This window comes from Ptychodera flava, chromosome 11, assembly GCF_041260155.1.
Source record: "Ptychodera flava strain L36383 chromosome 11, AS_Pfla_20210202, whole genome shotgun sequence".
Classification (NCBI taxonomy): Eukaryota; Metazoa; Hemichordata; class Enteropneusta; family Ptychoderidae; genus Ptychodera; species Ptychodera flava.
Window position 1 is genome coordinate 8,582,028 of NC_091938.1, and position 72,089 is coordinate 8,654,116.

At 36.9% G+C, this 72,089-nt stretch overlaps 2 protein-coding genes across 2 annotated transcripts; one reads left to right on the plus strand and one right to left on the minus strand.

Moving 5' to 3' along the window:
• Window positions 1-7,457: 7,457 nt before the first annotated feature.
• On the plus strand, window positions 7,458-39,115 carry LOC139143444 (shiftless antiviral inhibitor of ribosomal frameshifting protein homolog). Its single transcript, XM_070713774.1, has 7 exons — window positions 7,458-7,549; window positions 7,943-8,155; window positions 9,725-9,790; window positions 31,262-31,411; window positions 32,074-32,237; window positions 32,970-33,117; window positions 33,623-39,115. Exons 2-7 carry the CDS (start codon window positions 8,138-8,140, stop codon window positions 33,947-33,949), a joined length of 873 nt encoding a protein of 290 aa, XP_070569875.1. The 5' UTR covers window positions 7,458-7,549; window positions 7,943-8,137; the 3' UTR covers window positions 33,950-39,115.
• A 6,788-nt stretch (window positions 39,116-45,903) lies between these two features.
• LOC139143445 (cell division cycle protein 27 homolog) lies at window positions 45,904-68,702 on the minus strand. The gene is made up of 19 exons (XM_070713775.1): window positions 68,555-68,702; window positions 66,022-66,097; window positions 64,789-64,936; window positions 63,342-63,467; window positions 62,523-62,620; window positions 61,709-61,854; window positions 60,193-60,552; window positions 59,481-59,605; window positions 58,799-58,877; window positions 57,937-58,147; window positions 57,561-57,733; window positions 56,849-57,001; window positions 55,585-55,665; window positions 54,952-55,079; window positions 54,483-54,600; window positions 50,738-50,866; window positions 50,021-50,095; window positions 49,199-49,376; window positions 45,904-48,389 (listed from the first exon to the last, which is right to left on the minus strand). The coding sequence occupies exons 1-19, from the start codon at window positions 68,576-68,578 to the stop codon at window positions 48,271-48,273; spliced, it is 2,547 nt and encodes an 848-aa protein (XP_070569876.1). The 5' UTR covers window positions 68,579-68,702; the 3' UTR covers window positions 45,904-48,270.
• Window positions 68,703-72,089: the final 3,387 nt, after the last annotated feature.

Consider the following 72,089-nt stretch of genomic DNA (forward strand, 5'->3'; position numbering starts at 1 on the left):
ATGTTGCTGATGCGTTTTAGCTTTGTTCTGCGTATGTTTTGTTGTATTGTATCTTGTTATTTTTGGTATAATATGTATTTTTCTCTTCTTTTTGACGGCTAAATAAATAAATAAATAATAAATAATAATAATAACTTGTACACAGTGCTTTGTGCCTTTGCAGATCATACGTCAAATGAATACAGATAATAATTTGCTGCTTGCTGTAGATTTTCAACTCTTCTCTTAAACAAACAAATGATTATGATGTGAACAATCAGACAACGGTTTACATGTATCCTACCACCGGCTAGATACAAGGCTCCTCACAACGCTCCATTTCTTGAGTTGAATTAGCAAAAAGTGAATTCTACAAAATGATAAAGCCAATTACAATACAACAAACTCTTGATTTTTCTGAGGTCATGAAAGTCTTGAAATCAAATAAAAACATGCCATACTGTGTACCTTACATCAATAATTATAACTTTAGCCTTGAGAGACTACATCAAAATATTATCAACATTTGAGTTTAAAACTTTTCACTCTGTTCAGCACTTCTTTGTCATTATGTATACACTTTTAACAAATTAAAACTTCCTTTTTTAAGTCCATATCACAGGTCTGATGTCAACAATACAGGACCAGAGTTAGTGTAAGGAAGAAAAACACAAAAAAAAAATTTGATCACAACTGAATTTTAAGAGAGACAATTGTCTGAACAATAGTCCACTGAATGCTAATAATACAACATGCAAATATACCCTAACTAAAATTAGGGAAGATTATTTGTATCAAACTCTTTAAGTTTTAGTGCGATTTCCCTTTTCAGAATATGTCCATGAAACGAATCTTTCATATCCATCTATACTGTACTCTTTCAGTGATACCCATGATTCCAAGCAATGCCCATCATCAGTACAACAGAGACATTTCCATGGCAACTGGACTCACCTCTCACCAATTACAGCAATGGCACAATCAGCATATCTTTTTAAAGACTGAAACTTAAAATAAGAAACGCAACCAACACAAACATACAAATGGCAACGTTGACAAGCCCTGCATGCAGCCAATGTTGACATGCAAATCATAGCTTGTACTGGACTGTATATGAAAATCCCAAACAAGGACAATGAAATAAGCTGTTATATAAGAAATATCAAAAGGTGACAACTTACATGTAATAGTAGGTAGTGATTTCATTATGGGTGTAATATTTTATTTATATGTAAATTATAATTCCACATTGTACCTTAGATACATGATATAAATAATTCTTCACTCCGTCACTAAAATACAACGTACAGTTCTATACACACAGCTAAACTTTTATTTTCCATGCTTTAAATCTGTATACATGTTTGAACAAAACGTTGACTTTTCAAGTGTTGGATTGATATAGGTTCTACAACAAAAGAAATTTCTATTACATCGTGTGAGGGCAGTATACATTGACTTCCTACAACTCATCAGGAAGATATTAGCAATGACTTCATTGTTTTGAAGTTATATTAATTTTTTACTTTCAAAATGGTTTTCCATCAGTACAGATGGTTTTTGCATATTTGGGAATACGCTCATTGTTCGTATTACAAGCACTTTTTCTTGTGTGTAATCAAACACCTTTGTATCTTTGCCTAGTAACTAGTGATAGGAATTTTAACGCATAAATAGCCAACACATATCACTTTTTTCAATTATAAGACTAGGGAATCTTCAAAAAATATAATTTTAACTATACAGTAGACAATGCAAGGAAAATGCAAGACAGACACTTCCAGTATGCTCAGTACTACTTAGCATACTGGAAATGTCAGTCGATCAGTACGTCCATGATGACGTGTTCAAAAATGATTTTATATTTATCTGGTCTTACCATGGAAATCTAGTTTCACTGGAAACCAGAAATACTAGAAATTGATGTACGAATTTACAATTTATAAATGACGTTGACACTCTTATCAATGGACTCTCTCCACAATATCTCAGGAACTTAATCATGGACTCTTTGCTCATCAGATATATGTTTAAATACCTTCCAGTTGGAATCTGATTTCCTACGGCAGCCGCTCATTAGAGTCCTCAGCAGATCCTGTCCTTTGGAACTCTCTACCCTTGGGCACAAAGACCTCTCCCGATAAAACTTTCAAAAGGTGCATCTTTCTGTGAGCATCTTACATGTAAATCATAAATGCCCTCACCAGCTTGAACTCGGATCCCTAGCGTTGCAGTACACTGTGATATTATACGTACGAGGGAGTGGGTGGGCTAGCTGCCGATTTGGGGGAAAACATTACTATAAAACTCACTTTTTCTCTCCGTTATTCTGCCGGTGACATATAGAAAGGCTGTGCTCAGTCAGTACGTCCATGATAAAGAGCGAAGGATATCAAGTGAAAGCGTATTATCGTCGTCCGTTAGAAAGACAAGGACGTGTGTAGTGTGTACACGTGTGACAAGTAGGCAACTTGAGATTGCCGCGCCGTGGAAATCAAACGCAATACGATGCTGAAGTTATTTTTGTATTCGTATTCGTATTCATATTCGAATTGGTATTGGAGTCACTGATCAATTTGTTATCATTAGAAGAGAGATTTTAAAAATAAACGGCTAGTTGTCTTTGGAGGAGAGATTTTTTAAACATCATTTTCGTATTTGCATTCGCCTTCGAATATATTACCTTGATCAAAACAACAAACTTCAACATTCTGTTTACATCGTTAGTACTGTCAATGGAAATTTAGCTGACTTGCCCAATTTGGCAAGTTTTCAAGGTAATTTAAGGTAATAAACTGATATCTCTGTAAAAGTGATTGTCATAACGACAGTGAATGTTATACATGAAATTATCGGTCCGTCTGTTTCTTTGTTATTTTATATTACTCACATCATTACTCTGAAAGATAAACTACCTCTTGTGAAATGTATTTCTGATACTTTCTCCCCCAGTAGCAGCACGAACAACTTTGTCATGACTTGGAGTTTTGTAATTTTTGCCTTACCGCACTTCTTGAGTGTGTTGTTGAGCAATAAAGTTTTGTAAAGTATTGTATTGTATTGTATTGTACATGGAACATTTTCACCTACAAGTATGAAGTCCTATTATAGTGGCAGCATTTAGCATTTGTCATTTTCAAACAAAAGATAGCTGATATCTGATAGAGATGCGAGTATAATAAATGTTGTTGAGCACTAACTGGGAAAACTCATGAAAGTCTATATAGGCAGGATTGCCAAATACGGCTATCCCCATGCAAATATGCCAAGTGTGTGACATAAAGCATATAAAAGATGGGAGATAGTGAAAAAATATTTGACTTCCATAGACTACAGTGACTTGCAGCTGATTTGGCTCTACACAACAATCTGAAGAAACTTTCCTGCATAAAACAATTTATTGATTGTGCCACTCAGTTTGACAGTTTTCGAACAGGGTAGTGAATTTCGCTCGAAGCCGTTTCATAAATGACGAGCAGTACGAAATCTTATTACCCTACCCTTTGAAACTTTATTGTGCATATCCTCAAACTGTAACAGGACGGAAGTGGTATTTAGGGGTCAAAGTTGCCAAATTTTTGACCCCATGTTGAGTGAATAGTAATCGGATGTCGTATTTGGAATGTGATTATAGGGGCTAAATATTGATATTTTGAAACTTCAAACCCCGATTTTCAATTTCGATGTGTTTAGAAAACTGTACAAATTTTGTGATAAATTAGTTACGTTCAATCTATGGACGACGCAACTATATTTCGACGCGTATGGTGCTTACATATCGGACATGGGCTGTCTCTGTGTGTTGCTTTCGAGACCTTGTATCGTACGGTGTGTTAACTTCGCCAAGTTTGTAGTGCCCAAAATAGCTTCTACCGAAAAAAATTACTATTCAAAACGGGACAGCAGCGTCACCTGACTTGTAAAACACTATCAATGTGGAGCGAAGTGAGTACAACAAACAGGATGTCATTAAATGTCCGAAAACTGAGGTCGTCCGAAAACTGTCACACAGAGTGTACTGCAGTTTTTGACACTTTGGTAACAGAAATCTGAGAGATTCAATAAATTATAATTAAATCTTACACAATTTTACAAGTCATTACCCTTGTGATATTAAATTTAGCTGAGCATAAACGTTTGTCAGGACTTGATTTTTATTGAAAAGGAATATGCAACTGCAACTTGCAGCATTTATTTATTGGACAATTGGGTGAACAAACACATATGATTATTATTTGGAATTCCTAAAAGCAGAATCACATTAAATTCGATGGTCCCTTGTTACGTGCTCCAGTAGCTCTGTCATACTTTACTAAAATAACCATAGTGCTGCATAATGTTCACAGGTCGGTCAATATTATTGCAAAATTGTAAATTCAAGATAAGTTCAATCTGAATTTCTCACTCCTTTTGTATTTAAGTGGATGCTTATACCATCCCAGACACCCTAGATCAGCAAAATAATAAGCACAATGCAAACATCAAATTTTGGAACTTCCATGGGCATACGAGGCTTTCCTCTGTTTGGATAATACAGGTTTTGCCCTAATTCTACATAAAACCTCACCATATTTTGTGAGATATATGTATTTAAAAGTTAAACTATATTTAATTTTTCTGAGATATTCTGATATTTATAAAGTCAGCTGAAAATAGAGGCAATAAACCGATGAATGCATTTTATCGAAATTGATAGCCTACCACTCACAAGTGTTCTTGTTGTTGTAAAAATCCTACTATAAGTGTCAGTAAAGTGTTGTCTCTCGACACAGGTGCCTGGGGTTGCCGGTGCATGTACTATGTTGCATGTACACCGGCAACCCCAGGCACCTGTATTCACCACTGGAACCTCCAACCGTGACGGGGTACCGACGACTGAGGGAATATTTAAACTTTCATCTCTCTCGCGAGACTGAAACGGAGTTTAAAGAATCGCATTTTTAGTCAAATTTCGGAATTTTTATCACATAATTTGTATACCATCATATTTCTGAAATCATAGAGAACCTGGAGCCCAAAAATGACGTCCTTCTTCGACCTATAGCGTGAGAACGGGGCAAAATGAGAAACGAGATCAAAATCGTGGTATGCATAGAAAATTGTGAAACCAAAGGCAAATAAGCGACTCGGGAAAGATGCACCTTTCTCAGATCATCTTTCAGATCGTTTTCTCAGATCGCCTTTCTCGGGAAAGACGCACTTTTCTCGTGGTATCACAGTCACTTGTGATCTATTCAGCTCTGGGACTATGCGCCCCATAGACGTGTGTACATATGCCTGAGAAGTACTTCTCAGGCATATGTACACACGTCTATGGTTGGGGCATAGGGGATCCAATCTCCGATGATGACGATGATGATGATTAAATATTTAAAAATGAAGATAAATAAACATATATTTGGACTCAGTAAATTTGTTGTTATTGTTGTTGTTATTTTGTTGTTGTCGTTGTTGATACTATTTGCAGAAAAGAACAAAGTATGCGCTGCAAATTTCAACACAGCCTAACTATACATGTGCGTCGCAAATTCAATACAGCCTAACTATACATGTGCGTTGCTGCCTAACTATACATGTGCGTTGCAAATTCAATACAGCCTAACATTACCCAAGGGGTGTCACTTCATTGCCACACACTTTTTTTCGATCGCCAAAAATGCACCTAGCATGCATCGAAATCGGTAAAATTCGACGTAGGGTCAAAGCACATTAGTCCTTCTCAATAATACTCCAACATTTTTACCTCTTACCGATGAAAAGTCGAGAAATCAGCAAGTTTTTCAGCGTATCTGGACGTCTCTTACATTTCAGATTTAAAGGCGAGGCAGTGTATTGAGTCACGTGGGCGCTTTTCAATCGAACCAATAGCAGAGCTTGCCAAAATGCACCCGGCAAGCATCGAGAGTGGTAAAATTCGATGTAGGGTCAGAGCCCGTACTGAACGAATGGGCCCAGCGTGAAACCCGGCAGTAACGTAAGTTTCTCACGTCTTTGGAAGACTATGGGTGACACTGTCTGCGTGCGTCTGCATACGAAATTCTGGTAACTTTAACAGTGAGAAACTTACGTTGCCTCCGGTTTTCACGCTGGTCCATTCAGCTCTGCTATTGGTTCGATTTGAAAAGCGCTCACGTGACTCAATACACTGCCTCGCCTTTTAAATCTGAAATGTAAGAGACGTCCAGATACGCTGAAAAACTTGCTGATTTCTCGACTTTTCATCGGTAAGAGGTAAAAATGTTGGAGTATTATTGAGAAGGACTAATGTGCTTTGACCCTACGTCGAATTTTACCGATTTCGATGCATGCTAGGTGCATTTTTGGCGATCGAAAAAAAGTGTGTGGCAATGAAGTGACACCCCTTGGGTAATGTTAGGCTGTATTGAATTTGCAACGCACATGTATAGTTAGGCAGCAACGCACATGTATAGTTAGGCTGTATTGAATTTGCAACGCACATGTATAGTTAGGCAGCAACGCACATGTATAGTTAGGCTGTATTGAATTTGCAACGCACATGTATAGTTAGGCTGTATTGAATTTGCGACGCACATGTATAGTTAGGCTGTGTTGAAATTTGCAGCGCATACTTTGTTCTTTTCTGCAAATAGTATCAACAACGACAACAACAATAACAACAACAATAACAACAAATTTACTGAGTCCAAATATGTGTTTATTTATCTTCATTTTTAAATATTTAATCATCATCATCGTCATCATCGGAGATTGGACCCCCTATGGTTGGGGGGCATAGTTTCAGAGCTGAATAGGTCACAATAAGTGACTGTGGCGGTATGCGTACCACGGCGGTCGCTGTGTATCGACACCTACGTAACTGCGGTCGCAACTTGAAATGTAATTTTTGTCTTACCACACTCCCTGAGCAAGAAAGTTTTGTAAAATACAAGTAAAATACTGGAAATATAAATTGTAAATGGATATGATTATCCTAAAGTGAGTCCAAAAGGATGACCGGATATATAGATATAGTAGAATTTTCAATTTTTTTTTAATTTGGATGGGTGTCGTGGACGACAACATTCATCATGGCTTTCCACTGTCACCCGTTTAACATTGCCTCACATCCCTCTGCCCTCCCCACAAAATAATGGTACAGTCCGCGGGGGGGGGGGGGGGGGGGGGAGATCACTACCTCGTTTTTGCACAGTACCTGCCTTACCAGAACCAGTTTTAAGTATTTTTTTAAAAATAAAATGAGGTAAACAAAAATTCTGTTTAATCTACACGTGTAAATTGAACAAAATTTAATAAAATTTGGAAGATGACATCACGAACTATATCATCCCAATATTTAAACTTCTGTAAATATCGTATATTGCACATTTCATGGCTGAAACCTGGGCTAAAAATACTAATGCCAGTCAGTGACTCCAATACGAAATCGAATACGAATACGAATACGAATTCGAAAACGAATAATTTTATAAAAATGACTTCAGATCGTCACAATTTAGAGGGTGGATGGACACGGTGAGTTTAGATGTGGAGTCATCTGGTATCTCCGTATGTAATGATTCGGTGGAATTTATAAAATTTAGAGTGACAGGTAAATTTTACTTCTCATCAGAACGTAACTTGGCATACATGTATGATTACGAGATAGGGAAAGTGTTACAATTAAACCTAACCGATCTGTAGAAAAATAATCAAGTCCACATAAAAAGGCCAATAGGTGCAACAGTAAAAAAGCGAACAGTACTGATTTTTCTCATGTTTTTATTTTGCATCCTAGTGTATTTTATCATTTATTCATTCGTTGCTTTCTTTGGATGACGGTCATTGCAAATTTTGCGTCACCTGTCGTCAAAGCGATAGGTCATGTGACATCCATCACATAGCGGCTTGCCTAAATTATTCCAAGAAATTCCCAAGAGACCATCTTTCTGAGAAAGGTGCGTCTTTCCCGAGTCGCTAATAAATTTGCCTTTGGTTCCACAAGATTACAGGCTGGAGAAATAGGATTTTCTCCGTCACGTATACATTACCAGGAAGGAAACCCACACTCTGTAACGGCGGATAGTAAACACTTCCTGTTTCAACGTTCGCTTGATTTTCGCAACGTGGACGACTGCTGTCTGTGCTGGGGCGTCTGCCGTCTGGTCGATCGCTGGGAATTAGACCGTTGCTCGTTATTATGGCGAGCATTCAAAAGGTAGGAATATGACTCTATCCTTTTTAAGAACTTAGCACGGCCAAGGGGACTGTCCAGTGTTCGACAGGAGTGTAATTCGGACGATTTTTCTCAAAACGTCAACAGCTGTTGAGAACAGTTGAAAACGCGTACACAGTTCGTAAGGTAAACGCGCATACAGAAGCGAAGGTGCGACCACGAAAGATAGAGGCGGTGACGAATTTTCACTCGCATGTTTTGTGAAAAGGAGAGGTTCCACATTTTAGAACATTAGCACCTTCAGCTCAGTATGTCATTAAATATAGTCTGTGGACAAGCCAATTCCGACATACTTCGACAAGGGGTGACAATGCCTAATGACCGACATTTCGTGAGGTCAAGGGTTCAAACCGCCACCACACATACTGTGCATGTAACATATTGCACAACCACTTTATATGTGAACCATGGAGGTAGTAGAGAAGGAGTCACAACTAGGCGGAGATCAAAGGGACCATGTGTTTTGCCGCTGTTTGCCTTACTAACTACTCCATTAGCACCAACGGGACTTGCGAACGCGTTTTCTCGGATTTAGGAAACAAGATTAAGTTCGTTCGGGGTCGTTCGGGTGTTTCGGCCGTCCCTCGGCAGTTGACAGATCTTCAAACATGGCGTCACGTGTCCAAGCGTCGCGTCGGGAAGTTCGAGTCGTTCCACTGATTTTGATGTACACGATGTTAAAGAGGTCGAGGAACAGATAATTGAGGAAGGGAGCTTTTGTATCTGCAAAGGCGCGGAGACTGAGTTGATGATAGCTTGCGATTACAAAAAAATGCCATACATCGTAGAGCAGCATTGTTAACACGCCAACTTTTTCCCAAATCCAGTTCTTGGTTCTTGCCGTGTTTTATCATGTTGTACTGGCATTAATGATAAGGTTAAATAAGAAAGCATAGCTTTTAACTGCTACGTCCATGACTTTAATGAATGGTCGCGATATAAAAACAACACGTACGATGCATTGAAACAAAGCGTCGCAGCGTCGCCTATGGCGTCGCGTCATAAACACCCGGGAAACGCTACAAGTTTAACCCACGCTCACGGCAGTGCTGCAGTCCGCTGCACCATACTCAGTACATGATTGAAAAGTTCGTGATCAGTACTTTCATTCTAACAAGGAAAGGTTCCTGCGATCGAATGTAAAGTATATAAAAAACGACGTTAAAATTACCCAGATTTTGAGAATGAAAAACTTAAATTCCTTGCAACTTCACTTTTCGTGGACGGAAACGTGTCGTTTCTTACACTATGATGACGCACTTGACCCAAGCTACGCAAATACAGTCTTTGCGCAGGCGTTATGACACTGTGGAGAAACTGAGTCGCATTAGCAAACCCAGGTTAATTTCACTCGGTTCGGTTGCGAAGGTACCGTCGGCAACGCACATGGCGGGAAAGGGGTGTTAAACAATGGACATAAAGGGATTAAACCAATGGTGCACAATAGTAATAAACGTAATTATCTCAGTTGTGACTCCTTCTCTACTACCTCCATATGTGAACGAAGTGAAATTAAACAAAAAAGTAAGATTTTTGTGGTTCTCTTCACAGCCTTTCTACATCGCCAAAGAGGAGTTCAAGTTCCAGAATGACACGGAAGAGAAAAGCAAGGGCAAGGTATGGACGCCTTCACATTTTACCACCTACATGTATCTTTTTTCATATATTCAGAATTTTCAATGGACCATATGTTGTGTTCACAATACAGTGTATGACACAAGCAAATCCTCCCTTCATGCGACATATGGGTTTTTTTCACTGCATAATAGTTAAGTATGGTCATGTAGACTACATAGGTAGTAAATAATACCATAAACAGGTAGCTCTCTTCAAAAAATGCACATGTATTTGTATGTACAGGTGTTTTAATAAATCTCAACAATGGCTATTGTTGTTTTTTTTTTCTCATAAAAGTTTAATGAGTTGTTCTCAATTAAAACAATAGCATCACTTAAAATGGGGAAAGCAAGATTTCGGTATGGTCAGGCTTGAATGTTGTTTACATAACACATTGAAAAGGGAATGTGTCGCTGATTAGGAATTTAACCAATGAAATGTTTCTTAACCCATTATGTAATATGGCTGATCACAAATGACATCATTTTTTTCTCTCATTAATATGCATAAATATCTATCCGCGTTTTTCGCATAAATGACAAAAATAAAACTTGCTAGTGTCACAAAAGTCACTCATACTCGTATGACTTTATGGCTCAGACTTCAAGCCGCAACAACAGCCACACGTGCAACAACAAACTTTGTCCGAATTTTAGGCAGCTTTGTCCGATGTCGCACGCATGTAGCTATATTTAGTAACAAACCCGAAATCGCGATCAATGCGATTGATATGCCTATGTTCATAATAGGATGGTCAATAAAGACTAATCTGGTACATAAGACATGCTTTGCATAAAACACAGCTGAATCATATACAGTAGCATTGATCGCGATTTCAGGTTTGTTAGTAAATATAGCTGCACGTGCACAACTTTCGGACAGCGCTGCCCAAAATTCGGATAAACTTTAAATGTCGTTGCATGCACAGCTGTTGTTGCAGCTTGTAGTCTGAGCCATAAAACACCACGAACTAGTGTGACTTTTAGTAACCATTGCAATGCTAGCAGGTTTTATTTTCATCGTTTATGTGGAAAATGCAGACAAATATTTATTTATGCATATTAATGAGAGAAAAACATGATGTCATTTGCGATCAGTGCTATTGATCCTGAACAATAGACACAATAGACACAAGGGTGTATTGAAATTGTATCCCCATCAGGGTTTCGAACATGATTCAAATAAAATTAAGTTAAATTAAGCTACCAAACCACCAATGAAAAATATACTGTGATATACAGTGTAGATTTAAGTAGTAAATATCTGAATATAAAAAGCTATACACAAATATTTAAGGCACTTGTTTGTTTTATTGAAATCCATACACAAATACACTATGTAAATCAATTGCTTACTTTCCCAATATACATTCATCTAATATTGATTCATTTGCTGTTGAACAAAGAGTTGCCAGGTGTTATATGGTTATTCTCTGTGCAGGCATGTTGACTTGTGTACTGTAAAATACTTTCAATCAACTGCATGCACTTTTAGCAATTTTGGATTTTGATTGCAGTTGGCTTGTTTTTAATTTATCTGAAAAGATATCTAGACCATAGTAAATGTGGGGAAAAGTTTAAATTAGCTGCATTTTAAATTAGCAAATTTAAACGCTCAGCTAAATTATTAAAAAAGGATGCTAGCTATTAAAAAAGACTTGTTTTACAGTACATGTATTTAATGTTTTTAAAACATCATTTGTGATATCTATGTAGGTCTTGCTGTAAAAAAAGACATGTACTAATTCAACAAAATGCCATGTTAATCTGAAAAAAATACCCATGCTAGTGGACAATATGACATTTGTCATAAATAACCAATTCAGTCCCACCATGGTATAGACAGTCAACATAAAGTTTTACTAACGTCTAGTAGGGAAGAAACCTCTTTCTGATTTGGTCCAACAAAGATTTTGTAATGTTAGTCCATTCTAAGTTACTTATAGAGAAGATTGTTTTTATACATGCAGGTCACATGACCCATCATATTCACTGAGCAGCCCATTTTTTTTATCTTCTGCCAACTTTGCAGCCTGTCTATACAGTGATAACATGTAGATATTAAAAAAACACCGATATATTCAAAAGTGCATCATTCAAAAGTTTGCAAACACACCTTAAGTGTTTGATCATCACTTTTCGTAAATTATGTTGTTTTATTATATAATATGTCAAAAATAATTTTGTTGGGCCTTTTTGCTTTTTATTCTTTGATAGCCGTCCTTTAGCTGCAGCAAATGGAGTTTCTTGTGGGAGCCACAGACTTATGACGTTCTTTCAGGCGGTATAAATGTCTGGATAGATTTTTAACCTGTTCACCCCTAATTCCCAGAAAACGACGTGTTGACAGTCATCATTGATAACAATTGGTTTGGGCCAAACCAATGTGCTGACAGTGTTAAGAGATAGATTTTTAACCTGTTCATCCCTAATTCCCTGAAAATGTGTTGACAATCATCATTGATAACAATGGGTTTGGGCCAAACCAATGTGGTGACAGGGTTAATTCAAAATGCCATCTACTAGTCTACAACTTGTCATGGACTCACTTTGAAGTCTGTGAAGAAAGTGAACACTCTAGTACCAGCTGTAAAATAACTACTTTCGTGTAGTGTCCAATGTTATTAATGACTACTGAATAGTAATATGGACTGGAATTCATTTGTCAACAGTTCACGTTACACATGGCACTCAATGCACAGTGTTGACAGGCTGTTTTCGAGAACACAAATTATGAAAATCTTATCAGAACTTACAGCTGTGTGCTCTGTAAATGTTCACAGACTTGCTTAGGAAAAATTATGAATCTGAAATTTTTAGGTAGAATTTACACCGATGACTGCAGTAGTTCTTACCAAGTTCCCAATCATTGGTAACTTGGTAGTTGGCTTCTGAAAAATTGTCATCATAGAAAATTTGTAAGAATATTTTACAGTTTCCTTTCGTAGAGTTTGAATGAATGTAAGAGACACTGTAATGCATGAGATGAATATTAACCTGAATATCTAAAAACTTTTTATTTACTCATGTTGAATTTCAGTGGTAACTTTTTTCCTGTCAAATAGTATATTTTTTGTCATATGTTCAGCTTCTACTTTGAGCTGAAATTTAGACAAATGAAGAAAGATGCAATGCATTATACAGAGGCTAAAATTTTCAACATATGCTGCCAAAAATGGTTTCCCACAGTCGAACTCAAATAATGTATTATCGCTACATGTTTGTTTTGCCACCATTGGATGTCCTGGTTATCTCGGTATGTGGGTAAAGAAAACAAGAAATTGTATCACACAAACATATTTTGCCAAGCCTACGTTGTACATCCGTATTACATGTAGTATAGACATATAGTATTATATGTAGTACAGAGCATTATATAATGGCGATTGCAGCAGTTTTGTACTTCATTGGCTGTTATTGGCATGTTTAAAGGCCTGCTGTGTGCCATTTTGCCTATATTCACCCATTTCACTTTACTCTAAGAGGCTTAATGCAATTGGAAGTTGTTGGAATTTCATTCCCCATTTCCCTGTATACAGGTCTAGCCTCAACATTTAAAACAATGGAATAGTTTGTAACTGCTAGGTCAAATCTAGTCTAATAGCACAGATCACAAATGACTTCATGCTTTTCTCTCATTAATATGCATAAATAAATATTCGTCCGCATTTCCCGCATAAACAACAACAATAAAACCTGCTAGTGTTACAATGGCAACAAAGTAACACTTATTTCGTATGAATTGATGGCTCAGACTACAAGATGCAAACAACAGCCGCGCATGCAATGACAAAATTTGTCCCAATTTCAGGCATATTTGTCCGAAAGTTGCGCGCGTGCAGCTATATTTAGTAACAAACCTGAAATCACGATCAACGCTATTACGTCGATAAACTCTCAGTTCATACTGTCTCATCAAGTTACAAGTTCTTTCTGTTTCATTCAAAATTGCATCAGTTCAAAGTTCATCTGAGTATTCCATGTGTAGGGATGGTTACCTTTTCAAATATACTTACATTGTTTGACGCTATTTTGAACATGGAGTTATGATAGTTTTGGAAATGTCATTAGCAGAAACCAGATGTTGAACAAATTCAACCTTGTTGTGACAATAACGTCAATTTTGAAGTGTGAAAAGAAATATTAATTTTCACAGAGGTCGGTTTCTAAAATAGAAGTCACGACAGTGAAGGTAAATTATTCGCACTTGTTCAGTTTATAATCTGTTATTTTTTTCCTTCCGAGTGCTCAAACTACGGAGATTTTTAACCTTTGGAACACATATACGTTTATACATGTATAGTGATAAAAGTGACCCGAGCAGTTGGTTTTAGAATGAGTGCCATGGATAAAAGCAGATAGCACAAATAATGCAAGACACCTGTTCAACCAGATTACAAAGAACAAACTCGTAAATTCTAGAATGACTGCCATGGGTAAAAACAGATAGTACAAATAATGCAAGACACCTGTTCAGTTCCATAATATCAAGGATTTCAATTAAACCCGTACTGTAGGCTTCGTAACTTGCTAGATTGAAATGTTTCATGGGAATGAAAGACGTAGAGATAACCTACTGCAGCTTTTAACAAACTGATTGTGTGTTTCTCATAATTGGACTAGATCATTCATCAGACTCGTGTCATAGCAACTGTTGCCAGGCAACTGTCTCTCTGGAGCTCCCAGTTGAATAGACAAGTCAAGCATCTTTTTATCGCTGATCAGGATTATCCTGGTACAAAAGAAGTGCCGGTGATGAGCCGGTTGGAATCGGTGGAAAGGAATCTTATAAAACAGGATTTAGGCACTTTTAATAAGTTGACCTATTTCATACTTGTACATCAGTCTATATAGTCTGTTTATCACTTTGACAGTGCTTTGGGGCAATAAAGTAAATGTTCATGAGTCATGACGTCAGACATGTTGTACATACAGCATTGAGTTTTCCCATCCTGATCCTGCTGATCTATGTCTGTTGTCCCATTCACACACATACTAATCTGACTCAGACCTGGCTATAATGAGAGAGATTTGGTCCTTTTCAGTTGAACTTGTCTATTCTACACAGTTTGAAGTCGGCACATGGCCGGGAAGTAATCCCAATATTTTCATACAAGGATGTGCCACCAAGGTTGAAAACATCGACACCATGTACTGTATATTGAAAAAAATAACCCATTGTGAGATTGTCAGCGATTTTCTTGACAAATTGGGGAATATTTACTACTATTCCATTGCATGTGAAGATAGATTTTCCTATTAAGCATAGGGACATTTATGTGTTATTTACCTATGTCCTTTTAGCTTTTTTGGTGAAAAGTTAACCATTTTGAGAGTTTTTTCCATGAAAAGGTGACTCCCTTTCGGGTGGCAAATACGCGCACACCTTGTATTGAAGCACCCTCCACCCAACACCCTCCAGGCTTGGAGCCTACACAATGACACCGTTTCCTTCGGTTACAGTTCTGTCACCCCTGACTGCCCTGATTGGGTATATGTTGTGATAAAAATTAGTCCTTGCCCTAGCCAGAACCATGTCAAGCATTACTTGTCCAAATACAGTATTATAGCCAGACCTTCAATTTATCAGACCTATTAACCCTTAGAGGGCTGCAATTTTTCCCACCAAAATTATAGTGTCCAACATTTTACCAATTTTGTGAATTTTTCTGTAATTTTTTTGACAATTTTGGACCAAATGAACATCACATTTTATTGGCTTCAGATTTTATCAAAAATTTTAGCAAATTTAGAAAAAAGTTGACCGGTGTATATTTTGATATAGGCGACAAAAATTGACTTTGGCACTCAAAAGGTTAAACCCTCCAAAATCCTTGACATCACTACTAAACTAGCAGTGGTCCTACTCTGATCTGACGTAGTGTCAGCCTATTCACAATAATCATCGTGAGCAGACTTAAAATCTACACCTACTGATGTCCTTGAAAAATTGCACAGTGTAAACAATTATACCTTCCATATGTCACTTGTTCCTGCTACCATTCTTTGAGCTGTCAGTGGTCAGTGACACAGGCATTTGACTCAATACAAGCAAACCAGCACTGATGCAACTGGTTGTATCAGTGACGGTTTTCTTGCATTGAGTCAAATGCCTGTGGTCAGTGGGGTCTTCTTTTTCTGTTGCAGTCACTTTTCATTTAACTCCCAACTCCTATACTATACCATCTGTGCCTCTTTCACCACTGTTGCATACCTCTGCTTCATATTGTCAGCGACGCATTTTTTTCTCAACTCTCTAAGAGTTCAAAGTGTGAATGTATGCATATATGCTTTACCTCGTATTACCTTTATCTATCTTTCTTGGCTAAAGCCATTATATTTTCCAGAGTTCCATATCTTTTCCTCTCATTCATTAAATTTCCCTAACCATGCCTTTCCCTGATGCTCATTCACTCCTTGTCTTTTTCTCACATACATTTCCTTAGCCATATCCTTCCTTACATTCACTTCCTCACTAATCTCCTCCCTCCAAACTAGATTTACATAGGCATAGATCTAAAGTTAGTTTCCTTTCCCTAATAAATCTCTCCCTGTACTTCTCTCTATCTCACTGCTCCTGTATGCTATCCAAAACTTACTGGTCTTGACTTCCGTCCTTTCACTGATCAATATCTATTAAAGGTATTGAGTCACCTGTAATCTAAATATGGCCATATACATGTATGGTCAAAAGGGCATTCCTTGGTATTCAAAATGCCCATGTGAGGGCGCTGTTTTTAAAAGGCGGCCACCCGCTTACAATCTGTGATTGGTTAGATTTTCTCTTTCCATGGTAACTGTAGCAAAATTGGAACAGGTGAAACATTCTCATCCAGTTCCTTTGAAAAAATTCCTGATATGTAAACACTTGATAAAGGTATGGGTGATATTTGCCTAAAAACTGACCATGCATGAGACAAGAAACCAGACTAGAGAGAGAAAACGCATTAAAGGAAGTCATACCAGAAAATGAATGGAGAAACCATCCTTTGCCCTGAAGCCCCAAGACTTAATCATTCGTCCCTCAGTTCCATGTCTTGGTTTTGTCTGTGTAGATATACTGGATCCAAGGCAATCAGGTTTATCAAAATTTTTATTACGAAAATTTTACAAATCAATTCGAATACTTTTTTGGTACACCATGGATGACAGGAATCTTCTTTCAAATTGTCATCTCAGATGGCCAAGCTGTATTTATTTAGGGCTTGGACCTCCTTCAAAACACTTTGCCATGCCATTGCTTTCTACAGCATTGTCATAACAAGAGAGAGACACCAAAGGAAATTAGTATAATTTCTTATATTTTGGTCAATTAAGGTTTAAGTGCAATTTGTTAAATTGTTCGCCAACTTCACCTCAGCGGTTTGAAATTACAGAAAGTAATTTTCAAGCATAATGATAGCATGGAGACAATTGTGGATGTGTCTTTGTAAAGAGCCTTCATACCAGCTTATAATAAACAGCAGGATGTAACCATGGCAGCCAAGGCAAAGCTGTAACACCTGTGGGCTGATTATAAAACCACTGGCAATGAGAGGTTTGTAGAAAGAAAGAAGCATGGGTCTGTGGGAGTAATTGAAATGTCTTGCTTATTCCTGATACAGACCAGGGTGACTCCTTTGAGAAACATTGAAAGCTTGACAGCAGTCTACTGGGAAATGCACCTTTTAAAAAGCAATATGATAAAATTGTGATAATATATGAAGTGCTTTAACCCTTTCACCCCCAGTTCCCTGTATACAGGTCCAACTTTACCATAGAAAACAATGGATTTGGGACAAACCATGGTGGTGAAAGGGTTAAGGTAGTACAGGCCTCAAATTGAAAGACTTAAAACTTTTGCTTAAACCTTCCATCCACTTTTGAAATCAAGAATAAAAAGAGGTCACCATGAAATATTTGGTGCCAGATAAACAAATTAGTCAATATAATTGAATTCAAAATGGTCACCATCCCTGTGTTAACTTCATGAAGAAAAATCAAATTTTTTGATTTTCATAAGTATACGCTGGCGAAAACTTTACTTAACCTAAGAGCTTCGGAATGGGCCCCAACAAGTTATAGACCAAAAAAGTATTGTAAAAGCCTTAGAGTCTGAATATCAGTCCCCTAGGTGCATTCTACCTTGAACTGAACAAAATATGATCAGAAAAGTTGAATGTATATGTCGTGAAGAATGCTAACAAGAATGGGAAAGTCTGAGGAAATGGAGAAATCATAAAATGAAATATAGAATGGAGAAACCATTGAGAACTTCAAGGGCCAGAATCTATAATTTTTAGCTCATATTTGGTATGTATGTGTAAATACCAAAAAGAGCTTATGGTAAGTCGGTGGCATAAAGTAAGTAAGTAAGTAAGTAAGTAAGTAAGTAAGTAAGTAAGTAAGTAAGTAAGTAAGTAAGTATGTATGTATGTATGTATGTATGTATGTATGTATGTATGTATGTATGTATGTATGTATGTATGTATGTATGTATGTATGTATGTATGTATGTATGTATGTATGTATGTATGTATGTCTGTCTGTCTATGTACATGTATGTATGTTGTTAGAACGTGTTGGTATGTCAGTGGCAAGTTCTTGTTCTTCTGTCGAAAGCATGTTGATACACCAACTGTTTAGCTTGTCAACACAGCATCTACGGTACATGTATGTGTGTATATGTGTGTAATTATTGTTCAAATATAAATTCTAGTTGGCACCAGAATTCACTTGTAATAACAATGCCGTTCACACATGTACACGCTGAGTTGACAGGCTGAATACTGTGTATCTCAATATCCTTTAGGCAGTAGAATAAGAAACTGTAATTGACATCAAAAAAATAAAAATAGTAAAAATTATCAAAAATCACAGCTACTGGCCCTTGGAAAGAAAATTACACATTGTGAAATATGATAAAGATTGCCAATCAACAAGTTGGGAGAGATCTTTTAATGTGGACTTAAAGATGAAAAACTTGTAATCTTTTGAAGATGAAGAAATTGTCAACCAAACCCTGTATATCAACTGCTGTCAATATTTCTTGTACAATGAGCATGACACAATCAAAAATATATCATACATCTTTGACATGACCATCAACAAAATCAGCTATATTTATATAAAACTTTAAACAATGTAAGAGAGTGATAAAAATAATGTAGATCTTTATTTTTTTTTAATCATTTGACTACTGAGAACAATAAAATCATGAAAAATTTGTTGACAATCTCATTATACAAATCTCAGAGAAATTAGCCAACGCAGCTGTACCAAGTGAACTCAAGACACACTGCTGTGTATCCTGTAAATTAATAATATCTCGAAAGTGCCCCAAAGCCTCGCAGGCAATATTTTTCATGGATTCTTAAAATTTTCACAATACAATCTGACTTGCTGCATCTGTAATCTCATTTTCAAAGCCATAGAGTTGATATACCGTAGGCAATAGCTGTTGTTTCGAAAATAAAATGTCATGTAATTTTAGGTTATTAAGGTTAAAATTTGGGGTAATGTGCAACACTGAATAAGCTGTTATCGAATTTGGTAGCTGAATCTTACAAATATAATTAAAACAATACAAATAGACTCCCTAAGTCGCTGTGAATAGTGACAATTGACCAATCAGAGAAAGAGCTTATTCAATGCTGCACATCAGCAGAAAATTTGCATGGTGACCCCTGATATTTATTCTTGATTATGAAATAAAAATAATTTAAAAGTTTCCTTGAGAAAAATTCTAGGAAAAATTTTGTCTTCAGTCTTATATAAAAATGATTTCTAATGCATTACTTAAGGTAGTATATGCCTCAAAAGTGAAAGACTTAAACTTTCACACAAATTTTCCTAAAAGAATCTTTCAACCATTCTCTTTCAAAATCAAGAACTAAAGTCGGGGGTCACCGTACGAATTCTGGTACCAGAGAAACAAATTAACAAAGATTTACAGATATTTGGAATTCAAAATGGCCACCATCCCTGTGTTAACTCTATGAAGAAAAATACAATTTTTGATTTTCAAAAAATAAGACGGTCAAAGTCTTTCTTAAACCAAGAGCTGTAAAATGAGCCTCCACAAGTGGTAGATCAGAAAAGAATTGTAAAAGTTTGAGAGTCCGAATATCTGTCACTGTGATGCATTCTACCTTAACTTGATTTTCATACAAGATCTGACCAATTATACATGGCAATAACACAGTGTGACAAAACAGGGAATGCTTGCATATGGCGGTAATTCTGGCAAGCAGCAAGATGGCAATGATTATTTGACTATTTAGATCTGTACAATATGTATGTGTGATATACAGATATTAACTTTTTAACTGTGTGAAGTCTTAGTCATTTTCTCATGTTTTATTTATTTTAAGCAAATAGAAAAAATATGGCTGACTTGACTCACTGAGAACACCAACTTGGATTCAAAGTTTTCAAGCTCTTGGGAGTATGGTGCAAAGTGTTATAGTGAAATAGAAATTGATATCTTCTTGAAGTTGAACGGCTCTAGGAATGTACAGTCATTTTTATTAGCTCCCATAGCCATATGTATATATGGCAATGGAAGCTATTCTTATAGGCTAGGGAAATGTCTGTATGTATGTATGTCTGTATGTCTGCAGGGCTCGAAATTAACGGTGGTCTTGCATCCAAAGACCACCACTTTTTCATTTTGGACCACCAAAATTCAAATGTTGGTGGTCCAAATGGACCACCACTTACGTCAGAAATTTTGAAGACGACGTACTTGGCCCGCACTACATTGCCTGAACGTGGTTCAATGCAGGACAAAAGTAGAACATATGCACCTGCTTGCAAGTGACATTTATCATGATATTGCAACATTTTAGACTTAGGAGACCGCAGCACTTTATGCAACATTGTATTTCATCATCACAAAACGTCATGTCAATCAGTGCTGTACAGACAATGGCACTACAGATGCAAAAATTCGAGAATCGATCGAGTCTATGTTGTTGGTTACACAATACAGTTAATGGTCATTACGTCGCATGTTATTTGGAAAATGGTTTACGGGTGACCATTTAGACTCTGTCGGGTTGCATTCTTGAGAGGTCCCGCTGGACTTTGAACAGTATCTGCTTTTTGTTGGCCCTTTGAAAACACTAATTTCGTAGTCAGAAGGTATTTTCTTTGAACATGATCTCATTGGGCTGCTCAACGATCATATACGGAACATGCATCACGGCATGGCAAACGTTCAGCTACACCTTGAAGCCCCCCAGGTTGTTGTTTTTTGTTAATAGAGCATGCGCATTACAGGAAACCCCAAGTTCTACAGAAAAGACTGCCCAGCTCACTTCAGATACTGATTCCTACCGTGCGCATTTTGAATACATTTTACGCAAATAAAAACTCAGTTGCGTAAAATCGTACGCAAGTTTTGAAATTGTAACGGAAACGCTGCCCAGGCCCATTCGTGTTCAGGCAGTGCTCAAATCGGGTTCTGTTACTGGTTGCTATTGGTTTTTATGAGTGGAAGTATTTTGACTCTCTATAGTAGATAATAAAGTTCAGAAAAAATAATATTGTGAATTTCAAGTTCAATGGAGCAAATAGTGGGATTTTTGTCATCATAATTGTTAACAGCCGATACCTGGCAGAATAATTTTGAACATAAGAGTATGTGAACTGACAACTCAAAATCATCTTAAGGTAGCGTGATAGGTTAGTATGAGTATTTTCCTTCAAAACTCCGAAAAACTATCCTTTCCATGCCATTTCTTCCTAAGGACATGGCCTTTGAAGGTGGTCAGTTTTCAGTATAGTATCATCAGATATGCCGAAAAAATTATTCGCTCTTGAAAATTATGCCAACAAAGGAATGCAAACAAACTTCTTGTGTTTTCCATTTTCTTTTCTTGCCATTTTAGCACGATTCTCTTGGTCTAAATAGTGTAAGTCGACAAGGGATGACAGGTAGTCTACCAAATTTTCACAGGTGAAAGTCGTACAGGTGGTCTCCAAACAGTGTCTCAGATTTTTCCAAACACATTTAAGGATTTTAATATTCGTAGTTTAAATAAACTAAGTAATGAACAAAACATGATTCAAAACCATGACTGGTGATTGTCAAAAAACCTAAGTCGTCTTCAAAAATTTTAAGACACAGTTATGCTGACAGTATATTAAACTTTTAGATTGCTTTGTTCAAATGACAATCGGCTATGTGAGGTGATGGTTATAATTTTCATGGTGAAATATCCCAAATTCGGCCTTTTCAGATCCCCAAAAAACCAAAATGTAATGGTACAGCATTAAAATTCATAGAAAGAGCTTTCTGGTGATATGCACGTTTTACGTATATAACATAGTTTGGGCGAGAAGTTGTCGTTTGAATGTATGTTGTCACAAACCTATCACGCCATCTTAAACAATTGTTATATTACGGACCACTACATTTTAATTTGGACCACCAAATATTTGTTAGGTGGTCCACATGGACCACCACATTTGAAATTTAATTTCGAGCCCTGTGTCTGTATGTCTGTATGTCTGTATGTCTGTCCGTCAACATCAAAAACTCCAAAACCGCTGCACATTTCATCTTGATATTTGGTGTGTACATGGATGATGGGCTGTAGATGAGATTTTGTTCAAATGAAGTTGTCATTGCCAAAAATATGCAAATTAAATGAAAAAATGTAAAAACAGTCAAAATTGAAAAACTCAGTAACCACTGAGCAGATTACATGAAAAATTTGCATGTAAGTACTTTGGGCTGACCTGAAATGATTGTGCTTTTTGATTTTTTGATATTGTTGAAAATATGCAAATTAGTGCCAAAAAAGGCGTTTTTGGTAAAAAATCTTCTTCTTCATAACCGCTGGTCAGACAGCTTTGATATTTGGTATACAGATCCCTAGGGATAACCCAACTTGGATTTGTTCAAATTGTGATGAAATATGCAAATCTGTATTTTTAAGGAATTTTTTTGTCATTTTTGGTCAAAAATTTATTTCATCAAAACCGCTCGTCTGACAGCTTTGATATTTGGTATACAGGTTCCTACAGATAAACTAAATATGATATATAGAATATATGATGAAATCTGCAATTTTGTATTTTTGGTGCAATTTTTGCCATTTTTGGTCAAAAAATGTGTTTCTCAAAAAGTACTTGTCTGATGCCTTTGATATTTGGTATGCTGGTTCCTAGGGGTTCTCTTAGTGTGATATAGTGAAATTTGATGAAATCTTCAATTTTTGTATTTTTGGGTCAATTTTTGCCGTTTTTGGTCAAAATATTTGTTTCTCAAAAGTTACTCATGTGATAGCTTTGATATTTGGTATACATAATTATGATGAAATCATCAATTTTGTATTTTTGCAGCTAATTTTGCCATTTTAGGTCAGGCCATCCTGCAATGAGCTGTCAAAGATCTCAACCTTCTTCATCAATACATGTCACGAAAAGTTGCTCTCTACATAACACAGAAGAGCTCTGTCGACTATTGGGTCGCTTGTTTTTTCAAAACCGCTGGTCAGACAGTTTTTTTCAATGTTAAAGAGTGATGAAGGGGGGGGGGGAGTCCTGGCAGATTTTGAAAAAAATCCAAACAAATGTCAATAAAAAAATCAGCCACAGAAGGTTTGTCAAAAAGAAAGGTGGGATAGTGGGAAAAAAAGAATGTACAATGTATCGGATAAAAAAGATAATGTTCCTCATCAATCTTCCAGACAACCCCCTTTATCAAATGGTACACCCCTGATGTATTTTTGTGTGCAATTAACCATGCAGTGTATTTTAGTTTAAGATGTCAATCAAGTTAGGTAAGGATTTGAAAGGAATAGTCAAGTTCACCACAGTTAAATTTCTTAACTTTATCTCTTGTGTCATCATCCTTGTGTAATTGGTTAAGTTTGTAAGTTGCTCCAGATGTGGATGTACCAGCTGTTCTGGAAGAAAACAATGTTTACTTTTCCCTGTAGGGTTTCTGAGTTGATGATTGTATGTTGAAATCTCTCCATGTATCTGGTGCATGGGCAAAATGTAGATATCGGTTGCATGTTATGTATTTCAGTCTATGTCAAATATTGTAAATGAAAAATCATGAACAGTTTGCTGTGTGCTTGTAAAAGATAACATGTTTGTCAATACATATTAAAACTGCCTTGCAGTTTGATTGTCTTAAAAATTATCATAGAAGTAGAAAACGAAAAGAAACTAATCAAATTGCTGTAACATATTCACCCTCAGTGTCTGTAGGCCTATACTTAACTATTTTATCATTACATTCAGCTTTTTGTTATATCTTTATCACTCTTCATGGGCCAAGGCACATTTGGGGTCAATGTCATCCCTCTGTGCCAGTCTGTGAATGTCAGTCTGTCTGTATGTGTATGTCCATGTTTCATACAATTGTTGGTTTGTTTTGATAACTGTATGGGAGCGAACAGTGATTATTGTCACTATTTTTAGAAATACTTGCATTTAACATAGACTGCACAGCACTCTATAGCATAAACACATGTTGCATCATGGAGAGTACAGTTTTGCTGGTGTCTGTGTTGTGGGTGGCTGTTTATTTGAATAGTGGTCACCTGCCTTCATCATGCACATAATTGCAGGAGCGATATACCACAGCTGCCATAAGTGCAAGCTCTCAGCTTGAGCAAAAATCCGTTTTTGACCTTCCACGCCAGAATTTCAATATACTGTTACGATGTAATAGCAATAAATCACACCCATCGAATGGTATACCACTCAATTTTGACCAGTTCAGTTCATATATGCACTTGCTATCGGTTAGAGTTGACTTTTCAGATCCTCAGATTCAGATCCTCAGATCCTCAGATTCAGATCCTCAGATCTCAGACCTCAGATCCTATAACTTCAGATGCAGATTCGGAATTAAAATTTCACAATTTTCAAAGTTTGATGTAATATTGTTACGTGCAGAGAAAACGAACAAAAGGTGAACTCAGCAGTTAACGTTTAAACAAAATTTATTACAAAAATAAAACTAAGTCAGGGATAGAGTACAAGCTTTAAAAGTGTACAGACTACTTATCTCAGCCGGGACGGCAAAGCTCCAGTCTCAGAGTTGTAACAGTCAGTTGGATGAATGAACAGTCCTTTGGCTTGCAGGCTTGAAGCTGCACAAAGTCCACAGTATAAATCCAGCGTTGACAGTGAAGGTCTTGGAAAGTCTTGAGAATGACTACTGCTGGAGTTTAGTAACACACAAGAGACACGATCCCAAAAGTCTGACTGGAAGCTGTGCACGTCCCTTTTATAAAGGCATATAAGAACAATCTAGAACTTTTATTGACATGCTAATTACTGTTCTAAAATTATCTCCCTTACACAACTAATCAACTTTCCAGAACATTCCAAACATGACTAATTGAATTCAAGGTTGTGAGGTCATCAAGGGCAGTGACCTTGAGAATGTTCTAGACTAATTGAACTCAGGTCATGATGAGTGTGGGGAAATGACCTACATAACACACCCCCTCTTCAAAAAAGAAAATTTTTCAAAGAAAAATCTTTCTTTTACAAATGTAATCTTGAAAAGGATTTAAGTACTCAAATTTTGTTTTACTCTAAAGTAAAATTTCTTGAAAGTGAACAACAATAAAATTTCTTGAAAGTGAACAACAATAAACTCTAAATACGAGAGAGACAGTCTGCAATTAAATTGTCTCTGCCTTTGATATGTCTAATGTCAAGATTAAACTCCTGTAACATTAAACTCCATCTTAGCAATCTCTGATTTTTGCCTTTAAATTTCTGCAGAAAAACAAGAGGGTTGTGATCAATATAAACCACTATTGGCTGATTTGAAGAAGTAACATAAACTTCAAAATGCTGTAAAGCTAATATCAAAGATAAACACTCTTTTTCAATTGTAGAGTAGTTTCTCTGGGATTTGTTAAATTTGCGTGAAAAATAGCAAACAGGATGATCTATACCATGACTATCCTCTTGCAATAAAACAGCACCAGCAGCCGTATCACTAGCATCTACAGCTAATTTGAATGGCAAAGTGAAATCTGGTGCAGACAACACTGGGGCACTTTGCAGTATGGCTTTAAGTGTATCAAATGCCTGTTGGCATTGCTCTGACCAAACAAACTTTACTTTCTTTTTAAGTAAGTTAGTCAAAGGCTCAGTAATTGTGGAGAAATTTGGACAGAATTTTCTGTAGTAACCAGCCATACCGAGAAAGCGCATCAGTTGTCGTTTGCAGTTTGGTATGGGAAAACTTGAAATGGCACTGATTTTGGCATAAAGTATGCATGGCAAAGTCCAGTTATTTTTATTGAGTTCGATAAAGTCATTGTTCGGCAAATACTTGGCTTCCTCCTGGAGATATTCCGCTTTCGCAGGATTCAGTCCGTCTGGATGTTGTTCCACTGGATTACTGTCGCAGACATCTTCGTTGTGGTAGATGATGTTTGTCCTCGTTGGAACATCTTGAAACAGGTGTTTATATTCATGGAGCAGTTCTTTCACCTGTTGTTGTTGTTCTGGCTGGAGGTGTGCCAACTTTGTAGACTCCAGCTTCTCCAGGATTCTGAGTTCTGAAGCTTGACCGAGCCCAGCTTTGAGTTTAGAGTATTTTCACTCAAGTCAGTTTCAGTATCACTATCTTCATAATGGTTTGAACTGACTGCACTGACAGGCTGAGTTATAGTAGGATTATCCCTATCAAATATGGCTTAAGCATATTTATGTGACATAGCTGTTTTTGTTTTCGCCTGTCAGGTGTTATTATGATGTAATTTAAATCACTCAATTTCTTATCGATTAGATATGGCCCAAAATAACGAGCATGGAGTGGTTTGCCAGGAATTGGAAGTAGAACAAGAACTTTTTGACCTGGTTCAAACTTCCGTTTTGAGGGTTTTTATCGTATTTGGTTTTCATTGACTGCTGAGATGACTCAAGATTTTCTCTGGCTAATTCACATGCTTTAGAGAGTTTTGTACGAAAATCTGACACATATTGCAAAATATTCAGACAATCATCATCGTCTGATAGGAATTTCTCTTTAACGAGCTTAAGTGGGCCACGGACTGTATGTCCAAATACAAGCTCAAATGGGCTAAAACCAAGAGACTCCTGAATTGACTCTCTAACAGCAAAGAGCAGAAAATGAATTCCTTCATCCCACTGCTTCTCAGTGTCAAAACAGTAGGTCCTAATCATGTTTTTCAAAGTTTGATGAAATCTCTCAAGAGCACCCTGACTTTCTGGATGATAGGCGGATGACCTATACTGTTTAATGCCTAGCTGATCCATTACTTGTTGAAAAATACCAGACATAAAGTTGGAGCCTTGATCGGACTGGACACATTTAGGGAGGCCAAATAAAGTGAAAAATTTGACTAAAGCTCTCACTATAGTCTTTGTCTTTTATATTTCTCAGTGGTATGGCTTCTGGGAACCGAGTTGATGTACACATTATTGTCAGCATGTACTCATTTTCTGATCTTGTTTTGGTAGGGCCCAACACAGTCTAAAAATATCCTACTAAACGGTTGAAATGCAGGAATTGACTGTAAGGGGGTATTTGGAATGGTGTGATTTGGTTTTCTTGCCAGTTGACATGTGTGGCAATTTCACAGATATGTGCTACATCCTTCCTGAGATTATGCCAATAAAAATTACTGAGGATTTTATGATAGGTCCTACTGACTCCTAAGTGACCAGCCAGGGGGTTTCATGGGCCAGGCGCAATATTTCAGCATGGTAGGGCTTTGGAACCACAATTTGATGTTTTATAGCCCAATCGTCATCAACCAAAACATCTGGAGGTCTCCATTTACGCATGAGAATACCAGATTTTGTATAATAGGAAACAGAGCTATCTGAAGTTTTATCTTCATCATCTACCCTGTCAAACAAAGACAAAATATCTGGGTCTTTGTGTTGTTCTGCAATGAGATTTGATTCTAGAAAATGTCTGACTTTGGTCAGCAGAAGTTTTACTGGAAGTTTCAAATCCACGAGGGATAACGGAATGATCCGTGTCAAACACCTGACTGAGAAAGGTGTCATTTAAGTCAACATCTGTGACATTATTCTTGAGAGTATTTTGATTCTCGGAAGTTTTCTTTGACATGGCTCGAGTAATTGCACACGAAGGAAATAAATCGGGTATCTCTTGTTCAATTGGCTCTGGATCCTGATCTAAACTAGGATTATCAGTCACAAGTGGATTAGTAATGACCTTGTCCCCAGAGGTCGTTTCCAAGAAGAAGGTGAATCCCTTCAAAAGGCAAAAAGGGCCTAATACCTAAAGTCACAGGTCCAGAAACAAAGTCCGAAGACAAATAGACATTATGGAGAGGAACAGGAATAAAGTCATTGCAATCTACCCCCTTAATAAGAACTTTAGAACCTGAAAATGACTTTTCAGAAAACGGCAGGGTATCTGCCAACAAAAGAGACTGGGAAGCCCCGGTATCTCTTAAAATTTTGACAGGGGTAGCGGAAGAAAAATCACTAGAAAGTGATATAAAACCATCGTGAATAAATGGTTCGAAAATACCCATAATGCTATCTTGAGAAGAATTGACCTTGACCTCATTAATTGGGGATAAGAGGGGTTTAACCTCAGACAATGTGTTACACACATTATTAGACTCTAATTGAGTTGATGAAGAAATAAAGCCGGTTGGCTTAGATCCACTTTGACCACTTTGACCTTCACGTTTTCTTTTCAATTTGAAACAATCTGACATTAAATGGCCGTCTTTCTTACAATAATTACAAGAAAGTGTACCAAACTGTTTGTCAGAAGGAGATTGAGACTTGGGATCTGATGATGTGGGAGTGTTACTTGAACTCTGTGAACTGTTGTCATTTGATTTCCTACTGTCCTTTGAGAAATTCTTGGATGAAAAGGAGGAGTTAAATTTACCTGCATTGTTTCTGTATGAAAAGGACTGGGATGGTTTGCTGAGAAATGAAGATTTGTGGGTCAATGAATAATCATCGGCCAAACGTGCAGCAACCTCAAATGTATTTGCCTTTTGTTCATTGATAAACGTCTTGATGTCACTCCGGATGCACCTTTTAAATTCCTCAATCAAAACAAGTTGTCGTAATTTGTCATAATTCTGACTGACCTTTTCAGAAGAACACCAACGATCAAACAGTTGTTCTTTTGTTCGAGCAAATTCAACGTAAGTTTGATCTTTCACCTTCTCACAATCCCTAAATTTCTGACGGTAAGCTTCAGGCACCAACTCATAACCCTTGAGAATTAATTCCTTCACAGAATCATAATTTGAAGCCTGCTCTACTGACAACTGAATGTAAATTTCTCTGGCTTTACCCACCAAAGCACTCTGCAAAAGCATAGACCAGGACTCCTTAGGCCAGTTCAGGCTCTGAGCAATTTTCTCAAAATGGAGGAAATATTTATCAACATCCTTTCTTGGAAAGGGGGAACTAACCTGAAATGCTTAGTGATGTCAAACTTGTCTGAAGGGAAGAATTTTCCTGACTGTCCAAGCTCTAAACGTTTTATTTCTAACTGCAGTCGGTTTTTCTACTGCATCTTCTCTTTCTCTTCTTTCTTTTTCCTCTCTTTCTTTCTCCCTTTGTCTTTCTTCCATTTGCAATTCTTTTCTTTCATTTCCAATTCCCTCTCTTTCTGTCTTTCTTCCATTTCTAACTGCATTTGTATTTTTTCTTTTTCTAATGCCTGTCTCTCCTTTTCCATTTGTAATTCTTTTTCTTTCATTTGTAATTCTTTTCTTTTTCTAATGCCAATTTTTTTAGCTCGAAATCTGCCTGTATTTCTAATTCCAATTTTTGAGTTCGAAGGAAGACTCAGGCTCATAATCTTTCAAGGCAGACTCCTCAAAATGGCCAGAATTAACTAAATGTTTTGCAATCTTGAACTGTATTTCTCGCTTGCGCATAGATCTTTTGACATCTACTTTAAGGAAATTGGCCAGTGCTATGAGGTTGTCTTTTCTGAGGGAATTAAATGTGTCCTGATCAAGGTCATCCATAAATTCGTCTGGCTTGAATTCCGCCATGATTGAATTTAGCTGAGTTCACAGTATACAGTAGTTTTGAAAAGGTAGGCAAAATGTTGTCAAACGGCTCAAAATATTCGTCTCCCGGACGAGCCCCCAATTTTGTTACGTGCAGAGAAACGAACAAAAGGGTGAACTCAGCAGTTAACGTTTAAACAAAATTTATTACAAAAATAAAACTAAGTCAGGGATAGAGTACAAGCTTTAAAAGTGTACAGACTACTTATCTCAGCCGGACGGCAAAGCTCCAGTCTCAGAGTTGTAACAGTCAGTTGGATGAATGAACAGTCCTTTGGCTTGCAGGCTTGAAGCTGCACAAAGTCCACAGTATAAATCCAGCGTTGACAGTGAAGGTCTTGGAAAGTCTTGAGAATGACTACTGCTGGAGTTTAGTAACACACAAGAGACACGATCCCAAAGTCTGACTGGAAGCTGTGCACGTCCCTTTTATAAAGGCATGTAAGAACAATCTAGAACTTTTATTGACATGCTAATTACTGTTCTAAAATTATCTCCCTTACACAACTAATCAACTTTCCAGAACATTCCAAACATGACTAATTGAATTCAAGGTTGTGAGGTCATCAAGGGCAGTGACCTTGAGAATGTTCTAGACTAATTGAACTCAGGTCATGATGAGTGTGGGGGAAATGACCTACATAACAATATACTGAGAAATAAAAATATAATTTAGATTTGAAAAGGCTTTAGAAATTATTTTATTTCTATCTTGAATCTTGAACTTCAAAACCTCGATCTCAGAATCAGAACGTCATCAGTCGAAGACAGGGTGCGCAATGATTCCACTTGTTATGTCATCACGTGAACGTTCCCTCATAGAGATAAACACCCAGGATAAACACACCCGCGATCGAACGATCAAGACCGCGACAATCATACATGGTGACTATCGACAGTCCGTATTTTACCATCGTTCGTAATATTGATGGCGAGGGAATATAACTAATCATGTTGGAGGCCAGTTACCCCGGGCTAAATCAGAATTCAGGGTCGGAAGAAGCAAGCTAGCTAATCTGTAATTGTAGACCAGTGTTCGTTGAAACTTGTTGAGCGAAAACGTTATGTAGACTTTTTTTTTTTTCATAACTGCCTTGTACATGTCATATTCAAATTATTAAATTTAATATTGCAACCATACTGTTAATACGGGTATTGTAAAAGGCTTGTAAATTCGAATCTGCATCTGAAGCTTTAGGATCTGAAATCTGAGATCTGAGGATCTGAATCTGAGGATCTGAGGATCTGAATCTGAGGATCTGAAAGTCAACTCTACCACTTGCTATCGCTCGTGCATATATGTCGTTAACTGGTCAAAATCTTGTGGTATACCGTCACTGGGTGTGCTTTATTGCTTAAAATATTTTGAGTATAAAGCACAAATTGTTGTTCATTATACGTGGACCCTGACCTTCACAGTTTCCATACATTGATGTACATTTTGCTGACAGGTCCATGCCACTGGCAGTGCAATCAAGAAAGAGACAAAGACAGACATTGAGTTTCAAGTCCTCAGGAACGGCACGATGAAATTTCTCGTCACAGGCGTCAAGGAGAACGTAGGAGTGGCCATTGCATTGTTACAGCGCAGGTTGACCAATGTAAGTTGCCAAAATTTGTCACACCCAATTCATGCCAGTGACTGCGTGGATAACTTTCCCTACTGTGGAAATTCCTTCATTATTTCATTGGTCTCCGAACCAAATTTACAAATTTGAGGTAAATTATATGTATTCTGCAAAGATCAATGTTGGATATTAAAGATTTTTTCGATTTAAGGTTTTATTTGTATTATTAAGCAGAGGCTGCAATGCTTAGCCCAAAAGTGTAAACACTAAGATATCTCAATTTGTGTCTGTTATAGGTAGCTGTAGTATTTTAATCCATTTATGACAGCTTTCCGTTGTAGTTCATCTTTTTCCAAAACAATTTCACATTTGAGATTTAACACTTAACAGCCATACCTGACTCGCAGCAAATGCATAGCATATCAGGCATTGTTTCATATAGTGTCATTCTGATAGTCAGGCGATTTTTAACAAATGAAATCAATGAGAAAAATAGTTGGTAAATTTATGAAATCACTTCCCATCCTGCATATTTACTACAGATACATGAAGTAATACAGGGTTGAAGGTTTGTTTTGAGACAGTGGAATCTCAGCCACTGCGAATTTTAATTCAAATATTTTAGGTGCTTGAAAAGCCATATGAAGTAATTTGCAGCCATATGCGATATTTTGTGTTTTTTCCATCCTATAAAGCAAAGGCGCCAAGTTACTGAAAAGTTGCCAGATGGTATTTCGGCACTCACCGTAGACAATCTACGGAAGCACAACCAAGCCCTGACAGAAAAACGAGAGTTTGGATGCGAGCCGTGTGACAACGTCTACTGGAGGAAAGTTTTCCAGTACAAGCCTGTCGCCAGGTATGGTCATAATTTGCATTGCATGTCTATTGAGGCATATGTGCATCAACTGAAAGTTTTAAACTTTTGCCATCCTCAATTGAACTTTAAAAACATCTTCTTCTGTGTTGTAAATGGATTTGCATACACTGCATGCTACAGTGAGTCTAATATAAGCAAGCGATGTAATCAATGTAAGCAACGTCTATCAGAAAAGCTACATGCTGATAAATCTACACTGTTGAACAAACTCTCTGAGTTGGTTTCAAAGTGTCCCAATCAAAACAATATTGATATTCAACACCACCTAAAACTATAGTATAATGGTACGTTCCAACCATATGAATGAGAGTGAAGACCTCAGGAAAAGTTAGTCTGAAGATTGCAAGAAGCATGAAACTTAAACAACAGATATTATTACTTTGTACATGGAGTAATTTGTGTTACTTTTTATGCTCTGCTTTTAGCATTGTGCACTGTAATTTCCCATAAGAATATATATATATATATATATATATATATATATATATATATATACATACATATATATATATATATATATATATATATATATATATATATATATATATATATATATATATATATATATATATATATATATATATATATACTCAATTTATATTATATATAATATATAAAATAGATAAATTGTGTGATATAGACATATACTCAATACACACATACACACACTCACACAATTTATATCTTTCTTTTTCTCCAATTCTTAATTAGATGTGACAAATGTGGAGTTCGCTATGATGCCATACCAAAAGATCAAGAGTATGGACTGGGAACCTACGAGTGTACCAGCTGTAACAGGAAGTTCAGTGGCAGAGCTAGAGCTGATGTGCCAGCTATGTGTTATGACTGCCATGTCATGGTCAGTACACAGTCCATTGTCATGATTGTCATTTTCACTGATGAGTGTGAATGTATGGTATTTCACAGCATTTATCCGATGAAGAGATTTCAAGAAATTTGGTTCTGAGTCCCAATAAACTTTTTTCACAGCACCTTGTGCACTATGCAGTTCTGCTTTTCTGCCATACACACTTGATGCACCTTCAATGATCTGGCTAAAAAGAGACTCACAGATACAGCTTGGTGAGGTGATCATCGTGGAACCTCAAAGGCTACTCCTTATGTCGGCTTTAATACCAAGCCAAGCTTTGCCTGGGTCAACTGTTGAGGGCGCACTTACATGTAGATTCAGATGAGTGAAAGTTATTTATGGACTGTGAGAGATAAGCCTGAGATTCGTGTCCATCTTGGTTTTATAGTTTGTAAGCTAATAATATCATAAAGCATTTGGCTTCCTGTGTCTCTGAGAAAATTGTCCACCCTCGAAAATTTGTAACTTCTACTTCTGTCATCGTCATCATCAGGTAAGGCCAACGAACATAGGACCAAGACCACGTGGACAGAGGAGGAGTCGCAACATCCACAGTTGTCAGGCGTGCCACAACGGCGCCATTCGTCCATGCCCGATGTACAAGAGGGTGGTTGTTCCCAGCAAGGTTCACCAGAGTACAGGAAGTACAGTTTCCAGCTTTCTGTCCCAGCAGTCCGCCATCTACTACCCACCCTTGCAGTCAGGCTCACCACCGCCACCACCGTCGTCGTCAGCATCATCAGGAGCAGAGCCTACAACGGCGACTGCCGAAGCTAGCCCTCCAGTGGAAGCAGAACCTGAAGTCGAAGTGGCCAACTAAACTTTCTGCAATGTTCTTCCTCCCCCTCTACCCCTTACATTGGCAGAATGGAATGACCCTCTAATTACAATCAACAAGGTAACTTCCAAGATACTTGAGGCTGGAGGGGGTCAATTTATATCCTTGTGTTGGTTTGCTTCCAAGGGGATCCAAAACTTTATATAGCCGTCATGTCATACAAAACTTTTTACGATTTTATTCCTGATCCCAGTATCGTCATACGGCGTGATTATAAATAAACAGATTTGAAAAAAAGAACTTATTATATCTTGTCTTGCCAAGTAATAATCCATACAATTAGAAAGAGAGGCTGGTGAAGGGATAGCTATTTTCAAACTTGACATTGAATTGTAAGTTGCTGCAATCACTTTATAATATCATTTTATCCACCTGAATTTAACGGTAAACAGTTTTTAAAAAAATGAACTTGACATACCTTAACTTGAATAGTTTGATTTATGTTACTAAAATCATGCTGCTGAGCCAAAAAATTTAAAAAACCTGGTTAGTTTATTGGTTTTGGTATATTGGTAGCTAGACCTAGCAATGCCACTAAAGGCACTGAGGGCATTGACCCTTTTCATGGTAGCAACGTCATCGTGTTCACATCACTGCTCAAGAATTCTCACATGGTGCAAAGTAAAGCACTCAAAAAAAATTATCTTCAAATGCAGTTTCTGCTCGAGCTTTTTTTTTAAATTCACTACAACTTTTATTTCCTTGAAGTGAAAGCTAGCGCTTGTGAAATGAAATGTCGTTAAATATCCTGGTTCTGATAAACTCCAACCATGCTTTAATATATTTGGATATTTGCTATTTAAGTCATATCAATTTGAAAAGTACTAAATTTTATAATATCTATAAATTTCTGGATCAAGAGACATAGTGCTTTCCAATGCATGTAAATTTAAGTCCTAAAGATATTTTAGACACATTATCAGCTTTATTGTCTTTTTATTTGTTTCAATTTTGCATTTATACAGTCATCCATAGTTGAAGGATGCTGACTTTTCATATTTTTCATAATTTTTCAATTGATAAGTTTGCTATTACATGTATAGACATATTTTACAAGACTAGACCCAGCCTTAGGGTTTCTTTTGATGTGGACAACGGCCTTTCCATAATTGATTGAGCAACTGAAATTGTGACAGCTGTTTTAGAATCTAAAATGCTATGCTGCATCTCCATGGTTGCATAGTTATAGTCTCTTGCCATCTTTTAACAGAGCTGGAACCTTGCAGTTGAAAGACTTACACTTTTGCTCAAACTTTCCACAAGGAAACTTGAAACCATTCCCTTTTGAAATCAAGAATGAAAATCAGGGATTGCAAAATAGGACACTAGAGAAAACAAATTGATTTGTGAAATTTAAAATTCAAAATGGCCACCATCTCTGTGCCAATGGGAAAAATTAAATTTTCACAAAATTAAGCTGATGAAAATTTAACCGAATGAGCTTCAAAAATAGCTCCCACAAGTGGCAGACCAAAATATCTGTCCCTTAGACGCAGCCTATCTTAAAATGGAAAACCGGACAATATAATTATTGTAGATCATTCCCGCTTTGGTTTAACCACACTTCAAAGTTGCGATGTAGTCAAAGTTGGTTTTGAACGAGGGAAATCCCGGAATGTTGGTCTGAATTTTGGTCTGTTTGTAAACTGAGATTCTTGTTCTATTTTTCAAAATCATGTTGAAATAAGTGTGGTAGTGTCGATGTCACGTAATGTAACCGTAACATTGCACATTGCACATTGCTCACAGTATGTTATATTTACAAGGACAGTAATGCCTTGTATTTTAACATACTTTACAAATGATGAAGAAATGTTTTGTTGGACAGAAATCATGAAAATTTTATCAAAAGTTTCGGCCATTGTCCTTTTGAAGTAGGCAAGTAGTATTACTTGATTATAGCTACAAAATGTTGGTAGGAATATTTCCCATCCCCTTCAGGATGAAAAATTTTCAATTTTTAAGAGGGAAAGAGTGTAACTTTAAAAAAGTGTAAAATATTGACAAATTGAACAAGTAGGAGAGAAAGGTCGCTTAGACTGAATTTTGCATACTGAGTAGCAACAAGTAAATTCAAAGCTATCTAAAATGTCATTTTTCTGAGTTAAATACATTTAAATATGAACTGCCCCCCAAAATTTCCTTTTAAATTTAGTACTAGTAGGTGTTACCAGTTTTGTGTCGGTATCATGCGTCTGAACAAAAATAAATGACTATTTTTATATGGTCAAGGTGCCTGTATACCAGCATCATGTAGAATTATTAATGTTTGTAGTGGAAAATGGTAGTTGATATAGATCATGTAATTCAGTGAATTCATCCCGTCAACCTAGTTCCTGCCTATGGTAGGTCTGAATTTATTTCACTTGTGCTTGTCAAGATGAGAAAATATAACACGCTGGGTTTTAAGTCAGTGAACAATTTATCACTTGATGTTTCTCATACATAAATATTAAAACTTAAAAAAAATATATATATATAAAGTTCTGAATACTCAAAAATAGATGACTTTTTGAAGATTTTACATTTTTATCTGGCTGTCAATCAAATAATGGATGAAAAATTCACATTACCTAGTTCAATTTGAAATGTGTCAGCAAAAATAAAATATTTTTCATGTTTTTAATTGTATAAATGAAACAAGACAGGCTGCAGTGATCTAGGCCATTACTTTATTCTATCAATAACATTTTCAGTATTTTTTTCAAGTGTACCACTTTCAACTTTATTAGTATACTCTTATTCTCTATTTTGAAATCCTCAATATTCAGTTTTTCAACACATCCTCAATATGCAGCCTACATTATAATTATTTTAATAAATATATTTTCAACATGTCCTGATTGAAGCCATTTTAACCCTTTGAGCGCCAAAGTCAATTTTGTTGCCTTTAAAAAATATTCATCGTCAAATTTTTTTCAGCTTTTGTGCAAATTTTGATTAAAAACTGTAGCCAATGAAATGTGATGTCCATTTGGTTCAAAATTATCCAAAAAAATTACAGAAAATTCATAAAAATTGGTAAAATGTTGCACTAAAATTTCAGTGGGAAGAATTACAGCACTCAAAGTGTTAACCTTTCCTATAGTGCTATTAGTTTCTGACAACTTTCTTTTATTTTAAGAGAAAATTTCATGGTACATGGTATAGTGGATAGGTACAGGGTAAAGGACAATATGATTATTATTGATACATTTCCAACAAGCCCTTGTTGAAAACCCTTTGACCATTATTATCAGTCTGAGAATCCCTTAGTTTCTGATTTTATGACAAAAATTATAGATTGGTACAGTGTAGGGGGCGTGCATCGAACATTGAAAAGAGATGCCCCATTACTATCTGGGGGACTGTTTCGCTGCTCTGCCAATTGCTAAGATATTTTGAAGACGGAAATGAATTTAGCAGACTTTTACAGCTGTAAACACGACTGCTTTTAATGGCTAGGAACATCTGTTTGGTTTTTACCAAATTTGAAATATTTGAGTACACAAAAGAATAATTTGAACAGTTTCTGTATATCTTGTATGATGTTCCAAACTTTCTTTTAATCTGTAAAGGCTTAATGTTTGAATAATATTCCAAAAAAATCTCACATAAAAAGAATACCAGTGTGCATGTGGGAATTACCCACTTGTGACTAACTTTGTAGATTTCTGTTTCTGAGTTCGGAATTACTGTGTCAATTTTTTTTTTGAAGAATTCTTCTTTATAAACATACATGATAATTAGGAATATGTACAGGGAAAGGTGCCACACTATTGCATGTAGAAATCCCAGAACATGTCGTTTTCATAATTGTCATCTTCCTAGAACTGTCTCAAAAGACACTGTAAAAGAAGCCATTGACAAAAAATGTATTGAAAAAATGGCATCACTGTGCTGGATTCCAAAACAAAATGGCAGGAGAAATTCTTTCTTTACAAAAGAGTCATAGAGAAAATCCTGACACAGAAGTATTTCTTATTAGTATATCATCATGTATCTTCATTGTTTGGTCAGCAACCCAATCCCAGTCTTCATACTTTTAAAAGTCATTGTTAGGGGATCTTTTTAGAAATCTATGTTGATAGAACATGACGAAGCTGCAAGTCTTATAATCAGCTCCCTTCATCATTGAAGGCCAAACTTTGTTACAAAGCAATTTGAGTTGCATGTGCTTCTTCTCAAAAATTAACCAGGAACACCAAATTTTGTTATCATTGTTCTTGTCTACTCTTTGCTACATGAACATGTAGGTGCAATTTATGCACATATGAAGAAAATTACAGTTTATTATGGGTAGTCGTCTGCCTGAGTGGTCAAAAGAATTTACCAAGATCCCACTGCTAGACCTTGTAATCAGCACTGCCATATGCTGAGTAATTTGACCCTACAGTTTAATACAGACAAAATTGGGAGAGGCCGATGCAAGAAAGCTCAACATTATCTAAATATTTAGTGTTAGTTTATAAGTAGACATCTTTGGTATTCACAGACTTTTGTATCATTGAAATAAGTAGCTCTTTTCTGGCGACAGGTTTTTTTTTTTCAGTTGTCATAAATCTTGTGTTTATGTTCATGTTCTTCATTAATCTTTAAGTCTTGGTTTATGATCTTGATTGCTGACAGTGTTTTTAGGATAGAATAGTGCATTTAACTTTCAGTTTTTTGTGTAATTTTGTAAACTGACGATGATATGTTATAACATGTTAGTTGCGTTTCTGTGCAATATAATGGAAAGTGTAATATTGATGTCAATGTCACCCACTTGAAGTGACTGGATAAGTGAAGAACAGAATGGGTTGGTAAAAATGTGTGTATTTTGTGAAAAAACGGGGAAAAAACTTAAGATTTCTCATGTATTTAATTTGGTTTTGACTTTTTTACCCTTTCACCACAATGATTTGGCCCAAACCCGTTGTTATCAATGATGATTGTGGACCTGTTTACAGGGAATGGGGTGAACAGGTCAAAACATCACGTTTCTACCAATGGTCGATACTTGACCCAGCAAGTATGCAAAAGCAGATCAGGTTGTCAAGGAAGAGTTTCTATAACACAAGCAGTCAATAGTTTCCAATGTATTGAGCTTTCAATCAGTCATGGACAACGATTTTTCATATGAATGACAAAAAAAGAAATAAATGAAAAATGTATCTCTGACCACTAGATGGCGCTGTGATCTACTGATTGTAAATATGGGGTATTGCAAGACCCCATCTCTGTTTATTCGCAGACTGTTATCGCTCACCATACTTAGTAGAGCATTCACTTTCTTTGCAGTGATCTGTGATGTCTGGGCAAGACAATCAGATCACAGTATTTTTCACATGACATGATCAAAAAGTCTGTTAACATTCTGATCAACAGTGTTCGGGGATTTCCACCGGATGCCAAATGCGCCACGATCCGTGCACACTCACAAGGTCAAGTATTTTACCATTGGTCTTACAATAAGTTATGGAAACATTGCAAAAAATATTATATAATTTAATCATTCTGAGCTCCTTGTGCGATCAGATATATGACTGGTAACATGCTTGATCTCTTCAAGGATTATATTCCTGTGCACCGGTATATGTCTGCCTCTACATGTGTATGTCTGTGAAATATTTGTGTATACCATAGATATGTATGTATGTCAGCTACGATACACAGCCCTTTCTGTTCATCACCAGGGTGGAATGAAGAAACAAAATGTCCAGCAAATGTATCGTTCAGATCTTATTTTGCGATTACATATCATTATTATACACAAAGTGAGGGCTACTTTTTTGCTGCAGCAATGGAAACTTGTAATCTTGCCTTTATGTGGAGTTATCAAGTTCAAAGAAAAAAAGGATACTTTGTATACATTCAATTATAATGGCTCTCATTTGTCCTTTTTCATACAGAGTGATGTTCGTCTATCTCAGTATTAGTTTCTCTCTTCAGAAAATGATTTTGATTTTTTAATGATCATTTTTCTGTATAGCAGCATCACACAAAAAGGAACTGTTTTAATCAACTGCATTAATTTCTTTAGAAACAAAACATCTGGAACTTAAAATTTTAAATTCATACTTCAATTTTAAATGCTACCTATTTATATAATGTAAAATACAATTTATGTTTGCACATATATTTGATTTGGAAATTCAAACATGTTATTTTGTTGTTCAAATGTCATGCAAACGTAACCTTTTGAGTTATGTTTTATTTTATGCCTTCAATTTTACCAGTTTTTGTCATCAGTTTGTGTATTTCAATGTCAAGAGGGTATATTAGGCTTCACCTATATATAGATGTGAATGAACATGCAAATCTGAATTATGTAAGTTTTCCACTTAGGTTTCGTACTTTTCACAGACACAGGCCAACAATATAGAGAAACACAAGGAACAATGGAAAGCAACTTTTTTTATTATAAGTACAGTAGTCTAGTCATTCTGAGTGATGAAACTCGATAAATCTAGTTTCCAGTGTCAATTTTACATGAAAAAAAAATTGTTTTAACACTTTAATGATGTTAGACTTTCTTTGGAAGAGGGATGTTTAAATGGGAAGATCGTCACTGTACAATAAAACAATGGGTTCAGAAATTCAGTCAACCGGCTAGAATGAGATCAATGTAGATTATCAGCTATTATAAATGTTGCCATCACTGACAAAATAAAACAACTTCAGACCCTAATTTCAGTTATCTGTGATCAGTGTAAACTTGCCATGTCAAAAAGTCCTGTATGTAATTCATAAACCAGTAAAGAGAATTTATCCATTAAATTTACATATTTGTTTTGATGTCATGAGTACATACACATTTTTTTAATTACAAGCAAGTAGGAGCTGAAACAGCAAGCCGTTAAAGACCATGATTATTTTTAAAGTTTCAAATCATTCTGTTTGCTTGGGATTTGCCAGACATGTCTTCATATTTTTTTTTTGGGGGGGGCTGTTTCTGGAACAAAAGTGCAGTGCTTTATGTTTCATTCATGAAGGAAGGCAGACTAGCAATATTCCAATGTAGTATATCATAAAGAATACTTTATATCAAGGTCATTAGGGACTTCAAATAGATATCAGACGTACCAATGACCAGTGTCGATCACCAGCTGCATATTCGTTTGAAACAACCATAAAAATTTGTGATCTTTGAAAACAAGATCTTTTAAAACAAGATCACTGATGACCTGTCCTGTTTGCAAAATGGTTTGAAAATTTTCAGCCTTTGTGCACACAACGCCATTCAGACAGACAGACAGACAGACAGACAGCTTACTCAGCTAAATCTGTTCAAAGTTGGAATGTAATGCTGACACAGCTCTGCATCTTGTTGTCACTGTGTATGCAGATTGCTGCAGCCTTCCATGATTTTGATCAAAAAAACGGTCACACACAAGCAGTTGATCATTGAAAACTGGAGTTTCACGTATTTTGATTGATGTTATTAGTACACAGTGTCGACATTTAGTTCTAACATTCCAATGAAAGGAAAGTTCCATTGCAGTGTATACTTGATTAATTATATCAGATCGTATTGACATAGTAACAAATTACAATTCAATGGCTCATACAACTGCTATGTGTTCATTAGATTGGTCAGATTAGATTGGTCAGATTAGATCGGTCAGATTACACATATCAAAACTGCAACATGCACTGAAGAACTTTGATCAAGGGATTGTGATCAAAATGGCCAAATTTTGTTCATTCAACGTCTTCAACAATTCTCTGTTTTCTATCTCTCCATGCATATATAATCATCGGTGAAATGCAGAATCTTGTGTACAGAAATAATGGATGATATTGTAAGATTCTTGAGTCACAGTTCCCTGTATGTGTTAGTAAAGTAGCCTAGAGGTCTTATTGTAAGAAAAAAAAATAATATATACAGACGTTTATAGTTTTGTGTAAGGTATGGAAATTACATGGTATCATAGTATCCATTAGGTTGTAGTTTACATCCAAAGTTATCATTTATGAATTTTGAAAAGAATTGATATAAATATCACTTTGTAAATGTTGTATGGTTTTTTTTTGAAAGTTTTGAAATTTCTCTTATGTTATAGCCATTCTTATCGACCAATCAGGGTCTACATGGTTTGTATAAGAGCTGGCCAATCATGAGGTCCTTGTGTGTGGATTCAGCCAATCATGGCTGACTTCCTGTACTTGCCAGCCAATCATTTTTCATATCTGATTACCGGAGCACATTTCAAACACGGTGCATGCAAGTTCAGAGGATTATTTTTATCATTCATAGTAAACCTTTCCAATTTCTCTCTGAATCTGCGCAACCATTGAATTTTTTTTATCAGAAACTGTTACAGTAAAGTTGAAGGCATCCATAGATCAGGAAAGGGTAAAGGGACTTTGTGTTTGCTTTAACAGGCTTTCTAAAAGCCTCATTAACGTTTTTAACCAATAATAATTGTATTTTTGATGTCCAATGATCTTTCCAAAGAGATGTAAAATTTTTAATATATGGCGTTTCAAAGGATCAACGTAAAAGTGTGTTTCCTGTACAAATCTTGCCTGGGGGATGTAGGTTGATTAGGGTTCTGCGACTCCATGGTATTAAAAATTATAAAATATGGTAAAGACATTTTTTTGAAATGCAAAAAAAATTAGAGTATTTAAGTAGAAGGGATTACAGGAAACACATTTTTGTCACTGTGTTTTTAATAGACTTTTCAAGCATAAATGTTGGTAACCCAGAACATGTAATGTTCTTACTTTTCCTGGAAATCTACCAAGATCTGTCTGTGTGAATGGCGCCCTCGCTCACTGGAGGGTAGTTCTCTATTCAGCTCGTATACGCATATGTGTACAGACTTTGAGCAACACCTTTTAACTGTACAAATATTTCAATAATTTTCATTGCAAAATGTTTCTGTTGTTTTAGAGTTTGACCACTCCTGACCACTGTATATTTTAGCTCTAAAAACCAGTGTATCAGTCAGTTTGTTTGTCCGACATTTTCCAAAACTCTGCAGGCAGACTTGACTTTACAGTAAGGTGGTTTGGGCCACATCAAAATAACATTCCTTACCATATCTAGTTTATATTTTCTATCATTTTTCCAAAAAAAGGATTGTGAAACAGACACGCTTATTATTTTTGACACGTATTATTTTTAGACAATATCAACGGATGTTTCATTTCAAAATAAGACATTGAATGAACTTTGACCGTGACTTTTTCCTGTTTATTTCCATTTTAGCTTAAAATGAGGATGAAATAAAGATTACATGTATATCAAAACACTCGCCTGTTATCAAAGAGACTTTGTTTTTTGTATGAGAATGCACCTTGGACAGTTTTTCAGACACTAAAAATTCTTCTCTGTTCTGTTGCCTGTGTGGTCGAGGTCTCATTTCAAAGCTTGCTTAGTAAATGAAGTAACCGCCATCTTGTTTTTGTGAAAATCGAAAAATTAACTTTTCCCCATAGAGTTGACACCGTTAGATGCATCCTTGTATTAGTAGAGTTGAGGAGGGTAATTTCTTTCTCTGATCCTAAAATTTGCATGCTGACTTGTTTTTCATTGCGGGAAAGCTCCATTAACTTAGGAATATCCCACTCCCCTACTTAGCTATCAGAGGATCAATTTCACAGACCTGCCTTTCCTACAATGGCACTACAATGGCACCAACTGGATTAGATAAACGTAACAATGGAACATTAACACCTTGGGGGATTAAAAGTCTTCTGTTTGTCACCCGAGTTGGTCAGGCAAGGACCCAGGTTTCAGCATAGACCCTCGAGAAGGTCTATGGTTTCAGGTACCATGCAAGTCAATGCAGTCTTTCCCTAATGTATTCTTGATTATAAAAAAGAAAGGTTTAAAAAGTTCCTGGGGCAAAGTATGAGCAAAAGATTAAAACTTTCAGTTTTGATGCACATATCACCCTAAATATCCCATTACGCTGTAATTTCCTAGAGATTACACCTTCAGTCATATAGTTACACAGGGTTACAGGGTGGTATTATTCATAACAAAAGTAAAACAATAAATTTATGATTGTGAATGTTGTTGATGAAAATTTAATATTTCTGTCAATATTGTATAATTACAAAAGTACGTAACTGCACTCAAATCCTGAATGATGATCATTATTTATGCCAAATTCAAACAGTTGTAGTACAGACCCAGTTGCTGATAAATTTATGATTATGATTTAATATTTCTGTCATTACTGTATACACACAAAAGTACCCAACTGCACTTTTTGATACATTTATACTTTGAAAAATCACAATAAAGTAACACTTTATGAACCATCTTCCTGCAGTTTGCACATGTTGCATGCCAATGTGTGGTATGAATGAAAGAACAAAGTTTCCCCGAAAACAATATCGCATCATGAAATTTTGTATCTCTGCAAGCCAGCAACTGAATGATCCCTCTACAAGAATCCATAGAGTATGAAATCATAGCAAAAGGAAGCTAAAGTCAAGTACCTGTATCAGCGCTATCAAATCCTCCACAGCTGTTATATCCCACTGCATCTTCTGACAGTCAATGTGTGTGCAAGGGCGCCATCTAGTGACGAAGCAGCGTGATCTGAATTGAAAGTCAGCTTACAGAAACAACCTTCTTTCACTCCCTCCGATCCCATCCTCTCTCTCTCATAGCAGTCATGTGTCATGCCAATTGTGGAGCACTGGTAAAGCAAAGGGCAAAGACCATCTGTGCTGATGAAAGTAACCACGTCACTTGACTAATTTTAACCATTATATGTCAGTTCTTTTGATTCAGATCAGCCAGCACAAATATGTAGACCACGGCCACAACAATCATGTTAGACTAGTAAGAAAACATACCACACCGTCACAGTGCTTGCAGTACCAAAAGGTGTGAAAGTATAGGAAATTTCAAGATGAGCAGCGCCCTCAACCATAATACTACTCCAGTCATTTTCTTTAATTATGATGCGATCTTATATCAATGTGTTTGTGAAATTGTGGAGTTGGATAAATTATTACAGGTGACCAATCATAAATTACTCAAAACACAAAGCTTAAAATTCAATAGCTTGTATGCGTACAGCTTGAAATCACAAAGTATTGAGTGGATAGAGTTCTCATGTATTCGTCTGGGGATTGTCAATTATAGAAGCGGAATTCCTAAGTTTGGTGTGAATCCCCCTCCCCTTCTGGGCAGATATTCAAACTCTCAAATTCTTTCAATACTTTTCTGGTCTACCATGTTGGGGTTCATTTTAAAACTCTTGGTGTAACACAAATTTTTACTGATTTACTGTTTTGAAAATAATATTTTTCCGCATACAGTTAAGGCAGGGACAGCAGCCATCTTTAATTTCAAAGATCACTAAGTGTTAGATACTTTGTTTCGCTAGTTCCAAACTTTGCACAGTGAGTGACCACCGATTTATATTCTTAACCCTTTGAGGGCCAAAGTCAATTTTTGTCACCCTTATAAATTATACCTCAGTCAATTTTTGACAGACTTTTGCCAAAATTTTGATAAAAAACAGGCTAATGAAGTGTTCATTTGGACCAAAATTATCAGAAAAATTACAGAAAAGTTCATAAAAATTGATAAAATGTTGGACTAAAATTTTGGTGAGAAAAAATACAGCAGCCAAAGGGTTAATTTGGTAAGAGAATGATTGAAAGTTTCATTGAGGAAAGTTTAAGTCTTCACTTTCAAAAGCCCATACTACTTTAACCCTTTCACCACCATGGTTTGGCCCAAACCCATTGTTATCAATGGTGAGCGTGGACCTGTTTACAGGGAATCAGGGGTGAACAGGTTAATAGTTCTGTTTTGCTATCTGAACCTCCGTTACAGAAAATAATTTACTTTATTTCACGTTCAAAATTTTTTGCAGTTTATACTTGTGATGTAGTTTTGGCATTTTTCATTGTCCAATGCAAGAAAAACAATTTCATGAAAATGAAATTGTTTTTGCGCTTGGCTTAACTCAAGACATTGACACAACACGCCATACTTGAAATGGGAAATAAATACCTAATTTTTAATACTCTACAATGTCTGATGGTAGAATAAAGCAAGATTAACACCAGCACTTTGCATCATGTAGAAACTAATGCAGCCACTTCAAAAACTAGTGTCATTCCTTTTCACATTAAAATAAAAAAACCAAAATATCTCTGTAGTATATCAATGTTTTTTGCTGTGATTGCAACGAGAGACCAGCTGGAAATTCTGGTTATATATTTTAAGTTGGATTTACAAAAACAAAAGCTCTGAAAAACAGAAAGCCTAGACCCAAGAAAGTGGGAAAAAAATTAAATTATCGTGAGGTCAACTTTCTCTGAATAGCTGGAAGATTGAACGGTAGTGAAATGCATTGTTTCAAAATAAAAGAAATGTTTTTCGACAAGATGTCTTTACAGTAGATAAGTGACCACAAGACGTCTTGACAGGATACGTAAATGAAATTGTTTAAGAAGCTAAAGATGTGGCGTAAGTGAGAACAGAAAAGAACAAGGACCAAACTGGCTTTTGCAATATTGTACTGCACAGAGAAAATAATACTGGCTTGGTTGGGGTTAGACTTGTCGACAGAAAAATGGGAATGCTGGTTTTTTAAGTGCGAAAGTGAAGATCAGCTGTTTATTTGCAGTTGCTCGAAAGGTGGTATCTGATTGGTTGGTTTTATCTATTTACAGCAACTTTGGAAGTCTGAAACAGGCTATTCTGGAGATGATTGGCTGCTTGGAAATGACTGAATTACAAGGATAATAGTTGGCGGACCAATAACCTATGCAATCTTCCGAGATACTGCACATTGTTCAGAGATTGGAGGACACAGACATCATTGTGCATTAATGACCAGTAACCTAGGGAGTCTTTCTGGCGTGGGATGGAATACATAGCTAGAAGCACCCAAGAAAACCATTTAAATTTGTATCCATAAGTTTTTGTCCAATGATTTTCACACTGTGATGCCATTATCAATTGACTTGCTTTTTCAACATATAAGGTTTTACAGTTCTGTTGTCTCATATAACTGGACAATGTCAAAGAATAGTTACAATACGGTTCAAGTGATTTTTCTCTTTGCAAACTGACCAATGCAGGACGCTCAACAAGACTTGGAGGGGGGGCCACCCCTGTGTTTTTGAGCATTCTACTAATATGTTAATAACTATACAAAAGACATTTTCATAACAAAAGAATATGCAGATTATACATTGTTACGTAAATTATACACCCTATATTTTCCCCTAGCAGTGGAGAGCATTGTAATATAAAGCAATATGTATGCTGTTTTGAAGTTTCTCTATCTTCAAGTATTGAAGTAACATCACCCTAATTTCCAATAATAATAGCAGAAAGTGTGCTTTAATGATGATTAGATCGTATTGCAATGTACACGTCAGGGAAAGCAGATAGTTTTTTGGTTGTACTCAACTCAGCAGTGTGTACACCAAAGATGGCCAATCTATCAACAGGTGATTCTACAAGGCTGTTTTAGTGAGAGTACCTCTCTGTAAAGAAAGGCTTGCTATCATTGAAACTCTGCATTTAGTGTCACAATGTTGTAAATGTACATGGAGACAGCAAATATATGACTGTGTGAAGGTTTTTGTTTCGCAAGTCTGCGGCAAGACATGAAATTTAGTTACACGTTTACTACAATCTTTCAACTATGGAAATGTCCATCTTTTCGTTGTTAAATTAAAACAATACCTCGTCAAGTTAAAATGCGACTGAACAACACAAGACAAATGCTCAAATATGAACCGCATTGAAACTTCAGACATTTGGCCTTTTGCGTCGTTTAATTCTATAAAATAATAATTATGCATGCAACATGATAGGTTCAACCATCCCAGCAGGAATACAGGTTACAGGGCCTGTGATCCAAAAGCAATATGGCTTCATTAACTTCTGAGTTGAAAGCCAGAGTCTGAGATGCAGGATTATTTTCAAAGTTATAAAATATACATCCACTTTGCAAAAAAGCAAAAAATAGTTTTTAAAGATAAGTTAGCATGATGTCTGTGTGTAAGTACTGGGGTAATTACATCTGTGAGAAGCGCTGACTTGAAAATTTTCTTTGGGTGGTAAGCTTTTGATAGCAAAGTTTGTGATCTCTTTAAGAATCATTTGTGCAATCTTGTTTATCTATTTACAAATCAACACAATTATTTCAGTCTTCATATAGGTACCATATATAAATTTACACAAAATCCCCTGGTTCTTTTCTGTTTATATGTGATTACGCTCATTACCAGGCTTCCTGCTCCTAATTTACATATTCTATATCTCATTGGCTGAGGAGATGACTAAAATTAGCATATTGCCATGGCTTTGTGGATAGAGACATTTGCATATTTCGGTGACATCATAGACTCTCATCGCTCTCATTGGCTTGGAGCTGCATATCATCTCCTTCAACTTCCATCTCATTATCAGCTGCGACATCGGAGGCATTGCTGATGGAACCTGTTATGTCCGCCATTCCTGCAGGATGTGAGGAAAGATGGCGATTAGAAAGGAATAAAGTGAAAGTTATTCCCTTTCATGATATTGTTGTCCTAATTCAGAAATGGAACAGGCAAATTGGAGATTTCTAAGAAAAATACACAAGCACATGCATGTATGAGGTACCATAGCTATAGCTTACTTACATCAACAGATTTTCTTTTGTGTATATCTGCTCTGTATCTTTTGAAAAGTTTTTGATTCTATCTCATGAAGTCGTTTGAAACATCTCATAATTCGTGTACAATACATGCATTATTATTATTTTCTGTTGAATTTCACCATAGATCCAATTTCAACTTTACTGTAAACACATGCTGAGACTAATAGCACCTTTAGATAATTGTCTACAATCTTTACACACATGGAAATTATAGTGGTTAACCCTTTGAGTGCTGTATTTTTCCCACCAAAATTTTAGTCCAACATTTTACAAATTTTTATGAATTTTTCTGTAGTTTTTCTGATAATTTTGGACCAAATGAACACAACATTTCATTGGTCTCAGTTTTTTATCAAAATTTTGGCAAAAATCTGACAAAAATTGACTGAGGTATAGTTTATAAGGGTGACAAAAATTGACTTTGGTGCTTAAAGGGTTACAGGTGTCCGATATGCATCGTAATACTGAAAAAATAATGCTCAGCTTTATAAATAGCCTGCGATATTAAAATATTCTGGTAAAATATAAAATCTAAAAATTAAAAATTTGGAGACCCAGCTGTAACTGTTCAATCATTTTTTAATACTTCAAGTAATTATTTTGGTCTGATATCAATGGTACTTGCCTCCATTATCAGTGGGTGAATCATCATTTAGTGTGGTGTCTGCACCGTCGTCGTCGTCTGGCAGGTACCTCTTGTCAATGGCTTCTTTGATTTGGTTGTTAGTACCCTTGGGGTCCAAGTCCATCGCCCAGCTGAAGTTCATCAAGGCTACGTGAGTCTGACCAAGTTTCTTGTACACCTGTAAAAAAGTTTTGTGTGTGTCACACATTTTTACTTATGCTATGTAGCAGTCCAAGGCAGGGTAGGAAAAAACATACCACTGTACTGATCTGTTCAAATTATCCATCTTTTGGCAGTATCACCACTAAATCTGCAATTTGGCAAGGCAGGTCATTGGATTCATCAACTGTCATGGCCAGGACCCACTTCCCTTTATCACAGTGCAACAGATCAGAAAACATCTCACCCTACAGTTTTTATTCATACATTTGAGAGGTGAATAGTCTCAACAAGATGCCCTCACAAAAATTCATGGTTTCCACCCTTTTATAGCATCAATACTGTGAAGTAAAAGTCTACCAATCCAATGAATTCCACTCAGCATTATGAACATACTACCTACATACAGTCTTTGTGTTAGAACACCTGCTTTGGTACACCATGATATACACTTATGAAATAATGCCAACTTGTGGCTTTACACTCATGAACACTATTAAAACTACACATGGCTTTCCTATGACAGCTTCAAGTATTTGTTTGGGTTTCTTATTACAATTGTTCCAAGCCAACATTGGGCTTTGACAGATCTCAGTATAAACAGCTCACCATACAGTAGATGAAATTTGACATGACTCATATATGATCAAATGTTCTACTCGCCTTTCCAAGAAGGAAATAGACTAATGATTCTTTAGGAACAATCTGTTTGAGTTCTTCAAGTTCATTTAGAGCCTCCTATGGTTGAAACAGAAACAAAGAACATATCACACTTTAATCATGGATGTTATGAGAACAGTTTCAGAAGATACAAATATGTAGCTATTCTCACAGCGACAGATCTTTCTCCCTCCCTTCCCCCAGGCTACAGAACATCCTAGCAAAGAGCGCTCTCTCTCTCTCTCTCTCTCTCTCTCTCTCTCTCTCTCTCTCTCTCTCTCTCACACACACACACACACACACACACTTGCTAACGGACACACACACATACACACACACACCCTTGTTGGCTACAGAACGGCCAAATAAATTTCAACACCAACATTAGCATGGGCATGTTCATACCTTGGAAAAGATCACCAAATGCATACATATGTCACTGTGGGAAAGACATAATTATGCACTTATACACTAACATCAGAAAAAGTTGTACACGTATACATAGTATCAGGGCTGAAACTTGTATAAATTTCAGCAACATAACACATTCATTTGATCTGCACAATACAAACATTGATCAATGACACCAAACTCCCCACGAAAAAAACACACAGCTTTGGAACAGTCCTGTTAATTTCTATGCCCTGGTAAACAGTATAAGCTAAATCTAGCAGAATGGCTTGCAACCTTGAAAGCTGAAGTAAACACTATAGTTTTCACCTGGTATCTTTCTGTGGCAAATAGTATTGAGGCTTTATGGAATTTACACAGGGGATCCCCTGGACTATTCGACAAGGCATGTTCTAGAGTTGTCAGAGCAGCATCGGATTTCTGCAGGGCATGTTGAACCTAGAAAGACAAAAAAAGTGGTGTTTATTACACATAGCATACATTCTACCCGTACTGTCATACAGGATAACCACAAATTGGTTTCATTGACTTGAGCTATATGCACAATATTGAGCCGAAACCTAGTTAGCTATGCATTTTACTGATCTCATGAAAGAGTTCTCTGAACAGTTTGAAATATTGTCCCATGATTCATTAGACAGAGTGATATCAAATAGACAGAATTTTGATCTAAATGGCTGGTTCACACCAGAACCTTTTTCATGAGCAAAGCGCAACCAGCAGCAACCATAGGGAAAGGAAACCAGACTGGTCAATTTATTTGGTGTCTCTGTGTTCGCGCTGCCCATTCGCCACGTTCGCAAATGCGAATTGAAATCAGCAGTGGCGAAGAAAAATCGATCCTAATTCGCCACAGTGGCGAAAGTGGTTTTTTGTTGAAAAAATTCCGCAAAATAAGCAAAAACAGGGGGTTTTTTAGTCTTTTGTTGATCTGCGCTTCTCTTTCGGCGATTCGCGAAGAAACTATATCTACTTCCGTATTGTTCTCTCCGACATACGCAATTGCAATCGAGCCAAGTCTCGCGAGAGATTTGACGTCAATTTGTATAGTGTACAGCATGCACATAAATGACTATCGCGAGAATTGAAAATGCAGGCAGACGCAATCGAGCCCTAGTCTCGCGATAAATTTGACGTCATTTGGTCTAGTGTACCATGTGTACAGCAAGCAAAGCGAACACTCGCGAGAACTGAAACTTATGCTACAGCAGACATACGCAATTTAATCGTGGTCGGTGTTGAAATTTATTTGCATCTTGGTCTAGACGTTCCATGTTGCGCATTTTAATCAAGGTCTTATTTGCTCACGTGTTGACACACGTGAGCATATGTCGCAGCGATGTCTGTCTGTCTGTCTGTCTGTCTGTGGGTCTGTCTGTCTGTGGGCTCAATATCTCAAAAACGGCTCATCAGATCAGAATCAAATCTGGTACATAGATTCAGTTTGCAAATGGTAAGAACTGATTAGTTTTTGGTGGGTGTGGCTTGCTTACTTTTTGCTCATTTGCATAATTAATGATTTTAGAAAAAAACGGATATACATTGAGAATGATTGCACGCAATTTGATGAGATTTGCTACAAATGTTGATCACATCAAGATATATCAGCTGTGAAAGTTATTAAAGGGTGATGTGAAAGATAATTACTAATTTGCATATTTAATGAAATTTCCTAATTAGGCGTATATATCTGAATTTACTTGATCAAAATTGACGAAACTTGGTATGCATATTGAGGATACTATGATTTAACATTATTGAAAGTCATTAAGAATTTTACTTCATCCAAATCCTAATTTGCATATTTAATGACCTTTTGAAAGTAAGGATATATATTTGAATTTACAAGACCAAAATTGATGAAACTTGCTATGTACATTAAAGATACTATGATAGAACATTATTAAATGTCATTAAGCATTTTTACTTCAGCCAATGCCTAATTTGCATATTTTATGAACTTTCCTAATTAGGGGTATTTATCTGAATTGACGAGACCAAAGTTGACGAAACTGGCTATGTACATTAAAGATACTATGATAGAACATTATTGAAAGTCATTAAGCATTTGAACTTTAGCCAATTCCTTATTTGCATATTTAATGAACTTTCATAATCAGAGATATTTATCTGTATTGACTAGACCAAAGTTGACGAAACTTGCTATGTACATTAAAGATACTATGATACGACATTACTGAAAGTCATTAAGCATTTTACTTCATCCAGCTCCTAATTTGCATATTTAATGAATTTTTGAAATTAGGGATATATATTTGAATTTACATGACCAAAATTGATGAAACTTTCTATGTACATTAAAGATACTATTATGTAGGCTAACATTATTGAAAGGCATTAAGCATTTTTGCTTCAGCCAATTCCTAATTTGTGTATTTAATGAACTTTCCTAGGGATATATACTTGGATTTATTTGATCAAAGTTGGCATAACATGCTATGTATATTGATGATTATACCAGGTTATACCAATATTGAAAGTCATTTCGCACTTAAGTTTTCATGTCAGCTAATTAAGTTTGCATATCTAATGAGCTTTGAAAGTTTGGAATATATTGTTTGAAGGACTTGACCAAAGGCGATTACACTTGCTCTATATAAAGTGGTGATACAATGACAGCAGTCAAAGAAATTAATTATTTCTATTTCAGCTAATTGCGTATTTGAATACTTAATGACCTATAGAGTTTAATCTGTGGTGAATATTGTTCATTATGTTGATCATAATACTTTCAATGAAGTTGTAAACATGTGGCAAAGGTTCAAATTTGCACATAACTGCAATATACAATGAAACACGTGAGCATTTACAGTTCATATCTGGTTTTAATGGTGGTCGATTTGCATCGCGGTCCTCATGGTCCCGTATTGATGTTCATTAAAATCGCCATCCCAATGACGCATTCCGTGTTGTTGTCGATTTGCATCGCGGTCTCGACGTTCCGTGTTGTTGTTCATTAGAGAGGTTATAATCTAATTACGTGTACGTCTGAAGGCACACAGTGGCGTACGCGTATCCATGCTCAGTTGTGATTTTTTTGGTTGATTTTGCAGTATTGTTTTTTCAGAAACATACGAAATTCGTCTAAGTTTTAAGAAACAATTAATTTCTCTACGCGAGGACTATTCAAGCTCGTTGTATCCTCGCATTAAATTTACCGATTTTCTGTATACAGTTATTTATGTGGTTTAGGGAAATCTTTGTGACAGCTTCAGGTAAAAAGTTGAATTAGACGACAACATTTCATTTATGTCAGGAAATCATAGCACGTAGGCCTACGTCTTGTACAGGTGAACTCTACGGAATTTTCTGATATCAAAGATGTTTGCTAATTTACAATGATACTCATACTTAACGAGATTTCCTGTCTAAATTCCCGCAAATCACCAAGAAAATCTAAAAATTACTACACGTAATTAAGACTACGTGTAGAAGTGTCGTTTGATGACGTTCCGAACGTCTGTGCCACATGTACGCGACGTCTTGTATGACGTGACAAAGACGCTACGTGTACTGATGGAACGTAATTACGTGTAACCAAACTTCTATTTTAATCGCAGTCCGAACGTTCAGTGTTGCTGTCATGCTGTTGATTTGCATCGCGGTCCCAACCTTCCGTGTTGCAATTCATTTTAATCGTGGTCTCAACGTTGCGTGCTGCTGTCGATTTGCATCGCGGTCCAGAATCAAGCAATTTCCAGTGTTAAAATGAAGGCAATTGGATACAAGGTTGATGTGTTGATAGTTTATTCTTGTGCATGCAACCGACATTGGAGACTATAGCATTATAGAAAGCTTTGTTTTCGTAAAATGTGTGGCTAATAAAATTTGTCTGTGGCTAATAAAAATTGAAACTATTCGCCACAGTGGTTAACAGCTTTCAAAACCCAGCGCTAACACAGTGTCTGCCTACCATAGTGAAGGAGAAAATTTATGATCTCAGGGATTTGTATATCCCTTTTGATGTGTCTATGGACTTGCATCCACCTGCTGACAATATGGACACTTCTGAACTCTGCAAAAATAGACTTACCACGCCAATATGGCACAGAAGAGCAGAACTCTGTGGATTGATGGACAGCGCTTTCCTGTAATGCATCTCTGCCAGGGCAAATTTTTCCTGCTTGTAATATATCATCCCAACACCATACCTGAAAGAGACAATACGATTCAAATATCATTCTCTGTGAAACAAAGGCACAATAAAAACAATTGGACAAAGCAAATTTACCACAAAGTAGGAAGACAACACAATTATGAACCGATTTTTTGAGTAAGTTGATGCTGGAGTTATCTGGCAGTGGACCCAGGAACTCGACAGCCCAACATATCAACACACTGACCATCACTCCAAAATTCTCCAAACATACTGATTGTGAACAGAAGGCTTCCTATGCAAATGAACTCATTATCATATTTTAATTTGCCAACACAGGCGCAAGTAAGGGGAAAAAAATTATTCTTGGAGGGATTAGCAAGAAGTATGACCCTTTGCTACTTACCATGCATTGTAGTGACGCACGTCCACCCTGATGGCACTCCTAAAACAGGCCAAGGCTCGGTCTAGTTCTTCAGTTAAAACGTACTCATGGCCCAGCAAAGTGTACGCATAAGCGAAATTCGGGTTGCACTGAAACGTGAAAATGACACTACGGATCAGTTTGGGATGTTTAAATCTTTGATCTAGACCTCTAAAAAATGGGATAGTTTCATCATGACTCAGAAGGATGGCACAAATCCACTCAAAATGGAATAAAACATTTTCACTGGTTTGTGTTAAGATTCTTGATTTTCATACTGGACATTTCTTCCAAATAAATAAGGCTGCAAAATAATTTTTGTGTTTCCATTAAATATGCCTTTATACGGGAAATAGGAAGTAGGTCGAAACTTTTTGCCTATTTTTTCTAAATGGGGTACAACCCATCAAAAAACAGCACATTTTGGCAAAATTATGTGTAATTTGTAAAATTGCAAAGAAGATTGTTTATGGTTGGAGGGATTTAAATAGTGTGGGCCTAGGTCAGATTAATACAGATATACACATTATTTGAGGCGTAACTGAACAAATGATTTATTTCAAATGCAAAAATTAAACCAATTAAAATGTCAAACGATACAGACTCTCCTCTCACCTGAATGGCTCTTTGGAAAAACTTGATTGCCGTGTCATGTTCTTTTTGAAGGCTAAAACAATTACCAGTGGCACACCAGGCCTGAAATACAAATTCACAAATCAGTCACATCGGTTAAAAACTTTACAGCTTTTGAACAAAATTAACAATGTCATTAATTGTGCTTTTGTGTATCTTTGGGTTTGCTGATTTATTGTCAGTGTTTTCTATGATGATGCAGTGTTTTTGTTAAGGCCGGTACCCCAGTAAATGTTACCGGGGTTCCCAGTCATAATACCGATGTTCCCTCTGGTATATCATGCAATCAGATTAGGGGACAGCAGAAATGTTACCGGGTTCCAAAATCATTTACCAACGTTCCCCAACCTTAGCAAAAACACTGTGATGTGTACCCAATGTACAGTATGGCATTAGCGACAATGGGGGTAGCTTAGCTGCCATATACATGTTTCTCTCACACAGTAAAATTCAAGTCAGGGTCCACACACCCAAAGAAATCTAAAATTCCAGGACTTTCAAGGACTTTTTAAGCACTCTCTAAGGAATTTTGAGGTCCTCATTAACATTTTCCAGATAACATTTTTTTGCAACACATCATTTTTATACCATTTAACATATTCATTTCTATGATAGTGCCATTGAGTATCTTGTAATTTTTGAAAACTGTGAGTGGATTTTCAATTTTCCACAACTTCCAAGGACTCAATTTCCTTTTGAAGGGCTTTTCCAGGACTTTCCAGCGGCTTACAGAAACTATCAAGTACAATCTGTATTCAACAAAATCTTCCAACCCCTTCAACAGTGAAACTTTTGTAGTTTCTGTATTTTCAAGTACAAAATTTAGCTTTAATGGTTTGGTAGTGATCAACTGGAAGCAAGATTAAGATGAGAAACATCTCCCTGACAAAATTTGAAGATCTTCATCTCTGTCTCTATGACCATATAAGTTACTACATTGAGTACTTAAAATTCATGTTCACATAAACTTAATACAATTCATAGAACATTCCCTACAGCTTGAGTGTGGGCTTTTAACATATCAAATATGAAATGTGAACACATTCAAATGTTAGAAAATAATAAATGTTAAAAAATGCTATTCTTTGACCACACTCGTGATTCTCTGGGCACTCTTCGTAAAATTTTTGCTGTCATAAAATACACAGTTTTTAAATCATGATTTCTTCACAGTCTTGTCAACCAAGAAGCTGGGCACTTGCATCAGGCAGAAGGGGTGGCAGAGGAGGGATGATGAGGGGCTCACCTCAGGTGACTCCTTGTCCATCTCAACCAGTTCCTGAGCTAACGCTGACAAGGCCACCTCCCGCTGTAAATGCCATAATGCCGTGGAGTACAATTCCATTCCTTCTAACTGGTACGGCGCTGTCCTGCGCACCTCACTGAAGAATTTTTCGGCCTGCAAATGATGATATAAAATGTAAACAAAAATTTCATAGTCATTTAATCACTGTAAACATTGTAAACAAACTTGGTTTAGCCAAATCAGTCAAGTAAAGGTGGACATACATGTATGATGGGCAGCTGGGAAGATTACTGGAATAAATTTTTTAACAAAACAAGTGAACTAAAAACACAGACATAGAGGGGTCTCTACACCTGAATGTACAATATTTTGAGCAATTCTGAGCACAAAGTGCTCTTCTAAATTCTCTCATATGCCCCCCCCCCTCTCTCTCTCTCTCTCTCTCTCTCTCTCTCTCTCTCTCTCTCTTTCTTTCTTTTCTCGATTTATGATACATCTCTTTCCTCCCTTTCTGGGTATATGTCTGTATCTCTCTGGTTTTATGTGTGTCTTTGCCTTTGTGTATGTATGTGTACCTGTGTACGTGAGAACACAGATATCTGCATACTTATCTGTATCTCTATCAGCCTTTGTCTGTTCGCCTGTATATCTTCTCCAGAATCCCAAACCCCCTACCCCAATCCCCAGCAATCCTTTCATGAGATCCACTCACCTGATTATACTCAGCCAGCTCAAAGTAAGCTCTGCCGACCTGACACAGAACCCAGGACGTGTTGTAGTGGTGCATGGGCAGATGACCAAAATACGAGATGGCCTTCTTGCAGTCGTACTGACTCAACTCTCTGTAGGCCCTACCAATGTCTCGTAGCAGACTCATCAGGCCCTCTGAAAGTCATGGAGAAGAGAGTCAATATTACAAATCAGTAAACTTTCAAATATACCATACCAAACATGAGCTATATCCATACATACACCATACAAAATCTGTACACAAATTATACACACATCACACAAAACCTGCACATGAATGGTACATAAATTGTACAATGGGATGATTTGCCTATTGCCTGCAAGACTTGCTGACTTACCGACAGATGCCTTTTGGTAACTCACAATCTGAGCAGCAGTCGGAGTCTGTAAGATAGATTTGCTGCTTTCAGTGGTCGGCGTGCTGTCGTTCTTGGTTATTTCTAATTGTTCAGACGTGATCGTCTTGGAACTTCTGGTCTTGGCTTTCCGCGTGGGAGCCTTTGGCGATGAAAACTTACTTTTTGTCGGGGCTTTTTTGGCTGCATTTTCCTGTACGAAAGAGAAAGAGCAAGACTGAACAAAACTGGGCCTACATGAAACAATTTTACAGATCCATGTAATCTTAAGGGGTACACTTGCTTCATAGAGCTATAGAAGGGCGCCCTATGGAAGCCCAATTGTTTTCATAACAAAGGTTACGCCCACCATTCACCAGATGTAGATAGAGAAAATTTTAAGTAGCCGATGTGTATATAAGCAGACCTAACAACGGCCTGACTCTGATGGCAAACAAAATAACCACTGAGGCCCTAACATGATGACACATGAACTGAAACCTTAAACTTCAGCATTTCAAAAGCCCCGTTTCGCTAAAAACATTTTCAAAAGTACTGGTTATACACATCTTATGAGACATTTTTATCAACAACCTTCTTTTCAAATTCATATTTATGAAATGTTAGTAAGTAAAATACTCTGTCATATTTTGAAATCTGTCATGGGTGAATTTTTGATACTGTAAGTACAATTTCATCAACAGGGCAAAAGTTTACACTTAACTGCACCAGTTGCATTGCCTGCATCACAAAACAATCAGCATTTTGTTCTAAATGAGAGCGTAAAAGCACTCAGATTGAATTGGTTTGTGGAGGGAGTTAGCTTGCAGGTCTCTCCTGAATGATGGAGATACAAGGGGCTTACCTTCACTGAATTAGAACTGCCAAACAAGCGAGAGCTCCGACGAACACCCTGTTGGAACAACACCTGCTGCGGTGCATTACTATGAAGACAAAGATAAAAACAAATAGAGGAAATTCAATGTTTGAATATTGATGAATTTCTCTGACACTATTCAGAATAGTTTTGTACTTTTACTGTCTATTTCTTTTCCTTTCCACTTAATTTGACTGAATCGCCACTGCAGTGTGACTCAAACTTTGAAGACTTTTATAATTTTTGTAGACTCATCTTCCTTTCTTGAACTGATAATCACTGTTACTTTGTTACTTCTGACACACAAATTGAAATACTACACCACATTATAAGGATTTGTGCTCACTCTTTTCAATATACCTGACATCATTTCACTTTATTCTGACCGGAAGTTCATCGAACATCTTCCTTTCCTGATTTCTCTGTTGCCATTTTGTTTTGTTTTGTTGGGATGTAGCTGAGTGGTTTTGATTACTGACCTCTGCCCCAGGTGAGTTGGTACCATAGGGTGTGAAGTTTAATAAGATCATGAAATCACAGACATTATACTTCATCTATCCACAGTTGGCGTTTATGAATCAGTCTGCAAATAAACATGGCTATAACTATAAAAATTTTAGACTTTGGATCTTTTTTTAAGCATAATTTCTCTACCAGTTGCTTGACTTACCTTAACTGTGGACTAGGAGTCTGTGCCATGGTTATTGGCGAGTCCCTGGCTGTGTTACTACTGTTCCCAGACTGTGCAAAGACAGGTTTGGTGGTTGTGGCACTCTGACTTCTGCGAGGTAGAGTCTGTCAAAAAAAAAATATATAATGTAGGATAACATTAAAATACTAAAAGAGTCAGGAAGATTACTTTAAACGTTCTGGACCGATGATCAATAACACCGACACATCAGGGCAACTGTACATGTACATTTGTAAATCACTCAAGACATGTTATGTATATCACTTTTTGTCCTATATCATGTGAGTGATTCTCAGCCAATCATGACAGCAAGATAATATGTGAGGAGTAAAAATTTTCTTGTAAAGTATTACTACTATATCCTGAACTTATTTCTCATAATTATGTTGAAGAGAAGAGTTTTCTAAGGTAAAATCAGACTTCCATATTTAAAATAATTATAAGGGTGAAAGGATTCTTTCTAATATTTTCTGTAGCATAGCTTGATATGTAGGGTTCTCCATGAGGGGATTTGTAGGGTGAGCCACCCCTGTTAGCATAGCATAATGGGAGGATATGTAAAGTATGAATTGTTATGTAAATTAGCTGTTTTTTCCAAGCTGTGGAGAACAGTGAATTATTAACATGCATAAATGTGAATTGTAGGACCACAGATTCAGCTGTTCCAAAACTTTCTGCAGAAATTACTCACTTTCTTTGGTGCTGTTGTTATCTGTGACTCCAGTATGCTGGTCGGCGATGGCGTGATGTACGCGGTCGGCCCTTCTCCGGGGCTCGGCGTATCAAGGGGAAGGATTCCAAAGCTTGGCGTGAGGGGACTGAGTGTAGAGGTACCGCCCATCATACTGCGACCTATCCTTGGACGGGTGCGACTGGCTCCCCGACTGACACATATTGACGTTGTCCCCGACGGCACAAACTCTGGCGTCGCGAGGTTGCTGTCCGTGAACGCCTCCTGCGTGACTGTCACATCCGGGGAGGCAGTGTTTGAAGCCTCTTTCATGATACCTTGTGTGGATGGTGTCGATATAGTGACAACTGGGGTGACTTCCTGGAAATGAAAACAACAAACGCACTCATTCTCTGGCAAGTTTAATTTCATTTTTTTCATTTTTCATTAATAGTTTACTATAAAAGCATGACTTTTTTTCAGTATTTTGATTCAGTTTTATCAACAACACTTTCTTGGTCTACTCCCTAGAGCCTATAATACACCTAGCTTTCTGCTTGTCAACAAGTCTGTGGATATATAGCTAACATGCTTAAAACTATTGAAAGCTTATCTTACTTTACCAGGTTTTGGGCATACTTCCTCTGTGAGTAATATCTATGCACATCACACCTACACAATTTCATTGACAAGTCAAGAGCTGGGTATTTCAACATGTATTTAAAGAGGAGACTTAGCAAATGTAGTACAATAACTGTATTGAACAGAAACATTGTAAAAAGTCCAGAGTTAGTGTTCCCAGAATCTTTAAAAGTTATTACAGACTTATTGTTATGAATAATGAATAACGTTGAAACAAGCATCTGACGAGTGATGTACCAGCCCCTTATTGTTGGTTACACTGAGATTCAAGAATTACCAGCCATTTGTCTCAACAGCTGCTAAGGTACAGTCACAAATCCACGGTTCTTGATATATGCATATTCGGTTGGCCAGGTATTTGTACATCTGGCCTGCCAATCAACCAGCCATCTGTCTACATCAGTACTGCATTGGGCTAATTAGCTAGGACTGTTGTGCACATCTTTTCTATCAAACTGAACTTTCACAGAACTAACCAACAGATGATATAACATAATTGATTACAAGGTCTAAGGTTAGCCTTAACCCTTTGAAAGCTGTAATTTTTTCCACCAAAATTTTAGTGAAACATTTTATCAATTTTTATGAATTTTTCTTAAGTCTTTTGATAATTTTTGACCGAATGGACATAACATTTCATTTGCTAGTTATTTATCAAAATTTTGGCAAAAATCTGCAAAATGTTGACAGGGTATGTACTATAAAGGCAACAAATTAACTTCAGCACTCAAAGGGTTAATCAAACCTTAAAAACTACTATAAAATTATCAGCTTCTTTATGCCTGAGGTAGGTTTTAGCAAACGTTGCGATTGAAAATCTTAAGAAGTTTGTGAGAAATGCACAAGGAAAATGATGTGTAACCAGGGGTAACAAACCTAGAGGAGCATCCCTCACCTGTGACATTTCGGACGTCATGGAAACCACATCAGAAGGTTGACTTGTGTTGGCAGTGTGCATGCTGGGATAGCAATGTGACTGACATGTGGGGAAGTTTGGCAAAGATGACACTTGGAAAATTTTGTTCGGGTCAGGTTTCTCACCTGTAACAGAAGACGGCACATAAAAAGATACATAAGAATAAACTAGCAATTGTGGATTTTTCATGTGTCTTATGTTTTATGGAGAGTTCAATATGAATTTACATTTTAATCACACACACGATTCCTATTACATTTTGTAACACATGCTTCATCCAAACTCTCTGTTGTGATTGTTTAATTCAGGTCGCATGGTATGCATCATTTTGGTGCCAGTTACAGGTGAACAGTTTCTTAAACTGTTAACGGGTTTATAGTTCCAAACAACTGTTGACTGAGTGAGTTTGAAAGCGCCATCTACACATGTGCATGTGAGATGGCAGTATCGTCTGACACTGAGACGAATGACAGTAGAGGAGCTTCTTGATTTTTTCAGTGAGAAAATTGGATGTTGTGTGTTACAAAACACATACTGACTTGCCAAATTAGAGGAAAACTAAATGTTTGTTTTTCCTTGGGAATGAGAATCGCCCCAAAACAACTTCTGCTTCCTTGACCATGGGCCTTAGGATACAGACCAACCATGCACTGACACACACTACGTACACTCAAGACTTACTCGACACAGTAAAGACATAGACGTCGCAACTCCTTGGACAAATACCTAACTGTAACAGCACAGACAGACACTCACGCACCATACTCTGTGGACAATGGACACATTCACTTACCTAAATCACATAGTGATAAAAAACAGGACCATAAAAATGGATTGTGTTTCAAACTCTTTCTGTAATATTCAATTCCCTTGCTAAACCTTTCTGTATGGCTGTTGCAGAAAAAAGAAAACCAGAATGAAATCAGAGAGGTGGTCAATTTACATAACAATGCATAATTTGCATATTTCTTTGCTGTGAAAATTTCTTTTGTTTGTTATTTACATGTGAATAAATTATTACAAACAGAAGGGTGGGTTAACCCTTAAAAACCCCCTTGCGGAAAAGCCTGGTTATTACGTACAACAAAAATCTGAAAGTTAGGATATTACATTTAAATTTGTGGGTAGCCTTTCTCAAAATGTACCTAACCGTATTTTCAGAGGTAAAAAATCTAGCAATACCACTGGTCTATTTTGAACTCATTGTCAATATTACAACAGACTCAGTCACTGTACATTGCATGATGACACAAATGGCAAAAATTTTTCAACCTGACTATTTTAGAGATACTTATAAGATTAGCAATGTGTTAACAACCACAGCACATTGTGTGAAATGTCAAGAACACTGCAACGATTCAACAAAATTGTACAAAATTCACTAGCAGTCCAAACTTTGAAAATGTCCCTTTAGGTACATTCTACCTTGAAAACGTTCCAATTCTGCCTTGTCAAGAACAGCAAATAAACTGACTTGCATTAATCTAATAAAATATGACAAGCTGATAAAATGTGAAAGTTTACAGTGTTTTGTGTCATGGTAGGGAGCTTAGAAGAGGAAATAGCAAAGGCAACAACGCAAAATGCAGATTAAAATCAAGATATCTCTTACCTATAAAGATCACCTAACATTGAGTAAACAAAGCCCGCCGCATCTCCAAACTCTGTCGGGACGTCATCGTGTATTTTGGACTTATTAAAAACGTTTCCAGCCAGACATGTTTCAGCTTCTGACCACCTGTGAAGACAAAACGGCCGTTGTGCATTCATTTTGTAATTTAAAGTGTCTTTTTTGCAATATCTTTGAAACATGTTATTTTCTTGAACAAGTACTTGGCATTGAATTTGCAATCACGCACTAATCTCAGGAAATCAATTAATTGCTTTTCCGGTTTTTAGAGAAGGTACCATTTTCATAGCCTGCTGAATTGTAAATTCTGAAGACTGAACGCTTGCCATAGGGACTCTTGTACACCGAGTTAGGGAGTATGGACGTGTTCTACACCAATTGGGTATACAGCCTGACACAGCGTATTACCACGTGCCTTATTTTTTGTTGCCTCCCTTGAAAAGTATCAAACAGAATTGTAGTAAACCTTGGGAGCATACATGTTAGCACTCAAAGTACGAAATGATCATGAAATGTTACATTCTGAGGGCAGGCCACATCCTTAACCCTTTCACCACCATGGTTTGTCCCAAATCCATAGTTTTCTATGGTAAAGTTGGACCTGTATACAGGGAACTGGGGGTGAAAGGGTTAAACAAAGCCTTTCATTTTTCATTTTTGTGCAGTCTTCCCCTAATCTAAAAAGAGTCCTAAATACTGGCTGTTGGTATCAAAATATTGAAGACATAAAAATTAAAACACAAAGATAAAGTCACTTTCATCTGCTGATTGATACCATCTTTGTTTTCACAAAAACAAACGGACCTAAATAACCTTTCTGAAATGCCAGCCAATACAATGTATATGGGATGGCCTAATGTCAGTCAACTGCTAGCCCACTTTCACTGAAGTATCCATCTTTGATTTACACAGGAAACACAATTAGCTTTCTTAAATGCCTACCATAGGCTGGCCAAGTACCTGTAAGTGCTTCACTTACACTCAGTGAGCTGTCATCATGTCAACCTGGCATTCAGATTTTCTTGCACCAAGTACTATTACATGCACTTACATTGGTTTACACTACAGTATCTACTCTAATTTTTCATAATTAAAGGTATACTGTCACCTGTTCCAATTTTGCTACAGTTACCATGGAAAGAGATAATCTAACCAATCACAGATTTTAAAAACAATGCCCTAACATGGGCATTTTGAATACCAAGGTATGCCCCTTTGACGATATATGGGCACATTTAGATTACAGGTGACTGTACATTGTATACCTTTAAAATCAGATTGTTCACTCTGCCCTGGAGCTGGAAGTATGTTTGTATTTATTCACCATAAGAGGGCAAAGACGATCACTGGTTTCTGTCGCCAAGGTTACCGAATGATCTGCAGGTGCACCCGCCAAGGATGACAAATTTTCAAGTGCCCTTCAACTCACCTTTCAAGGTCAAGACAACACCTGGCGTAGAGAAATTTACACTGCGGCGTGGGACAGCCCTTGGATTGTAAAAGCCAATAGGCATTGATGGGCCGGCCTGCTCTGTAGTAACAAGTGGCCAGTAGAAATAGAGCTTCATCAGAGCCAACTGTCAAAGTGAGCAAACGAGAAACAGTAAATTACTGTAAACTTGAGAACAAATCTGGTCTTGATCATCTTCTGCTTGGTGATAAAAGTTAATAGAATTGACACAAGGCATGAACAAATCCAGGGTTCTCCACAAGGGGAATTTCAGGGATGGACCACCCCTCTGTTTTTGCTTTATATGTTAATAACTATATTTTCACAACAAAAGTATATGTAAATTATGTATTGTTATGTAAAATGGTCCTGCTTCTGTTTTTCTAAGCTGTGGAGAATGCTGAAATCTGTACCGATCAAAATATGTTGTCATTAATATATTCAATAATCCAACCAAAAGAGTATTTTCCTTTAACCCTTTGCACCCTGACCCCCTGGTGACCTATGACATCATAGGGACATTTTTCCTGAGCAGGGTTCAAGGGTTATGGATGAAAACTACTCATTGCTAAATTATGTATAATTTGCCAAGCTTTCTGACTGTCAGATGTGGCAGTCAGTACATCTTTCAGACAGTCTCACTTAATCGGTCCAGGAGGGGTAATTTCATTTATATCTCAATACAGAGTCTATAAATGAAGATTGTTTTGTGGATGAAAATGATATAACAATGACTCATTATCTATGGAGAATATTCATTGATCTGAAATTGTGCACTGATTGAATAAGTTTTGTTTTCGGTTGTCTCTGCCTTTGAACATCTCCTTGGATAGTTTGTGAGAAAACCTTAAGTCAGCTTTTTAATTCTTTCATAATTCATGGAAGGGAAAAGTATTCTCATTGGGAATGAAATAATTTACAATGATAGAGACACCAAAATGTTTGGCTCAATAGCTTCAATAATCTCATTTTTTGCCAATTCAGGCTGCCCAATGAGAATGAATGGAAAGATAACCGTGAATGTAACACCATTCAAATTATTTCAAAATGTGTGAAGTTTAATTTTTTTTCAAGTAATTTTCTCTCAACTTCCTTCATTGTACAGTATCACAAAGCATGAAATGTTGTACCCATAGGAATACGGAGACCTTTTTCCTTGTTAATTTGTTTTTTGGAGTATAATGAACAGAAAGTTTTGAACTTTCAGCCTACCTTCTGCATGGAGTCTTTCAGCAAGGAAGACTGCGTCTTCATAAGCATAGTGGTTTAGACAGTGCCATATAGCTGCCTGCAAAGAAAGTCACTACAATGATGGAGGAGGAACATATGGCAAGACTTCAATTAATCAAACACAAAGGATTTACGATTACAACAAGCTACGCAAGTTGTAAATTTGTGTCTATCCTACGTGTATGTAAATTGAGGTAGAATGCCCCACAGGACAGATATTTGGCCTCTCAAATTTTTGCAATTCTTTTCTAACCTTACCTACGACTTGTGGGGGTTCATTTTAAAGCTCTTGGAGTGAGAAGAACTTTCACCTTCTTAGTTTTATGAAAATCAAAAATTTTATTTTTCCCCATAGAGTAAACCCAGGGATGGCGGCCATTTTGAATTTCAAATACCGTAAATGTCAGTTCATCTGTATTGGGAAATAAAAGAACCATGTGAACTCCATCTCAGTAGCAGTGATTGCAGTTTGGTTTCCAACTAACGATAGCATTCATGAAAATTTTTTTGTGTTGCCAACGTAAATTTGGACAGAGTGTTTTGCAAATTACAGTTGCAGCAACTCATGCGTTTTTCACAAAGGGTCCTCCAAAAGGGATTTTGAAGGGTGGATCATCCCCTGTTTTTTCTTGCAATATATTCTTATGTTAATAAAAAAATTTAAAAAAATCAGCAACAATGTATTATGCAAATGATGCATTGTAATGCAAATTGCCATTCCTTTGCATTTTCCAGGCTTTGGACAACACTGTTATGGTTTCAACTTTCTATCACAACATTTGGGGTGACAGACTTCTATTTGTGTTTATCTTGTACCCATATTTTCGTAATAGTTTTTCCACCAAACCTGTTTTGAAAAATGGCAGGGTGTGCAGACTGGTGCCATACCAGAAAAATCCACACTCTATTTAATTTGTAGATCTGAAATCTGGTTATTTTAGGACCCCCATTCCAGACCCACATGACCTTTGACTTGGGTCAAAAGTCTTATCATCAAAATTCAAAAGCCAATTCGGGTTTGAAACTTAGTGCAAGCACAACCAAAACAACCCAAGCTAAACCTACTACAAATCCATTGTTGCTGGCCATGCAATAACTTGCTGAAAAACATCTATTGGAAAACTAAGAATTTTTGTGAAAGAACGTGTTAGACTTCAACTCAATTTGGCTGGATTAAAATTATACCCCATTGTAAACCTTGGTGACATTGAAATTAAGACTCCCAATTTCAGGCAATGTATATCAAAGACCTAACCCAAAGGGCAGCAATACATATTGAAAATTAATGAAGTGTGTCCCCTGGGTCACATGCACATCCACAGCTCCTTTCATCAAGACCACAGTCCCTCCAGAGGGACCGTCTCATGACGGAGTCAAAAACAAAGAAGTGAACTTCTGGCATGTGTTGGCACCAGACTGTCTCATCAGAAAATTTACCCACCAGATTACAATTTCAATGGAAAACAAAAGACTATCACACCTCCATAACCCTCTTATAGACTAGAACAAAGGCAATCCCAGGGATCGCGAACAGTGCCTTTAAATGTCTAACTCTAATTTAACTGATATGCAAGTGTGTTAAGCAGTAGTGCATGTATACTTTCACTATAGAATAAATTAGGACACATAACAAAACTCAGTTAATTTAGAAACAGGTGGGATACTTTGAAAGTATACACACTTGTTGTTTAGACAGACAATAAGATAACTGTTACTATTCTCATGACACTTATCATATGTATTTGAAATAAAGCATTTTAGTTTGACTGTACTTTTAGATAGTAACATACACTCAATTTTGATTTATCTGAACATTTTTTACGCATATAAAAGCCACCTAGACTTGTCTGTAAAAATAACAGGAAGTTTTGTTAGAGTCCCTGACCCGCCGTTAGAGGTCAAGGTCACTCTAAAGTACATAGTTGTGTACTTACACTTTGCTTGTGTTGTGTTTTTGCTAATGGACTATATGGAATTTTACGGCCTCCCCCAGACCCTGTGGAATGGGGGCATATCAGAACGGCTGTACATAACATTATACTTGATAAATTTACGTGAAGAGAAATAACAGGTGATGTAACGAGAAAGGGTTTAGAAACTGTGGTTTGGGGGACAATGAGATAAAGAACCCCTTTATGGTCCTCATTTTTTCCTTCATTTTCCAAGAAAACGAGCGACCGCTTTCGCTGTGTATTTTGAATCAACGAAACAAAAGAAAGGTTGGAATTTGATTCGTCAGTCTGATAAATTCCATTCTATATGGGGTTACACAGCAATAGTGGGATATTGGAGCTAAAGGACCAGAGCTGTTAAAGCCAGACGGGTTTGTGTGGACGATTGATTTTTGTACACTCACTGTAAATCAATGTGCATCGTACATTATGTACTGTTGGAGTGATTGAAAATACTGGCTTGCAATCCATCCTGCTTACCATACCAGTTCACTGTAGGGGCCAGCTGTCGGTATACGGATGGCGTGCGTGGAAAGCAGAGTAAAACATGTGAATAACTATACCTGAACGGGTTCTTGAACAACCATGGTCCTGGAATATTTGCTGAATAACGACAACCTTCAATGGTTTGTTAAAATTTCGTTGATTTTACCGGCTTCTGAAATCAATCGTCAAATAACGCCCGCCATTTTGTAGCCTCGTTTTAAGTTTGAATTTTTCAACCATGAGGGCGCTGTATGTACAGACAAGTCATGGTCGTCGCATAGCATGCATGCAGCATCGCGTCCATCGCATCACATTTTATCCAACACGTCCTGACTAGAAACTTATGGGGCGTTTACCGAAACGAATATCGAAAGATACCTTCTCCAACTTCCGCTGTGATTTAATATGTCAAAGTCTGATCGAAATCTTTGACAGAGTTATACGCAATATATGCGCAGAAAATTTGTTCTAATGACAGAGGACAAACAGTTGAAGAAGGCGAGAGCTCATTTTGCCATCTACTGTCCTTTCTCCTATTGTCTGTACCTGAAAGTGAAGGCGTTTGCTCTTCTTGTGATATAGATAATATCTGTGTCAAACGAAAATACGTGATGTCCAACATGGTTTAATTGTAAGGAAATAGGGTGATGAATAAAAAAATCTCCATTATTAAGGCTTCTTCCCGAAGCAAACTACTTGACTTTTTAATAGAAATCAAATATTTACGAGAAATACAAAACAAATCTAGCCTATGACAAACTACGCGGCTGAATAATCTGAAAATGGTATGAACGAGGCTGGTGTTTGGACGGTGCAAATTAATCGGATCAAGCGCCCTCTAGCGGCTTGTCTTGTGGTTTTCAGATCTGAAGTCCTTTCGAGCTTGTTATCCACTCGCACCGCACACCGGTCGTTAGTTCGGTCTCCCACTAACTGATTTCGGGGAGCATCAAGCTGCCCGGACAAGAGACCTTGTCAAGCACAGATGTTTCGAGCTGTACTGGATGTGATGTATATGATAAGGGCTAGACAGTAGACAACAAGTTGGAAAAGTTTGGTGGTTCACATTTTTGATAATTCGAGTCTCTAATTTTGTTTAATTTTTTAATACAGTATGTTTCAAAGGATGAGAGCAGTGTATGGGACTCAACTGTGTATTTTTATCATGACCTACAACACATATGAACCCATCCCCACCTGTACAATAGTGACCGACATTCATGAACGTGTATACTAGTGTTATGATGTTGTGTTTTACATATATTGAATTTCAGTTGTTTTTTTTGTTTTTGTTTTTTGTTTTTTTCAAGTTTAGGCCTAAACCATTATTGATAATCTTCACCTTAGGTTTTAATTACAGATAACACGTGCAATTTAAACATTTGCCTTTGTTTCACCGACAGCCTTGAACTTGAGGTTTCATGACTCATTTATCGATTTCTTCTGTACAGTAAGTAACTCATGAAACCGGCCTTCGCTCACCAGACGGGAAACTGAGTATCTGGCGAACGAAATCAGACAAATCTCTCCACGTGACTGATATCTCACAATTTACAGTCATGATGAAGGTAATGACTGTGTCATTTCCATACAAGACCGTGTTCTGAGTTTAGACGGGCGCTAGTGACATGCGCCCTCATTCTACATTCACGGTTCAAAGTTCATATCAGGTAATCGACAGACCTCCACTATAACTACTTGTTTCAATTGTCAGGGTGCAAAACTATCAGAAATGTTGAATAAAATAACGACCGATACGACAAACAACAGCCAGGGATTATCTCTTTGATATTTAATCTGTGTACACGGTTCAATAGAACGTTTACAATACCTCAATGTTAAAACTGTACTGTTTTATACTATCCAGGAAGAAAATGTCCTGTGCAATATTTATTGTTAAAAAAATGCTGTCGGTATCTGACAGAAAGACTTGTACCACGGATAAAGATGCTTTATTTTGTAACCAATGTTTTGTTTTTAATTGAGGTGATAATTATAGCGCTGTAACTTGTATGATGTCACATGAAAAAAACAATCGATAATTAAATTGATTTCTATAGCGCCAAACCGTTTCCAAAACGTAGCAGTGTTCAATGGCGCTTTCCAGAGCCAGATTTGTTCAGTATACTCCACTAAACAGAAAAGTTTGATGTTCTTCTTAAAAGCATCAAGAGTGGGTGACTGGTTCACTTCTAACCGGACATTGTTAAAGGTGAGGGACAGTGCGTGAGAAAGCACGATTGCCCGATGTCATAGTTCATGAGGCTACTCCGTGGTCAAAACCGGTGATTTGACGCAACACACAAACAGTTCACACGCTCTATTTTCAGTTCTATGTGTTTGTACCGTGTCTCACAGTAGAGTTTGAGATGTTATAATTCGAGGACGGGGATGGGAAACTTGCCATGTGACCATGGGAATTTTTTTCGCCGCAAAAGGTACACGACTCGCAGCAAACAGCTGCGCCATTTTTACTAAACAAACAGTGTCAGGGCGACGCAATCTATCTTTCTTCTGGAAAGATTATAACCATGTAAACTGCTATATCCAATTTGCCAAGCGATCAAATCATTTATTTATATTTCAAAAAAGAAATGAGCCACAACTTTCATGCGCTTTCGTTGGTTCTGTATGTTCCTGTGCGTTCGGTATTTCAGAAATAAAACGTCACGACTTCTAACAGAATGATATTTAGTTTTGCTAATAAACTGTCGTTTTCTCCTGTCATATTCAACACTCACTGCACCAACTACCTTAACAGTAACACAACTACCACCCCCTCCTACTAAAAGGCCCCGTGTTCAAGTTCACATAGAAGCAGACTGTTCATCGACAGGGAGTTACTTGGGTGACTATCGTACACAGTCTGAGGTTTGACAAGACATATTATTACACAATTTTTGGTCAGTTTGAACTACATTTTGAGGACTTTGCACTTTTAATGTCATGAAGTTAGCACTTAAAGTCAAAAATAGCTGTCTTGTTAACAGTCTGTAGAAAACAATGTAATCTACCGCTTGCTGTTATTCCTCCTGATACTACTAATACAAATAATGGTTATGGTTACGTTGACTTTTGTAATGTTCGTTATTTATTTGCTCCAATGTGTAAGTATTCCGCTGTTACTATTTAACTCACTTTCTTTCATCGATTCAACCATCGGAGGTTACTGACTTTAGGTTCAGTTCACAGATGATGTAAACGATGTTATACCATGCCTCATATATCGAACGTCTCGCGCTCCATAGGATTTAATGGTAACTTGTTCATGACGTAGCAGGCCGCATATTCATCATTTAACTGAAAATGATCCGGAACTATTTCAACTTGACAACTGAAGGGATTCTCACACCCCCAAGGACCTGGTATCAGATTTCTCACACGAGTTGGGGATATTTTGTCTCACACGAGCCGCAGGCGAGTGTGAGACAAAATATCCCCAACGAGTGTGAGAAATCTGATCCCAGGTCCTTGGTGTGTGAGATTCTTTTTCTCACATGACCACAAATGCGTTAAATTCATATAGGGCTGTTCACGGTTTACGTCACTGTTCTCTCATTAATATGCAAAAATAAATATTTGTCCGCATTTTTAGATTAAGCTTTTGAAAAT

What these genes read in the sequence shown, in the direction of transcription:
- LOC139143445 (XM_070713775.1), bottom strand. Translation starts at nt 68,578, where the DNA reads ATGGTTGTTCAAGAACCCGTTCAG. An exon ending in ACTCCTAGTCCACAGTTAAG is followed by an intron (nt 58,878 to 59,480) that starts GTAAGTCAAGCA and finishes TTGTCTTCATAG; the next exon opens with TAATGCACCGCAGCAGGTGT. An exon ending in TTCACCCACTGATAATGGAG is followed by an intron (nt 48,390 to 49,198) that starts GCAAGTACCATT and finishes CACATCCTGCAG; the next exon opens with GAATGGCGGACATAACAGGT.
- LOC139143444 (XM_070713774.1), top strand. An exon ending in AAGAGAAAAGCAAGGGCAAG is followed by an intron (nt 9,791 to 31,261) that starts GTATGGACGCCT and finishes TTTTGCTGACAG; the next exon opens with GTCCATGCCACTGGCAGTGC. An exon ending in TACAGCGCAGGTTGACCAAT is followed by an intron (nt 31,412 to 32,073) that starts GTAAGTTGCCAA and finishes CATCCTATAAAG; the next exon opens with CAAAGGCGCCAAGTTACTGA.